The sequence below is a fragment of the Gorilla gorilla genome, chromosome X, assembly GCF_029281585.2.
Source record: "Gorilla gorilla gorilla isolate KB3781 chromosome X, NHGRI_mGorGor1-v2.1_pri, whole genome shotgun sequence".
NCBI lineage: Eukaryota > Metazoa > Chordata > Mammalia > Primates > Hominidae > Gorilla > Gorilla gorilla.
This window is the reverse complement of record NC_073247.2, coordinates 164,876,003-164,948,091: the sequence shown is the minus strand read 5'-3', so window position 1 is coordinate 164,948,091 and position 72,089 is coordinate 164,876,003.

The following is a 72,089-nucleotide window of genomic DNA, read 5'->3' as shown; positions in this document are numbered from 1 at the left end:
TCAGCGTCGATCTGGAGCTCACTCCGTGACACCCCGCCCAATCTCACGCGGGAACCAAGAAAGGATGCGCAACAGGGCTGGGAATTCTCCTTGGCCTAGGCGCTGGGGGCAGGGGAAGTTTCACAGAACGGGTCATGGAGGGAGGCAAGTGAAGGCGTCACAGGTTCTGTTCTCCCTTGAGGCACAGGGACGTGGGAGCCAGGTTCCGTGAGGGGCCACCTTTCCCACCGCCAGAACACACGAGGTCGGGTACTTTTGTGTACCTATAGCTTAGCTCACACCGAGAACATGCGGTATTCGGTTTTCCGTTCCTGAGTTAGCTCACTTAGGATAATGGCCTGCAGTTGCATCCCAGCTGCCACAAAAGACACGATTTTGTTCTTTTTTTTTTACGCCTGACTAGTATTTCATGGTGTATAGACACATTTTCTTCCTCCACTCATCAGTCGATGGGCACTTAGGTCGATGCCACACGTTGGCGATTGTGAATTGTGCTGCGATAAACATACAGGTGCAGCTGTCTTTTTCACATAACCACTTCGTTTCCGTTGGGTAGATACCCAGTCGTGGTATTGCTGGATCGTATGGTGTATCGACTATTAGTTCTTTAAGGAGTCTCCATACTGTTGTCCATAGGGGTTGGACTAATTTTCATTCCCGCCAGCAGCGTAAAAGCATGCTTTTCCACCACATTTGCACCAACATCTATTGTTTATTGAGTTTTTAATCGTGGTCATTCTGGCCGGGTAAGGTGCTATCTCACCCTGGTGTTCACTGGTGTTTCCTTGATGATGAGCAATGTTGAACATTTTTTCAAATATGTCTTGTCCATTTGTATATCTTCTTTTGAGAAATGTCTGTCCACGTCATATGCCCACGTTTTAATGGGATTATTTGCTCTTTCTCCTTGCTGTTTTTGTAGAGTTCCTTGTAGATTCTGCATATTAGTTCTTTGTCGCAAGCACAGTTTGCAAATATTTTCTTCCATTCTTCAGGTTACCTTGTTACTCTGTTGATCATTTCTTTGGCATATTTCTTTCGATACTTGTGTTGTTGTCAAAAATGGACTTATTTTTCATGGACCATATTTGTATGTAAACATGAATGGGCTGAAGATTACTTTTAAATTGAAATTTTCATTTAACTGATCGCTCAGGTTTTTTCAGAATACTTGAACATATATTGCATGGGTCTAAGAATTGTTATTTTTGAAAGAAATATTTATTGAAGTGAAACTCAGATAACATAAAATTAGATATTTAAGCATACCATTCGGTGGCATAAAGTAAATTCACAGTATTGCAAAATCATCACCTCTGTCTATTTACACAACATTTGCATCAATCCCAAAGAAAACCCTGTACCCATGAGGCAGTCACTACTGATTCCCGCCTCCCTCCTTCCCTGGCATCCACTCATCCGTTTTGTAATCAGATGACATGATAACAACCTGATTTCTAAGTATCGCTAATCCTTAACATTTGCTTCTTCTGGACATTCCATATAAATGGAATCATCGGGTATGTGACCTTTTGTGTCTGGCCTATTTCACGTAACGTGGTTTCCGAGTTCATCCCATGTCGTACCATGTATCAGAGCGTCATTCTTTCTCACAGCTACGGAGTATCCCGTTAGGTGGATCCATCATGTTGTGTTCATCCATTTATCTGTTGGTGGTAATGTGGGATGCTCCTATTTGGCTGTTGTCCATGGTGCTGTTAGGGACATTCATACACATGTATTTGCTTGAATGTCTGTTTTAAATTTTTCTGCACGTATCTAGGAGTGGAACGATGGTGTCATATGTTCATTACTTTTAACATCTTGAGGAAACACCAAACTGTTTTTCATAGCAGCCACACACCATTTTACATTCCCGTCAGCAGTGTATAAGGCTTGCAGTTTCTCCACATCTTTAACAGCAGCAATTTTTGTCTTCCTCTTAAAAGTAAACAACCTGGGGGGGCGGGGGTGGTTAGCTGGTAGGATTGTGGTATGATTTGCATTTCCCTAAGAGTAATGACGTTGCGCCTATGTTCTCCGTCCCTATACCCTTGCACATGCCTGGATCCTATTTTGCTTATTGCATGGGCCATCTTTTCCGTCCTCATTCATCTGTTAAACTCCTACCCATATCTCAGTATCGATCAGCAATATTTAATCTGCTGAGTGCTTCTCTAAAAGCCAGACTCTCACCTTGATTTCTTTGAGACTATGAACGAAACAACAAAGCGTGATATTTAGGCTGTCAAATGACCTTGAGAAAATTCTACACCACGGGCTCCTAAAACAGTGAGAAAATGTTTTGTCACGAGTCTAGGTAATCAGAAGGAGTAAACTGGCGGTGATCAAGGTGGCGTAGTATTAGCAATGTGCTGTTCTTAGAATTAGCACTGAGATGAGTTATGAAATCTTGATGTATCTATGGTACGTAGACATCTATGTATTACCTCTTGGAGCACATGGTGAAATCTCCAGATATTTTCAGACTACTGTATGCCTTTTCCAGTAGTAACGTGCCATTGTGACGGAGATCAATCTGAGGCAATGTTTAACATGAGTAAGTGAAACGAGAGATAATTTTCAGTAAAGTTACTGTAGGAAACCACATTCAATTATGTGATCTCACAAAGAGTCTGTAGTACAGCAAGGGCTCTGGCAGCCTTTGCCCATTGTTCCTCACCCAACACATTGGTGGCTTTCTACGAGCCAGTGAAATGCTGATGGTCACAAGCAAGTGAATTCAAAGGGAATAGGATACAGTAGCCTTACCTTTAACCTGTTACTCTCACAGGCAGTGGGAAAGCACGATGAGAGTGAATACAGTCTTGAAGACTTTGCTAAATGTAGATGAAAGAAGGAAAATGCATGATTACAAACAGAAAGAAACTTGCAGAGCTGGTAGCAAACAAAGACAGGTACGAAAGTTAAAGATAATTTTAGAAGATGTAAAGACAATCTATAGCTGTATCTATTTGAGTCCATAGCTATGTCTTTATGTATACCCACGCCTCTATCTATCTAGAGAGGGAAAAGGATGGAAGGAAATAATACCCGGGATTTTAAATGGAATATTATATCTGCTTGGTGGAATTATGTGTGAATTTCATTTCCTTTATAAATTATATTTTCATAACATTTTACAGTGAAGATGTATTACATTTTTAACTAGAACACAGACTTGAAATTAGAATTTAAGTTACCTTAGAGAGCCTCATATTATAGTATTTCTTTATTTGTTATTAATTTTAATTTTTGTATTTTGTATATAAATTTATGGGTACATGTGAAATTTTGTTACATGTATACAATATGTAGTGATTAAGTCAGGATATTTAGGGTGTCCGTCGCCTGAGTGCAATACATTTTTGTGAAGGACCGTCACCCTACTCCGCTCTCAAACACGGAATTGATTGCTTCTATCTTACTGTAGGTTTGTTCCCTTCAACGCACTTCTCTGCATCCTTCTCCTGCTGACTCACTCTTCCCAGTCTCCATTCTCTACCTCTCCATTCTCTAGCTCCATGCGATCAGATGTTTTAGCTCCCACATATAATAGAGGACATGTGATATTTGTCTTTTTATGCCTACTTTATTTCACTGACGATAATGGCCTCTAGTTCCGTCCACGCGGCTGCAAATAACATGATTTCATTCTTTTTTTTAAAGGAATAATTGTGTTCCACACACACACACACACACACACACACACACACAAATACACCTAGATACATGTATACATATATGCACCATCTTGTTAAAAAACCGTTCCTCTGTTGATGCACACTAAAGTTGATTCCACGTCTTTGCTATTGTGAATAGTGCTATATAGTAAACATGCAGGAGCAGGTATTTTTTATATATTGATTTCTTTTCCTTTTGGTAGATACCCAGTCATGGGATTGCTGCATCGAATGGTAGTTCTGTTCTCAGTTTTGTTGAGAAGTCGCCATACTCTTTTCCACGGTGGCTGTAGTAGTTTACACTCTCACCAACAGGCTGTAAGATTTGCCTTTGCTTCATATTCTTGCCAACCTCTGTTATTTTGTGTCTTTTTAAATAGTGGCCATTCTGACTGAGGAAAGATGATATGTCATTGTGGTTTTGGTTTGCATTTCTGTGGTGGTTAGTGAAATTAGGCCTGTGTCTCTCACCGTATACAAAAATGAACGCAAATAGATTGAGGAGTTACATAAAAGAGCTGAGGCCGGGTGTGGTGACTCACGCCTTTAATCCCAGCACTATGGGAGGCCGAGGCGGGCGGACCATGAGGTCAGGCGATCGAGGCCATCCTGGCTAACACGGTGAAACCCCGTCTCTACTAAAATTACAGAAAATTAACCGGGCGTGGTGGCACGTGCCTGTAGTCCCAGCTACTCGGGAGGCTGAGGCAGGAGAATCGCTTGAACCCAGGAGGTGGAGGTTGCAGTGGGCCGAGATGGCGCCACTGCACTCCAGCCTGGGCGACAGAGCGAGACTCCGTCTCAAAAACAAAGCAAAGCAAAACAAAACAAAGTAAAATAAAAGAAAACACCAAAGACAACCTGAAGCTATATAAATGCTAGGAGAAAACCTAGTGAAAACTCTCTTTGACACCGGTCTAGGCAAAGAATTCCTCAGACTTTGAAAGCACAGGCAGCAAAAACGACCAAAAATAGACAAATACAGTGCATACAGCTGAAAAGCTTCTGCACAACAAAAGGCACAATCAGCAGAGTAAAGAAATAACCTATTGAATGGGAGAAGATATTTGCAAACTAATCACCCGACAGGTGACTAATATCCAGAACATACGAGGAACTCAAACGACTCGACAGGAGAAAAAGGATCCCCTTAAAAAGTGGGCCAAGGAACTGAATTGACATTTCCCAAAAGAAGACATACCAATGTCCCACAGGTGTATGAAAAAAGTGATTCACATCACTAATCATCGGAGAAATGGGAATCAAAACCCATACTAATTTATTAGTGGAAAGCAGAGGGTTCTTTATTAGCTAACTTCTGGAAGACTAACTTTACAGATTCATTAAATGCAGCATTATTAGAAGTTAGAAACTTGGTGTAATGATCTGTAGAGGGGGAGTCATCCAATACCTGTGTTTTCCTGCCCTTAGATGAAAATGGAAATGTGCCCATTGGATTTACTCTCAAAACTGTAATATAAGCAAGTTCTACTTTGTGCTAGACATGCCATAAAATGATGTAATTCAGTCTTGATTATTTGTGGAGTAGAGACTCCATTCATATCCTGTTTTTTTACTTCCTTCTCATTTTTCACATTTTCAATAGTCTCCTAATCTCCATGGACTGTATTTGCAAAAAGAAGACGATGGTGTCCAAAAGCCACCAGATGGAGGTGTTGAGCTGCCATTGTTAATGTCAGCCGGGCAGTCCCTGACGCATAGTGTGTGGGTATGAGAACAACCTGGATAACTTATTTCCAATGCAGATTTCACATTCCCTCCCACAGAGAGAGTTCATTTGGTAGGCCTGAAGTGGGCCATGAAATCCAAACTTTCCCAAATCCCTTTCACTGTGACCCTGATACAGGCTGGTCCACAAGTCACACTTTGAGAAACTTTGATTTCAATGGTAATGGTAGTTATGGCCATATATGAAAATAAATAGAGAAAGAGTATACAGCTGGAAGAGAATTGAGCAAGACCCAAATCCCTGGAAATTCCATCTTGAAAGGGCCCCGTGGAGAAGGTGCTGCTAGAAAAGATATTGAGACGTGGCCAAAATGAAGAGAATAACAGGAGAATGTGTTGTTATGGAAGACAAAGGAAGACAAAAGGAGAGGAAAGAGAAAAAGAGGAGAGTGCTCAACAGTGTTGACCGCAGCTGAGAATCAACTGAGATGAGTGCCAGAGAATGTGCATTAGATCTAGTCACATGGAGGTCACCAGTGACTTCTGAGGGAGAATCCTTTTAGAAGAGATGTGCGGGCCCACGTTGGTTTCTAGTGGATTACAGAAAATGTGAGAGATGAGGCAATAGAGGCACCAAGCAGAGATAATCCTTTGGAAACTTTGACACAAAGAGTAAGAGAGTGGTGGGAATTACATTGGTGGTGAATAAGGCCCAGGGATTTTCAAGTTGAAGGAGATTCGAGTATGCGCAAATGGGAATAAGAAGGATGGAAAGAGAAAGACATGCAGAAGATAGAGGGAGGAGAAAGATAATGGATAAACTAATGGATAACACGAGGTTTCTGGAAGACAGGAGGCCATGGAACCTAGAACACAGGGGCAGGAACGTCTTTCCTCCTCTAACAGAGGGAGAGACAGGGCACAGATGCAGGTAGCTTGTAGGTTTGATGGCAGAAGTTTTGGGGGATTTCGTCTGAATTGTTCTGTCACAAAACCAGCAAGGGAGTCAAATGGTGCGCGTGACAGGGAGTTGGGAGTGGAAGCAGCAAAACTGAAGGGTGAGTAGAGCAGAGAAGAGAGAGAAAGTGATGCTCCTATAAGACAGAGATAGGGAACCCAAAACAGAAGAGTCAGGTAACGGAAGGAGGAAATGTAGAGAGATGGAATGGGGAGTGAGCAAGTAAGAGAGATACTGGGAGAAAGCTGGCAGCTGTCATGAAGCTCTCCTAAGGGGACTTGGGGGGAAATAGAGCTCTGGTTAAAGGGGAGGATTTCCTCTGTGGCTGAAAATAAAAATCATCATGTAGTTTTTTGGGGGCTTAATGGAGGTGAGTCATCTGTGACCCAAGGATGCGACTTAGTGTTGCTCAAGTGGAGACTGGAGGATCCACGTTCAAAGATGGCTTGCTCTCATGGCTGGCAAGCTGCAGCTGGTTATTAGCTGGAAACTTAGCTGAGGCTGGGAGCCTCTGATGCTCTCCACGGGTTTCTCCACGGGCTGCTTGAGCTTCCTCAAAGCATAATGGGTGGGTTCCCAGATCAAGTGTCCCAAAGGAGCAAGGTGGGATTTCACGGCATTTTTTGTGTCCTAGTCTCCACAGACAGAAATCCTCACTTGTGTGGTCCTCTCTCACACTCAGCAGCTTCATACGCTGCCTGAGTTCAAGAGAAGGACATATAGGCTGCACTCCTTGATAGGAGCAGGGCCCCAGGTCACATGGAAAGAAGAGCTTGTGGGAAAGAAGGTGGTACTGTGACCATCTTCAGAAAATGCAATTTGCCACAACCAGTTAAATGGTTAAAAAGGAATAACAGTGTAACATAAAAAAATTTTTTTAATTTTAGCTTTAAAATTTTTATGTATACATAGTAGGTGTATATATTTATGGGGTACATGAGATTTGTTTGTCTCTGTTTGAGACAGAGTCTGGCTCTGATTTCTCAGTGTCACTGCCACTGTGGGTTCATGACTCACTGAAGCCTCGATTTCCCAGACTCACATGATCCTCCTGTCTCAGCCTCCTGAGTCACTGGGACTACCAGGACATGCCGTCATGCCTAGCTAATCTTCTTATTTTTGGTAGAAACAGGATCTCTCTGTGGTACTAAGTCTGGTCTTGAGCTCCTGGGCTTACGTGATCCTCCCAACTCAGCCCCGCAAAGTGCTGGGACTACAAGGGTGAGCCACTGCACACAGCCCACTGTAACACTTTAAACATATTTGAAAAGGTAGAACTAATGTACATGTATTGAAACTACAACATGATACTGGAAAATATACCTTCTCAAGTTTACAAAGAACATTTACAGAAATTGATCATATGTGAGGTCACGAAGAAAACATTAGTAAGCTCCACATACAGAGATATCACAAACTACTGCTGTGGTCGTAGTACAATACAACTAAAAGCTGTAAATAAGCTCACGTGCCCCAGAACTCATAAAAATCAACTGTTAAAGAATTACTGGGTGCCGGCCTAGATATGGGGAGGAATTATCTACTTTCTGATAAATTATAATAAACCCTATAGATTTGAATCTATGACATATATTTAAAGAGGTGATCAGAGAAAAGTAGACCGCTTTGAATACTCATAACCATGACAATGGGAGTATAAAAATGAGTCAGTGAGATTTCTAACTCAAGGGCTAGACATAAAACAAAGTTAAAAGAAAGCACGAACAAGTAATAATGTTAATATATAAAGCAGACATTAATGAGGGAGAAACAGAAATAGAAGACACAAATATTGAAGAGTGTCTTTTTAAATCAACGAGGCAGATGAAGCAGTAGCTAACTGAATCAAAGACGCAGAGATAGTGTTTCTGTGTATATATAATAGGTACACAGACAGGTAGATAGGTAGACAGGTAGATAGATAGCTAGATAGATAGACAGGCATAGAGATAGATAGATAGATAGATAGATAGATAGATAGATAGATAGATAGATAGATAGATGATAGATAGATGTTTGCACAGGAGACACAGAACTACCAGCATACTTTGTTTGATTGTGCTTTATTGCACTTTGCAGATGCAGCTTGTTTTGGAAGGTTCCTAGTGACCCTGATTTGAATAATCTGTGGGCACCATTTTTCACAGCATGTGCTCACCTCGTGTCTCTGTGTCACATTTTGGTAATTCTTACAACATCTCAAATTTTCAGTAGGGCTGTTTCTGTTATGGTGATCCGTGATCAGTGCTCTTTGATTTTGCTATTGGAATCACATTGGGAAGCCACAAAATGCACCCTAGAAGAAGCAAGCTTAATCAAGCAATGTTGTGTGTGTTTTGACTGCTCCACTGACTGGCCTCTCCCCATCTCTCTCACTCTGCTCTGGTCTCTCTACTCCCTGTGACACGACAGAATTGAAATTAGGCCAAATAATAACCCTACGATGGCCTCTAAAGGTTCGAGTGAAAGGAGGAATTGCAGATCTCTCACTTTAAATCAAAAGGGAGAAATTATTAAGCTCAGTGAGGAGGGCACGTTGCAAGCTGAGACAGGCCCCAAACTAGACCACCTGTGCCAAAGCCTTAGCCGGGTGGTGAAAGAAATGAAAAGTGCCACTCCGGTGAACACATGAATGATAAGGAAGCGAAACAGATTTCGTGCTGATATGCAGAGAGTTTTAGTGGACATATCATCAAACCAGCCACCAGATGCCCTTAAGCCAAGGCCTAATCCAGAGCACAGCCCTATCTTTCCTCACTTCTCTGAGGCTGAGAGAGATGAGGAAGCTGCAGAAAAAAGACAAAAAAGAAAAAACAAAACAAAACAAAACAAGACAAAAAACAAAAACAAAAAAAGGAGAAGCTAGCAGATACTGGTTCATGGAGTGTAAGGAGAGAGGCCATCTCCATCACATAAAAGTGCAAGATGGATCATCAAGTGCTGATGGAGGCACTGCAGGAAGTTCTCCAGAAGATCTAGCTGAGATCATGGGTGAAGGTGGCTGTGCTCACAAAAGGTTTTCCTTCTAGATGAAACGGCCTTCTATTGGAAGAAGATACCATCTAGGACTTTTGTAGGTAGAGAGGAGAAGTCAATGCCTGGCTTCAAACTTTCAAAGGACAGGCTGACTCTCTTGTTAGGGGGCTAATGCAGCTGGTGACTGTAAGTTGAAGCCGATGCTAATTTACCGCTTTGAAAATCCTAGGGCCTTTAAGAATGATGCTAAAGCTACTCTGCCCGTGCTCTAGAAATGAAACAACAAAGCCTGGACGACAGCACATCTGTTTACTTCGTGACTTACTGAAGATTTTAAGCCCACTCTTGCGACCTACTGCTCAGAAATAAAAAGATTCCCTTCCAAATATTACCACTCATTCACAGTGTGTCTGGTCACTCAAGAGCTGTCATGAAGATGTACAAGGAGGTTTTTTTTTTATTATTATTTTTATGCCTGCTAGCATGCATGAAACATTCACTCTGCAGCCCATGGATCAAGAAATAATTTTAACTTTCAAGTCTTCCTGTTTAGCAAACAGATTCCATAACGCTGTAGCTGCTATAGACAGTGATTCCTCTGAAGGATCTGAAAAAAGGAAATTGAAAACCTTCTGGAAATGATTCCCCTTTCTGCATGCCACTAAGAACATTCGTGATTCATGGGAGGAAGTCAAAATATCAACATTAAAGGATGAAGTTGATTCCAACCCTCACAAATCACTTTGAGGGGTTCACAATGTCAGTGGGGGAAGTACCTGCAGATGTGATGGAAATAGCAAGAGAACCAGAAAGAGTAGTGGAGCCTGAAGAAGAAACTGAATCACTGCAATCTCATGATCAAACTGGAAGGGACAAGGAGTTGCTTCTTACGGAAGAACAAAGAAAGTGATTTCTTGAAATGGAATGGAATCCATTCCTGGAGAAGATGCTGTGAACGTAGTAGTAGTTGAAATGACAGTACGGGATTTAGAGTATTGCATAAACTTAGTTGATACAGCAGTGGCAGGGTTTAAGAGGGTTCGTTACAACTTCGAAGGATATTCAACTATGGGTGAGTAAAATGCTATAAACAGCATCGTATGCTATGGAGACAGGTTTCATGAAAAGAAGAGTCAATCTATGTGTCAAACTTCATTGATGTCTAATTTTAAGAAATTGCTACAGCCACCCCAACTTTCACCAACCACCCCACCGATCACTCAGCAGCCACGAACATTGAGGCAACACTTCACACCAGCTAAGAGTGTATGACTCACTGACGGCTCAGGTGATATTGAGCATTTGTTATAATAAACTCTTTTTGAGTTAAGGTATGTATATATTTTTGCCATAGTGCTATTGCACATCTAATAGACTATAATATACTGTAAACTTAACTTTTACATGCAAGAAACACCAAAAACTTCATGTCACTTGCTTTATTGTGATGGTCTGGAACTAAACCCACAATATCTTTGAGGTATGCCTGTAAATAACAATAAAGAGGAAACTTTTAAAAATCAGAGGGGCTTCTTTACACATCTCTATGCCGATCACCTTGTAAAACTATATGAACTATGTAATTTCTTGTGAAAATACACTCACTATATAATTGACCCCAATAGCGCCCAAAAGGATAAAAGAACATTTGTACAGAGGAAATAGCCTTATGAAGGAAATCTCCCATATGAGACCACCAGGCACAGACTGTTTCATAGGCACTTTCTCCAAACCAAAGCCTACTCTTGAGAGCTACTGCTCAGATCAAAAGGCTCCACACCCACCAAAACATAACCAGGTAGGGGATACAATTACAAATAAAACAATCATTTACAAAAGCAACAAAAATGATAAAAATATTTAGGCATAAAATTAAGACATATTGAAAGCACTATACAGTGCCTTTTAAAAGGACACAAAAGCAGACTTGGGCAAGTGGGTAGAAATCGTTTGTTCAGTGTTAGGACATTACGGCATCATCAAGATGTTGGTTCTCCCTAAGTGAGTTTATAAGTTTAATACAATTCCATAAAAATACCAACACCATTCCCTTTTTCCTGGAGAGAAGAAGATGATATCATAATGCCCATTTCAAAAGGCAAGAATAGCTACGAAGTCACGGAAAAGGAAGAGCTATATGGGAAAACTGGCCCCAAACACATTACAGTGTACACCCAGCCTCCATAATTAAAACACTGTGGTATTCACTGGCATGGGAATAGAGAGACAGACCAAGGCAACATTCTAGAAAGTGATAAGATGACCCAGTAATATTTGCAAATTGGGAGTATGGTAAAGGTAGCATTTCAAATCAGCGGGAACAAAGAGGGACTTTGCAGTAAATAAGCTGATAATGGGGAAAGTGTATGCTCTTCAACTAATGAGGACAAGAAAACCGAATTTCTGCACGGGAAGGAAAAAAGGAATTGGTTCTCCACCTGACATCAGGCACAAAAATCAATTGTAGGTAAGTCAGGAAAAATAACTAATGGGTACTAAGCTTAATAAGTGGGTGATGAAATAATCTGTACAACAAAGCCCCATGACACAAGTTTACCCTATAACAGACCTGCACATATACCTCTGAACTTAAAGGTTAAAAAGAACATGCAAAATTAAATCTCACAATCTTTATTAGAAAATAGAGGGGAAATTTTTATGACTTCAGAGAAAAGATAAATTTATTATAAAAGGCACAGGTAAACACAGTTATAAAGCTTAGCCTCACAATATATAAGAACTGGAAGAAAAACATCTTATTAAAGTGAAAAATGGTTAATTCACCAACATGGATATTGTACTGTAAAAGGATATGCAAACAGCTGAGAAAAAGAACTCAGTCTTATTAGTAACTGGAGAAATGCAAGATTCCAAATCCATGCCATTTCACACCCACTAGAATGACAGCATTAAGCAAAAGGCCTATTCCACCAGCGAGTCTGTGTAACAGTGGGAACACACTCTTCTGGTGGGGGATGCCTCTTGGAAACAATTGAGCACTAGGGAATATTCCCTGAGTCTACGATCCAGGAATTCCACTCTCTGATACCGTGTAAACCTTTGGCACGTATGCCAGACGTCTCACTCTTCATAGCATCCTTGCTTAGAAGGGACTGACACTGGAAAGAACTGACATGTCCATAGACAGAGAACTAAGCGGATTTTTTGTAGATTAGCCCCACAGAGGTAGGTGATGGAATAGGGGAAATGAAAGCAGCATGTCTACAGGTAACCACAACATTTAATCAAAGTCAGAGCGGCCCTCTTTCACAACAGCCCTAACCACAACAATAGAGCAGCCCTCTTTCACAACAGCCCTGCCCAGAGGTGAATGGACAGGAAATGGACGCATGTAGGGTGGAGTGGCCCCACACGGGTACCTGATGAAACAGGGGAGATGAGGGCAGGACGGCATCTGCCACCCCATAGGCACCCTAAGTGACTCAACGGTGAGCTAAGGAGGAAGGGGCAGAATCCCACAGAGATAAGGAAGCAGGTCTTGTGATGTGGTGGGTGCACGGGACGCACAGCAGGAATGCCTGGGATGCAGCTGGGCGTGTTGGAAGCACACAGGGCATGGGAGGCAGCCTGGGCCCCACTTCCAGGGTGATGGCCATTTCTCCCAAAGGAGAAGGGTGGCTGGAAGGAGTCCAGGTTACAAGGTCCTAGGCCACAGCCACATGGCCTCCACCTTTCAGGGCAGGGTCAGTAGCTGCTCCCCACTCCGCTCCCAGGTCCTTCTGTCCTTCCCCAGGATGAGGAGCTGGAGGACCGTAGGGGTGGAAGTCCAGTCCACAGCAGCCATGGGCCATCCCTCAGGGGAAGGCGTGCCCAGTGTGTGTGGGGGGGGGCGTGGCTCCACATAGCCCCACCTCCCACATGCACTGAGCCAGCCAATCAGCAAAGGGCACCCACAGTCAGGCCAGCTGCTCTCGCGAGGACCAAGGACCCAGGCCCTCAGAGGAGCATCAAGGTGCCAGGTCCTGGAGGTCCTGTGAGGAGGAGAGGTCGAGGGTATCTCAGGAGAGGCCCTGGCTGGAGGGGAGACTGGGACCGTGTAGTCCGAGGTCCTCAGTGGACGAGAGTGTGGATCTTGGGGCAGCTCAGGCTGACCTGTGAGGAAATCTCCCCAGCATCACCTGGGGCCTGGGTCAGGGAGAGTCCCCTAGGGGCAGGCTGGCGTGGGCCAGGGAAGGGAGATCGAGGGGTCCAGGTGGTCCCCAGTGCCCGGGAGCATCACTGGGTTCTGTGCATGTGCTGGAGGCTGGGGGAGAGTCCGCGTGTGTCCCTCCTGCTCGGCCACCCATCTGGATGGGACACTTGGTCACCGGGGGTCTGCTGGGCGTCCAGGCAGGTGAGAGGGCAGATGCCAGCACCTGACTGTCGAGGACGGGTGCACAGAGGTTCATTCCCATGCAGATGGCTGGGGAGGTCCTGTGTCACCCTACAGCTCTCCCGACCAACACGGGGTCACTTGGGGACCCGGGGCAGGGGCAACCTCTGTCCCAAGGGCACGGCAAGGATTCAGCAGAGGACCTGGAGTTCAGGTGTGCGGAGCAGGTGTGAGCTCCGCAGGCAGCCCCAGGGAAGGGCTGGAGGGGACACAACGGGACAGGTGGGGACGCTGGCATCTTCTCCCTTGTCCTTTCCTGCTTCACCAGTAGACACGGAGCATGCCAGCCCCACTCTTCTTCAACCTGGGGACCTCCCCGGTGGCTCTCATTTAACACACCTGGGTTCCTTAGTGTGTCTTTGCACTCACAAGGTTCAGGAGTCGTCTCTAGCCTCCCAGGACAGCCAGCCATGGTGTGTATGGACGGGAAGTGCGTCAGGGAGGCTGACAAGGCCCTGCTGTAAACTCAGTTTATGGTAGCCCAGGAAACGGGGCATGGGCGTAAAACTGGAATGAAGGGTCAAGGAAACAGGTGCCCGCCCAAGGGGACGGTCTGTCTTATCTCCTTGCACCGGGTTCGTGGGGAGCACATGGGCAGCCCGTGGCACCCTCGTTACTTTGGCGCCCACCTTGCATATGCTAAGAAGCCCTAGGTTTCTAAAGCAGTTTCAAGGGCTTTAGGTTTCCCATGGGAAGCTCCTGCCCCACAGCAGAGTTACAGATGCCCTTAGAGCTGCTCTTCTGGATGTGTGCAGTCCGTGACGTCCAAGGAGTCTGAGCCGCAGCGCATGGTCATCTGTGACTTCAGTCCTGGAGGGCTTGCAAAAATGTCTCTGTAAAATGGTCAGGGCTCAAGGGGCTCCATGTATAGGTCTGCTTTAAAGCTTTAATTGGCAAACAGCCATACAAATCCACAAATAGTACATTTCCATGTGAAAAAAATGTCCACAATAGCATCCTTCCTCTAAAAACGTTTGCCTTTTCAAATTTTCAGTGCAGCACGGAATTCAGGAATGCACAGCCATCCCGAAAGTAGTCATTTTGCAGAAACAGATGAGGAAGACATGTGGTAATGTGTTTAATGTAATTGTGCCTCCTAATAAAGTAAGTTCAGAAAAATCAACTTTGACTCGTGGCACGTTTTGTGTTTAAAACACTGGGCATCAGGCATGCCCTACAACACAAGCGTGGTATCTCATTCACACCTAGTGAAAAAAAATAATGTAATTTCTTCCAGGAATGAATTTCAAAATACGTGGGAAAGCTTTGTAGGTGTTTGGGAGATACTTGTAATTCAAGAACATTGTTGTCAGCCATATATCTTTTATAGCAAGAAATGCTAATGAGGGGGCTGCATTAGTGTTATTTAATGCTTTGTTCTCCTATCCAGGATGCCACATAAGGATTGAGTGTGATTCAGCTCCACCGATTTCCTTCCTTACCCTTTTAAGCTGTTGAGTGAAGTGGATGGTACACACAGTGGTTAGGCAGAGTAATGCTTTTACTTTATTCACTGTGGAATATTAGAAAATAATTTACAAATAATATATATTCCACATTGTGTCAGATAGTAAGTGATATATCTGTTTTTCATATCCATTGTTGTTTTCTTATTCTGGTTATTTTATAAGACTTTCCCATTTCTTTCTTGGGGTGGGCAGTGCAAACTGAGGCCTCTAAAATAGCCTCTTATTGTTATGTTTACATTAATAACCTCTGTAGTGGTGAACTCAGACAACTTTGCTGGCATGTGAGAGACGTGTGATCACAACCAAAAACATCTAAGTTTTAAATGGATACCTCAGCTATCAGTTAAATTAACTATGTAAAAGGACAAACTCTTAACCGTGTCATACTCAAGTTTTATCTCCTCTATTTGGATCATACATACAAGCAGATATGTGTTGAAAGCTTTGCTCTATTTTGTGATGAAAGTGTGCTTGATGCATGAGCTGTCTTATTAATTGATTACTATAGATAGTAAACTTGATTTGTAAAATATTTGTAAAATAATACATCTCCCTTATGAATACTGGAAAATATGCATTGATGTTAGGCCCATAACTTAGAATCAACCATATGGTTAGCAAAGCATTATTTGAAATATTAAAATGTTTTTTAAAAAACATTTTAATGTTTATTTTAGCTATTGAAAACATTTTAATGTTTATTAAAATGGTATCTCACTGTGGTTTTGATTTGCATTTCTCTGATGACCAGTGATGGTGAGCACTTTTTCATGTGTCTTTTGGCTGCATAAACGTCTGAGCTCTTCTTTACATGCTTCACTTGCTACTCTAAGAAAAACCTCCACCACTACCACTTCATCTGTATAGCCTGCAAATTGAAATTGTAATTTGAAATTATGTATCGATTTAAAATAAAACCTAAAATAAAATAACAGCACAAAAGTTGAATGCTCGACTTAAGTAGAAATTTAAAGCTGGACGAAAACTTGAAGGCCTTCTAACACAAGCCCTTTATTTGACAGATGAAGAAACTGAAGCACAAAGAGGTAAAGTGAGGTGCCCAACGCCAGACAGCAACTGAGAGGCACAGCGAGTTCCATAGCTAAATATCCTGACTCCCAGTCCAGTGTTCCTCCCGTTCCTCCATGAATCTTGTCTTGAAGCTTCCTGACAAATGCTAGAACAGTAAACCTCCACTAGTATTTTTCCAGACCGTGTTAAAACTGCTAAGGAGGTAAGAAGGGATGCTTTCTTGGATAATGTCAGCCATACGTAGCTCACACTCTCTAAAGTTCTGGGACAGGGTCTTTTTATATAGCCAACAGAGTGCGAATGTAGTGCTGTGTTCCTAGTTGGGCCTTTACTGAAGGGGGAAAAAAAAACAAAACAAAAAAAGCAAAATCCAAGAATCATCTTGTTTCAAAACAAGGGACATATTAGACTACCTCCCATACTCGTTCAGAAAAAGAAAAATCAAGTTATCTTTAAAAGATTCTAAAACGCCTCTTCCCAAATATGCAGTCAGTTCCTTCAAAGGGCCCTTTGTTTAATTGCAGGAAGAAGCCCGAGACACCTGAAAAGCAGAAGGTATCTGAGCAAAATGAGATTACTCAGCCAGGTGGCTCCAGCGCCAAGCTAGGCCTTCCCTGCCAGAACTTTGAAGCTGTTTAGTCTCCAGACCCAGCCCATATCCACTCAACACATTCACTGACAAACTCGCTCACACAGGGTCATCTGATTGTAAGTACACCACCAAGGTGATGGTGTCTTGGCAGTGCTTGGAGTAGTGCTTCTCCCTGGGTTCTGGCTTTTTTACTTTCCGAACAAGCTGTTTGCTTTCAGTCTTCTAAAGCGGTCAAAAGTAATGTGCCACCATTTTCATTCAGCCAACATCTGTGTATTTTCAAAGCTAGAATATATTTTAAAGCCAAATGACAAGCCATTTGGCCTCAAAAGGCTGATTAATTACATAAACCACATTCTCTTCATAACACTAACTCAGAAAAAGAAGTTTTGTTGCCAGTGTCTAATTATTCTTGATCTGAATAATGGCACTTTCTCAATTATTAAATTGAACAACCAAACACGGACCTCAGAAGGTCAGTTAGACACAAGGAAACATCCATTTTGAAATTACATAACACAAGCCAGATTTGCATTAGTTATTAGAGTCTCATGTAGCTTGGCTGAATTTCTGTCTTTCCAGTTTTTAATTTATTTGAAATGGTTAAAGGATAATGGAAATTTGCATAAGAAAAGATAATGGCTTTCAAAAGTTCAGAAGTCATGCAGACTTCACATAGCCAATGAGAATTCAGGTTTAAAATATTTTTTAATTAGAAAAACAATCCAGGTGAGGTGGCTCACACCTATAATCCCAGCACTTTGGGAGGCTGAGACAGGTGGATGGCTTAAGCCTAAGAGTTCGAGACCCGCCTGGGCAACATGGAGAAACCTCATCTCTACAAAAAATACAAAAATTAGCTGGGCATAGTGGCATGCACCTATAGTCCAGCTACTCGGGAGGTTGAGTTAGGAAGAAGGCTTGAGCCTGTAAGGCTGAGGTTGCAGTGAACGGAGATGGCGTCGCTGCACTCCACCCTGGGTGACAAAGCCAGACCTTGTCTCAAAAAAAAAAAAAAGAAAAGAAAAGAAAAAGAAAAAGAAAAAGAAAAAACTGCCTAAGTGCTAAATTTGGAAATGTGCAACCTAATGGGATTGTCACTATTGAAATCACTTATGTGATGTTTATTTTTGCCATATTCACACTAATCTGGAAGTCACTTTAAAATCTATTTCAAGAAAGTTGATGAATCACATTTAGGAGATTTTCTTTTCTTTCTGAAACGTAACCCAATACTTCAGAGAGAAAGAAACATATGTGTTGCCAATGGAAAGGAATGAAATAAATTTGCAGTTGAATCCAAAAGAATATTCCTTTTAGTCTTAAGATACTCAATAATTCTTCTGAACTGATCTCCATAAAGGATATCTGGTAACATGCAAAAATTAGGAAAATTTTTCTTTAAAATGAGCAATATAAGACCAACAAAGTCTTATTTCAAAAATAAAATCCTGTCCACAAAGACAAAAATTATTAATTAGGAAATGAGAATCTAAATCTCCTATTGTTATTTTTCTGAAAAAAAAAATGTAAAATTCTGCAAAGACGGCAAGAGGTAAATGGGTCCAGGAGATTCCATTCTCTACTTACTTCATCATGATAGTCTCTAAATAGAGAGAAACGACCTGGGGGGAGGTTTGGAGTAAAGACAGCTTGGTCTACTTATGGTTGGGCTGAGACCACCCTCCAGCTGTCAGTAGAAAATGGAAAGAGAAATAACGTGAGCCAAATCTCTATGGCCCATGTGGTTTGGACAATCAAACTTGTAGCTTCTATAGAGGGCAGAAGCAGGGATTGTGTTCTTTGGACCATCCTAATAGTCACCTCCTTGGACCTTCTTGCCTAGCAGTCTCCAGCATAGTAGTAATTACAGGAAGAATTGGAAAGGAGCATGGCACAGTGCCCATAGGCAGGTGCATGCTGTCCTTACCCACCAGGAAAGTAGCCCCTTCGCATGGTGAAGGGCCTGGAGTTTCTACATGCAGACCTTCATTACCTGGCTTTCAGCCACACCTTCTGGGTGTGGATTATATACAATTGCCTTAGCCCAGAAATCTTATGTTACAGCAAAAATTAATGTTTTACTTAATAGAAAAGGCATTGGGGCTTCACTTATTGTGCTTTATCATAAGCATTCTCTGTCCAGGCCTTGGCATTGGCATGAAATATGTTTTAAGAATTGTGCGAGTATGGTGTCACCATATAGCTCCTTGTTGGCCCTGAAGAAGCCAGAGGATTTGAGCTCAGTAGTTTGTCTGAATGTAGTTGGAAGAACAAACTGGGAGAAGAACCCTAATCTCCGGGTGTTTAGAAAGTCATTTTGATTCTACCATTAAGATGTGTAAGTCTTCCCTGTTTCAACTTGTTTAAATTGATTATACTTTCTTCAAATATATTTGGATTGTAGTTTGTCTTGACTTGAGCCTATACTTACAAGAAAATTGATTTTAGAAAAGATGCACAGAAATCTGTCCATTTAAAGATTGCTTGGGAGAAGACAGGAAAACCGTGTATTTTAAGCTGTTAAAATTTTTGGATGCTCTTCTTGCATTCAAGAGGATTTTTGTTTTTACTTTCAAATGTAATTCTTACCATAGATTAATTTAAACATCTAATTTCTTTAAAGTATTCAGTTCCTATTTAAAACTAACAGATTTGGAGCATCTAAAAATAATGCCCTTGATTTGTTAGTCTCTTTTACTTCAGAAAAATTCCGTTAAGTTGTGGTGTCCAACCTTCCACAAGTGCCTGAATTTTTATAGCACCTTTTTATTTGTTGTGTTTTTAGCAAAATTAATCTTAATCATGCCTTAATGCCTATTTCCTGTCAGTCAGTATGATCTTTCCCAATTTACAGGTGAGAAAACTGAGGAAATGGACACCCAGTTAGATGAATGACATGGTTGTGGTTAACTCATTTGAATACTGAGGGGTGTTTATGGGTTTGCTTTCATTGTGAGAGCATTTCTCTTAGGAAGTTTCGAGACCAAAGATGGCATTCCTGACTCTGAAGAGGGATCTTGAAAATGAGCAACTTATATTGGTGATTGGGTTGTAAAACATAATGGATAAAGCATACCCACAGGAAGAAAAGTCAACTCTGCATATGAACTGGCAAGGTGGGTAAGCCACAGTCTTTTGGCATATGAATAACACAGGCCTTGTTTTAGAGAAAAGATGACAAGTCTGACCCCCTGAATTCTCAGTTGGCTATTTTACCTGATGATCCACTTCAAATTTGGCAAAAGATCCCAGTAATATTCAAAACAAGAATGAATACAGTTGAGATATGCTTTCCTTTGTGAGATGGTGAGGTTAATATTGCTGCTAAAATGTGTGCTGTTTTGCAGTGCGCCCACTGACACAATTTTCTATGAGCAATATTCCTCCATTGCCTCCTAGCTTATCACCCCTTCACCATTTCTAAAACTCTAATAGTAAACAAATTCAGATAGTGATAATAGAAGGCATTAAGATGAGTTATGGAATCCAAAAGTGAAAAAAGCCTAGGTGTTTGACAGAGCAGTTACCCACTAGACAGGCTGAGTATGAGCTGAGCCAAGCTCCGCCTTTAAATGCTTTAGCGGCTTAAGCAGGACTAAACCAAGTCAGTAGAGCAGGTGAAGCTCTCCATATGAAAAAACTTTCTTGACAGCTATCAAGCTGTAGCACATCACAGTCATGTACATTTGATAGACACAACCAGAATTTTTACTTGCATATTTCTTCCATTTTGTTTTCTCCCAAATAAGGCTCTCATTGAAGGAAGTGATTTTCCTCCCTTTGGCGGTCCTGCCCACTTTTGGCTGTAGATTCACCTATTCTTTTGTTGGAAGCTGATATCCCGTGTTTTACACTGGCCTCATCAGACTGTCTCGTTTTCTGTCTCCTTGCCATGATGCACTTATGCATGAAGAGTTTTTACTTATTTTTCATTGAACCTCTACACATTACCAAACTGTTGTATGGGTGCGTTTAACTTTAGCTCTGTAGGTAGCATGACTTTGCTGGGGCTGAACACTGTGGAGGAGACCGGTGAGCTCTTCCTTTTCCATTTCTTGCCATCCACCTTCCTTGGTCTTCCCCTTGCCAACCATTTGCTTCACCAGTCCAAGTTTCTGTGATTAAAATTTTTAGTACACTTTACTCATTTTGAATTTTTAAGCAATGTTTTGGGGAACAAAACAAATGCCGCATGAAGGCTGCATTTCCAAAGTCAGGAAATGCAAAGTTCATGTTCCCACAGCAACGGAAACTGTCCCCTGAGTGTTGGCATCACAGCAGATTCTTTCATTCCCTGATTACATAGCATTATTATAGCTCTACGTGCATACTCTATGTGAACATGGACAGAATTAAAGTTGCTGTGGGAACATCATTAACTCTGATTTCCAGACTTCCGTGCCAGTCACATTTAAACCATAGTGTAATTTTTGGCATGTAATAAATGTGCATTTCATATACACAGACAGAGAGAAGCATAAATGTAATTTAAAGAGAACGTAATTACTAGCTTTGTGATTAAAAAACATTTGGTGCATGTTCCTTCCTGTTTAACATCAGCTGCTGGTCTTTAACCAGGCCTAATAGATGACATACTGTGTCTCATCCTGTATCTCAGATGTACTTACTGTATGTTCCTATTCTTCCATATAATTAATTCCCCTAATAAAGCTGTAAGGGGAAAACAAAATGGGAGGAATATGCAAGCATGTAAATAGGGTAAGGGATATTTTGAAGGAAATTATTCATTTCTGCAAATAAACATTTTAGTTTCTGATAATGAGCCAGAAATCTGCTAAGTGGGTATAGACAAAGGTTTTTGGCCACCATAGAGCATCTGGTTCATGGCCATAAGAACAACTTGAAAGCATATTTCCCCTTGAATTCGAGGCATGCCCACTGGGAAAGTGATTTTACTCTGTAATAACTTTTAGGCTTAAGGCTTAAAAAGTTATTTTTGCGCTATAACAACTTTTTAATTTTATGCTGTATTCAAACTGGCAAGTAAAATTTACGAGGAATCAAGCAAGATGAGGGCTTTGCCAAAGAACCCCTGAGTGAAAGAGTAGTGTTTTTTCTTCCTTTACATTTAAATCTGGTTTACCCATTTGTGTTAGAGAAGGAAGCATTTCAAAATAACTGTTTGAACAGGTTTGTGAATGAAAGAAATTAGTAGCAATACTCTGATACCGTGTTTAAAAATGCAAATGCTTCAGTGTATATTTGAAACCTGATGAGACAAAAAAAATTTACTGAAAGGATGTGTAGCTTAAACTCTTAGGTAAGGCTTTAAGGGTTCTTGCTACTTGTTCATTCTGTTTCCTGTCATGTATTTCTTTTTGGTCAGTCTGGTTGCATATGGTATTTAATCTTTAAGACAGGTATTTCAGTTTTACAGGATTCTGATTTACTTTTACTCGGGCTGTCTCTATGTGTGAATGTATGTCTGTGTGAGTGAAAACTGCCCAAGCAAGTTTGAAGGTCTCTTTGGCAAATTTGATTGCATGTTCAGAAAGTTTCTGGTCAGAAAGTTGATTCAGTATAAAACCTTCCAAAAACTTCTTGAGGCACCCACATGAAAATATTGGATTTCTGTTGGAGGTGCTCAGAAGGTAGTATTTATAACTGAAGATCTCTGTTTGGTGTGCCAAAAAATGAAAAATGTTTTGGCCCCCAAAAACTCCATAAATGTTCAAAATGTATAATAATCAAACAAAAGCTTCATTTGGATTCAAATGCATGTATTTTAGCAGATGTGTCTAAACTAACTGGATCCCACAGAAGCAGCTGAACTGGATTTTTGTGTGTCTTGATAAATGAAAGAGTTATTCTTAGACTTTGGAAGGACAAAAATGGTCCATCTGTGAAGAATTGTAATAGAGACATGGCAAAAAACAGCATCCTCTGAAAGAGTTTATTTATGGAATTTAGGACAAGTTGGACAATCCTGAAAACATTTTGAGGTCACACTGATTTGCAGAGAAAATATAGCCAAAATGGGATGGAATAGCAGCCACAGAGAGTTACTTTCCAATGGCTTGTTATTTATTTTCTAATAAATTTTCCTATCAGTTAAGCAGTAAATAGAGCATCTTTAATATAACTAAGTGCTGTTGTTGCCTCCAAAGTGTCTCACATTCTACTTTATTCTGTGTTCTTTGAGAAATTATATATTTGTTTTGTTCATTTAAATTGTTTTTCTGGCATTTCATTAACCAAGTAAGCCCCTCATCTGTGAACTGTGGATTTTGTCTTTAAAGATATTCTTTCCCTTTTTAAAAAAGTCACCTTTGTTCCTCTGAGTTAACTGATATATAATCTCTTTGGAATTATTTGTATTACCTTTTACACCCTTTCTTTAGAGTTTTTAGTGCTTAGTCCAGCACTTATACATTAGAAGGCCATTTTTTAAAAATTTGCCCTAATTTCCTAGAGTTTCCATTTAGTATATTTGGGGACACATTCATTTTTAAAAAGCACAGGGTTTGATATTTTGCATTTTAATCTACCTCTGTATATAAAATTCGCCCTCTTTTGATGAAACGTGTTATTTCCCCACAATACTAATTTACTTGGGTTTCTTTCATGATCACGTAATGCAGTAATTCCTTACCTAGGATTAGAGATGAAGATAGGAATAAGACTGAATCCCCTCACTTTAGGAAGTCGGGATGTTCCTAAATACTTTACTAAACACTTTATTAAGCCAGTAAAGGGGTAAATACAAATGCAGAATTAAAGTGTTCTACTATGCACAAAATGCTACAGAGCCCCTGAGGAAGGAACCTGTAACAGTGGGGAGAGTTCTACACCAAAGATGACATTAAACTGGTAAAGTAGAAGACAGAGGGAATGGCATTCCAGGTAGAAGGAACAGAAGCAAAATCACAGAGGCATAAGAAGAGCATGGTGTTTTCAGAAAACAGAACAATTCAGTTACGACACTGAGACCTTCTTATACTTTGCCTCATTTTAATCTTGGGACAATTTGTATTTGGGTAACGTTGCCTGTTGTTGTAATTCAGCTGGGCTGAATCATATGTCCCTTTTAAAGACATTTGCTTTCCCCAATATATAGCAAAGGAAGACACCCGCTTATTTTCTAATAGGCAAAAGTGCCCTTCTGTCCATACAGTCAGAAAAAGTAAGAAAGTATTCCGAGGGACCTAGTGATGATTTATTGATCAGTAAATATCAAAATAACTTTTCTTAATGAGAAAAGTCCATTCCTGGAGCCACAGAGTCACCTATAGTTGCTACGCTGGAACTTTGTCATTGACTTGTGGTCTTTCCAGTTTCTAGCAATCTGTCCTTTTATAAAATCCTCCCAGGTTTCTTGGCAAGTCTGGTCTCATTGCCCATTGTCTCAGGTTATACCATGCCGTATTGTTATCCCAAACATTGCATAGATATGCTTATGATTGTCCACATGTAATTGTTAGAACCTAGTGCGGATTCTAGGGTTATATTCTTCATCTTGCCATCACATCTTATGCAGGAATACATATTTAATCCTTATCTGCAGCTGCTTGTGGCAGTTTCATATGTGCTTCTCTACTCATGGCAAATTTCATTATATAAAATCAGTGCTTCTCCGTATCTGTCAAGACTTCTCACATCCTTACTTTAAAAAAAGGCCACATGCACTACCACCCTTGGAGTTGGATCATTTAGGATTGATTGGAAACGTGCATGAGGATTATTTCAGGACTTCGTTGCTGTAAGGAAATTTCAACCAGATCCTTCCATCAGTCACCTCACAGTAAGTACGACAGTCAAATACCTTATTACCTCATCAGCAGAATGAGCACTTTCTGCTTTCTTTTTTTGCTTTTCTTCTGTCTCTACATCTTTTGTTCTCTCTGAGGAATGTGTGCCAGTTCAAATATTTTTCAGCATTACTGTATACCCACTATTGTACACATGAATAAGCTGAGGCCCAAATAAGACAAGTGGCGTAACAAAAGCTTCCCAGCATAGAGAGTGACGGAGCCAGAAACAGAACCCTACTCTTTCTCTCATCATGTATGCTGCCTATATCCAAGTCTGATTCTGAGTGAACTTATGTTTTCTGAACAGAAAGGAGTCAGGACTACTCATCCATCAATATAGTGGATACTTTCAGTGTAGAGGACTACAGGCTAGGTATTGTGCAGGATGCAGTTTTATAAACAGGAGCCCTAGGCTCAGAGACTTAGAGTCTTGTAGAGAAGATCAAATAACACTCACAAACAACCTCCCTGTAGAAGGGTTAAAGATATGTCCTGTCCCCACATACACAGATCCACGAGAGCATTGACTCAGTCACTTGGCAAGTATGTATAGAATATATCTTATGTGCCTGTCACTACAGTGAGTTACATGAGGGCACAAAGGTAGAGACAAACAGACCCCATCACCAAGAATGTTTTTTTTGTTTTTTTTTTTTTTTGAGATGGAGTCTTGCTCTGCTGCTAGGCTGGAGTGCAGTGGTGCAGTCTCGGCTCACTGCAACCTCTGCCTCCCGGGTTCAAGCGATTCTCCTGCCTCAGCCTCCCGAGTAGCTGTGACTACAGGCATGTGCCACCAAGTCCGGCTAACTTTTTGTATTTTAGAAGAGACAGGGTTTCACCATGTTGGCCAGGATGGTCTCAATCTCCTGACCTTGTGATCCGCCCGCTGTGGCGTCCCAAAGTGCTGGGATTACAGGCGTGAGCCACCGCGTCTGGCCCATCAAGAATCTTAAAACAGCACATGTCCTCACATCACCATTATCTTAGATAGAATTTAGAAAGTTTGTAAAGTACATTTTAACCCAGTCGACAGTGATATCTACTTAGGCTTATTAGAAATGGTTCCATTTGAGCTTTTTTGAAAGACTGGAGGTAAGGCATTAGGGTAAGGAATGAGGGCTTTGCACTCTGTTGTAAAGCGGTGGAAGGGTTTTAAGTAGGGGCTGCCATGATCAAGACTTTGCTTTGGAAAGATAAATTTAGCAGCAAGGGTGTGGAGGATGCATGGATGTAGGAGGGAGCCACTGGAGGAAGGAGAGGGCGCAGACAGCATTGTTAGTAGTTCACACTATTGGTACCCTAAGGGGGCTGGTAATAGGAGGAATGGGGGAGCCAGGTGCAACAGATTTTGTGGATGAGGGTGGACTGCCCCAGAAGCTGAATATTAGGTACAAGAAGGGCAATTATCAAAGATAACTCCAAGATATCAAAAAGTGATGAAAAGTGTTTAGAGGGATAGAATAGAGTTCCATTTTGTATAGTGCTGAATATGAGCTACCAGGGGTGTTCCTGGTGGAGACAACTAACACTGAGTTACAAACAGGGTCCTGGAGTGGAGCAGAAATACTTGAAATTACGACTAGCAAACACATTGGCCAAGAGGCTACACTACAACCTATAAATATGGGAATAAACTTCAAAGAAGACTGTTGAGAGAAAAAAGGAAAGTAGAACCTTAAGGAATATTTACATTGGGTGATAAGCAAGAGAGCCAAGAACCATCAAAGGACAAAAAGAAAATTTAAATATAAAACGTATGAGATTTTGGATCCAATTACGTTTCTCGCTGGGTAGAAAAGTTGTCTTTACTTTTACACTACACAGTTTATTAATGGAATAATAATAAGAAATAATCATCTTAGAGATTCACTTTTTGGTGGTACTCCAAACAAAACAAAATCAGAAAGCTATGAAGTTATACCAAGTTATACCATGAAAACAGAATAGCTAAAATAAACATTTTAATAAACACTAAAATGTTTTTAATAGCTAAATTAAGAACATGAAGGTTACTGCAGCCAAGGTTACTGCAGACTAAAGCAGAGGTTCGGGTACAAACTTGTCTTCTACCAGTTTTCCACAACTTTGCTATCAAAAGCATCTGAGGAGGTGGCTCTGCTGTTGAGTTGGGTGACCTGGAAGAAAAACTGTGTCCAGTTTGAGCCTTAATACTCTCATCTGTCAAAAGAAGAGACTCAAGATGACTGATTATTCAAATTTGCAAAATGCCTAGATTTCACAGGAGGTAGAAGCCTTGACTTATCACAAAGCATTTGGGTTTTAAGTTGTTTACAGTATTCCTGTAACCTTACCTGTTAGGGTTTTGGCTATCCAAGATAGAAACTTATTTTCATACAAAAAAGTAATATTTTGACATATTTTTGAAAGAGAGACCCTTTGCTATCAGCCTGGGTATTATTCACTATGTAAAGCTATATTCTCTTCTCTCTCTACCCCAGAAAAAAGTTTGCTTCTCTGAGTTCACATCACAGGTGTGATCAAGGATAAAGGAAAGACAGGAGTTTGAGGCTGCAGTGAGCCATGATTGCAACATTGTACTCCAGCCTGGGTGATAGAATGAGGCCCCAACTCTTAAAAAAGAAAGAGAAAGCAAGAAAGCAAGAAAGCAGAAAGGAAGGAAGGAAGGAAGGAAGGAAGGAAGGAAGGAAGGAAGGAAGGAAGTGAGTTGGGTGGATACAGCCACATGGGGAACATAGCTGATTCTGAGCAGGCAGGAGGGTAAAAAGTCTCCTTGTTAGTAAGGTTTTCCAAGACTTCTGAGATGCAAATATGCCATGGATGGCTTAAAGCATTCACGTTTTGATGCTGTAATCACTTAAACTCCAAGAGAGTTATCTTAGTGTAAAGCAGTTTTGGATTGGAGCTGCGGGAAGAGATGGGGATCATATTGGAATAGGGGAAGTTGAAGGAAATAATCAGATTAACACAAGGACCCTGGGTTTTGCTGGCAGAGGAGAAGACGAAAGAGGTGACCAGGACTGAAAAGGACTCAGTCTCTTTTGCAGTTTTTGCCTGGGGCCTTGTCTAGAGCTACAATTTATTACATATAGTGTACATATATTTCCCCGCTTGGTACCAGGAAGAGACATGATCAAATTTATTCTATTGGTACTGAATAATATAAAACTGACCGAAAATTTTGTGGCAGTTATTCATTTTAATTAATTTAAAAAGAAATGAACAAGCAGTTCTTCCTTCATTAAAACAGATACTGAAAATCTATTTTCTGTTATTGCTGAAAATATTTTGGCTTCCATAAAGGCACTTTACTAATACGCCTACGTTGCCCTCCACTGTGCTGTCACACTGACATTTTAGTCAGGTTCTCTAGACTAATTAGATGAAAAAAGTGCATCACAGTATTAAGATTCCTTTGAAGAATCAAATGAAAGGAGATCTCCACAGTTTGGATAGCTTGGTAGATTTGTGATGAATATCGCCAAAATCTTGCAAGTGCAGTATATTTTTCTACATTTACAAAACAGCTAATAAATAAGCATATTCTACAATAACTGCTGGATTTAACTTCATACTTAAGAATATCAACAAACCCACCCCATCCTTAGTGTTCCCCTGCACGGTTTTGCATTTCAGAACAAATGCTTCATGTCTTTTGAAAAGCACCAGGAAATCTCTTCTCCAGCTATGCAGGCCTCAATTTTATGTGTGTAGTATGACATACCTTAAAAGAGAGAGCCCCACTCTCTCTGGGATGTTCATTTAAATACAGACTTAAAGAGAAAAGCTCCATCTACTAAATCAGTTAGATCATAATGTGCACCCTATAGTTATTCCATTCACTGCTTTCAATCACTTAGAGGCTCTGGAGAGAATAGAAAAGTTATAGACCTGAGAAGCCACAAACAACAGCTATGAGCCTAGTGCCATTTCAGTTATTTCCCAGAGAATTAGCTCTATTCTTCTTTGTATACACAGATGAAGTGATACATCAGTTTTTAATCAGAGTTCTTCATGTTCTTAATTCAGCAATTCTGTTTTCATTGCTTTCTGATTTTGTTTTCTTTGGAGTACCACTCAAAATGGAACTCTCTAAAATGGTTCTTTTTCATTATTATTCCATTAATCAACTGTGTAGTGGAAAAGTAAAGACAACTTTTCTACAAAGTGAGAAACACGTAATTGGATCTAGAAACTCATAAATTTTATATTGCCATGTGAAATAATCCTTGCACTGACTATGTTATAGGACCATATTCTTTAAAAAGTCTGAGTAAATTTCTGTCAAGACTGTAGAGACAATGCTCTTATTTTTAAAAAGTCCAGTTTAATTTTTGACTCTTCTATAGAGACAATTCACACAGGCAGTATATGTGACAAGCTTTGCTGTTCATGTTGGTGGCAAAGTGCTGGTGTTGTGAGCTGCCTAAAAAGTTGAGTATTATAGGTGGATACTGTATGTAAAAATATTCATATTATGATGCAGTTCTTTTATGGTTGCTGAAAACTAGCAATTAATGGTAGATGTCTGATGTGAAACCATGTTTAGGAAAGGATTTGTAGTATTACAGTTTTCTGAAACACAGCACTATGGATAAAAATATCATATAAAAATCTCCAAGAAAATATTTCAAAAGTGTCCTTGTATTTATTTATCTACTTAAATGTTTAAACCCACGGACATTGCTACTTTTAGTAAAATATAGTTAAAAGCACCAGTCATTGGATTGCTTAAACATAATTTTCTTATTTTGTATTATTTCTACACTTTTGATGGTCTTATTAAAAAAATTACTTTTTTTTTTTTTTTTTTTTGAGACGGAGTCTCGCTCTGTCTCCCAGGCTGGAGTGCAGTGGCACCATCGCGGCTCACCGCAACCTCCGCCTCCCGGGTTCATGCCATCCTCCTGCCTCAGCCTCCTGAGTAGCTGGGACTACAGGCACCCGCCACCATGCCCGGCTGAATTTTTTTGTATTTTTAGTAGAGATGGGGTTTCACCGTGTTATCCAGGATGGTCTCAATCTCCTGACCTCGTGATCCGCCCGCCTCAGCCTCCCAAAGTGCTGGCATTACAGGCGTGAGCCACCATGCCCAGCCTAAATAAATTACTTTTGTGTGTTTTATGCAATGGGTTGTGACAATATTTCATATAAACATGTCATTTGAATTGTAGGACAATTTATAAATTTAAAAATAAAAGATTGTGTTTGTAACCCTTTATGCACATTTAAAAATAGCAACTATTTTCATTATTAGCCTTTGTTTCCATCCATTAATTAAAAGTGATCTTCAGTTATACCGTGTAGAATAGGAGTACCAATATCTGAATGTTTTCACAGAAATTAAGTGAGCAAATCTTGCTTTTTGAAATGATGCTTGCATTATAAATTTTTAATGTTCTTCTAAAGTTGCTGAAACATCATATCCCATATTGTTTTGAATATATGTGAAGAAACTACTTTTCAACATTACCTTTTAATTAATTTTCGTTTACTATCTCACTGACATTAAACAGGTTCTTCTTGCAAAGAGAAAAAAAGTTTGAAATGAATACAATTGCTTCTATCAAAAAAATCAAACATGTTTGGAAAACACACGGAGAGCAAAGTATGGCTGTTGGCTTTTTTGAACCATGATATTTGTATCATTGCTTTGTATTTATTGCTGCAAATAATTTCAGACAACCACTATCCTGTAATTATTGGAGTCTCCAGTGAAGAATATATTTTACTTGATTTTTCTCCAAGCACATGTTTCTTTAATTTTATAACCTCAGTTTGACAGAATTGAAATCTATTACCTAGAAGCCAAGGAAGATGACGTCTTTTTGCCATTCATATAAGAGTAGAGTCTTCCAGTAAAATTAATTTATATTAATTTGTAGAAATATGCTAGCTGAATACATGGTAAATGTCTTTGATGTTTAGTCTTCTGATCCTTAACAGTATTCAATGATGTAGAAAGGGATAATCTTATGTTGTAAATAAGATATATAGTTTAGTTTAATATTTTTTCACTATTCCTTTTACAAAATCATTGTTGTGCCAAAGTGTAGAAATAGTTAAGTGAAATATTTCTTTTGGGAGATCTTATGGGATGAATGGCTATGATCTCCTCATTGAATCTACTAAGAGGAAACAAAAAGTAAACTTCTTTTAGTGAAAATGAATGTTTCTGGGAAATTTATAGCATAGTCCATCTTCCTTTGGTTTTAAGAGATAAAGAATGTGAGACAGCTTCTCTAGTAGTCAGAAGAAATGCTTTTAGAATGAGAGAAACTTCATCCTTTTCCAATGAGAAGTTTTCAGCTGCTACTATGTCCTTATTTTGTACTACGAATTCTATGAAATCAATTTTGTCTTGCTTTCAATTAAGTTTTCATCTCCTTATGAAGTATGACCATGTTCCTTATTATGTGTTGCAGGCAGAAACTTCATTACAAATATTTTAAGCAGTTTTGGAAGTTGTTTCAAGGCTGGAACACAGACATGAAGAAGAAGACTCAGAAACAAGAAGAAAAACTAGCTGTTGGTATCAGGATTAACTTGATAATTAATCCATTGTATCAATGCCTCAAGTAGTAAGAGTTCATGCTGAAATTCAAAGCAAAGAAGGTAGAGAACATGAGCCCAGAGAGGGTTCCCATTAACGGACTAGGGGAATATAATTGCCAAGTAGCATTAGAGGTCCCACTGAGGTTAGTGTCATGGCGATTTTGAAGTTAAAGTGAGCCCAGTTGGCATATTTGTGCAAGAGCAGAGTAGAGTTGGAATATCCTTCTCTGGGGTGTATCAGAGCACTGTGAGGGGGGAGCAGTGGGGAGGGAATATACCCAAGGATGGAGTTATGATGACTGGCTATGGAATTTAGGCTGGCACTGAGGAAAGTGAGCACATAGGGGTGTGGTGCTGAGCCACAAAAAGTGTTCCATTTCATGGGTGTTAGGTCTTTATAGACCACTGAGCTGTATACCAAAGTGAGTCTCCTACAAGAGTAGGGAGATAGTGGTTGTATGTTGGAAAGATGGAGAAACAGCAAAGTGCAGTGGTCAAGGACCTGGACTCTGGAACCACACTGCTTGGGATACAACTCCAGTTTGACCCTGGCTAGCTCTGAAACCATGGGCAAATTATCTCTGTGCTCCAGTTTTCTTATCTTTGAAAAGGGATATAGTAAGAGTACCTACATCAGAGTTTTTTCGAGGATTAAAGAGCTCTTATGTAATGAGTTTATTAACAATTTTCATGATCCTATCTGACCTATGGTTCCCGTTTATCATTGCTATCAATAATATTATGTAGATGTTGCAGTTACTGGGAATGAGAAAATCTAGGGGATGACTATGTGAGTGGCAAGCAGAGGAGGGGAGAATGTTGTTGTTGGGTATTAGGTCAAGAAGCAGAAGAGCAGAAAGGCCAGCATTATTGGAAGGTTAATTTCTGTGCATAGTGTAATGATTGAGATGTAATACATGTTTAAAATATTAGTAAGAAAGAATATTTCTCACTTAATTTCTGTTAGGTAGGATTATTGTATAGATACTACCTATCTGTGGTAAACAAATATTAGGAAAGGTCATCTGGAAGTTTGAAATCAAGAATTAGGACATATGTGTTGAATATTTATGAGAAAGAAAATTCTTTACTTAGTGACTGAAGAAAAGGATAATTATATTGTTTTGGCATATGAATAGTGAACATAATGATTTAAAATTGGTCATAGATGTTGTTAAGCAGAAAAGATTAAGAAGTATTGATTTGAAGAGGATTCCTTTAAAAGTGTAGAATTATGTTTTGTAAATATTAAAATTTATCCAATTTTTGTCATTTTTTGTTTTATATTTCTAGAAAATACTTCAAGAGCAACTAAAGGCTTATCTACATGCTAGGTTTGTCCAGAGAGAGAAACTGAAAAAATCAAACTGTTACATGAGCAATTCGAAAAGGTCTGTTATATTTGGTAACATAATACATTCTTATAAAATACAATGCATACATAAAAATAGAAGACAGGTTTCTTGCTTCCCAGTTTATGGGAAAAAATATTTTGGTTTAATTATCATTTCCATTTTGAATTTATTGTTCCAGATTTACCATAATTGGTAAATGTATTTGTATTTTTAGGATTCATTAACAGTTTTGTGGGAATTATTTAGAATAGGAACATGTAAATTGGATATTTCATCTAGAAACAGACATGTTGTATGTAAAATTGATCACATATTAACATTTTACGTTCACCAATCAGCTTTTAAAAGATCAGCGATAAATCTAGAGTGGAAAGCAGAAAGTCCCTAAATCCTTTCTAGATGTCTTTTCCTTGTCTTGTTTCAACAGTTTTGGCTCAATAGGAAGTAGGCAAGTGTAACTATTGAGTATCTCTTTCATTTTCTGTTGTAATATATGAGTGTTTCATGGCAAATTTGCTTTCAAAATTATGAGTGACTAGTGATGGTTTTACATGACAATTTTTTAAATGTTTAAGTTCAGGGGTACAAGTGCAGTTTTGTGACATAGTTAAACTTGTATCATGGGGGTTCCTTGTGCAGATTATTTCATTATCTGGATAACAATTTGTAATCATAAGAGATGGTTCAGATGTATAACAGAATGAGAAAGCCAGCAGATTATTAACACTTTGTGCATTGATAATTATCTGCTGTTGTATTTCACATGAGTGATTTTTCCTCTGACAATGACCTCTTCTTCATGTAGATATATATTATTTAGGAGCCAGTGAAATTCTTTTTTTGGGGGGGAGGTATTCTTTTTAATAGCCTTGTGAAAATACATGTTCATGTGTCACTCTTCCAAACTAACTTAGATGATTTAAATAAACTGGTAAAAGAGTTTGAACATACAATTTTTAAGCCACTTAAGAAATATATATTTATAAGACAGTTATTTCAATAGAACTCACAAGTACAGAATATGTTGCTATAATGTTCCCACAAAACATTTATTAATTGGTGTGAACATTTGAATAGAAAAGTTTTATTCTCAATGTTATTGCTACATGTTACCAGGGTAGGAGCTTTGGTATTATCTTTGACTATTCCAAGTCCATTATGCTTCCCATGCAGTTATCATTAGGCCCTGCAATTTTTACCTCTGCTGTGGTCCTTTAATTTCCTTTTTTAAATTCCCACTGCTGCTGCCCTAGTTCACATCATCTTTCCTTGCTTGTACTATTAAACTCTTAGCTGAGTTCTCTTTTCTCCTCTGAGCCATCCTTTATAGATTGGCAATATTATCTTCCTAAAACCTAGCCCTTCCCTCCTCCCAACCTGTCTGCGGTGTCCACTTCTAAATTCTTAGATAGTTAGAGACACTCCCCTTTACATGACCCCCTTTTAGGCTTGTTTCGCTCCATTCTGTCTTTCCTTCCACCTCTCTTGGTTGATAGCCTTCTCTGAAGGAACTCATCATACCTCCAGGTTTTGCTCATGCTCTTCCCTCACAATGCTTTTAAATCTTTTTATGAACTGATTGAAATATGATTCTTTTGCCAACTATGCCAGCATCAATCTCCATTTTTGCCTACATGCCCGAGTGAGTTGCACTTCCATACCAATTATAAATTTTTGTATTATTTTATTCCTGCCTTTGCTCATGTCACAGGAATATGAAAGAGATTGTGTATTCATGTTTTGCTTCTTTCTCAGTACTTAACATACAACATTTTAGGTAGTGGGAACTATTTAACTATTTGTTGAATGAATAGTATACATTTCAAACGTAAGTTATGTTTTCTCTAACTTGATGAGTTCATATCAGAGACCATTTTATCCCATCAGTGGAAATCATGTTACCTGAGTTATGAGTGACAATAAATGGGTCACTACTTGGTGAAAAAAATATGATATTTCATGATATAGGGCTGCCAGTCTTTTTTTGTAATGGCTCCATCTTGTCTTTAACTGTTCCTCAACTCATTTTTTCAAGCAAAGTACATGACTGTTGTACCTGCTAAATAATACTTCTCTCAAATCTGGCATTAAAAAATGTAAATGTGCGTGGTGGCGCATGCCTGTAGTCCCAGCTACTTGAAAGGCTGAGGCAGGAGAATCGCTTGAATCCAGGAGGTGAAGGTTGCAGTGAACCAAGATTGCGCCACTGCACTCCAGCCTGGTGACAGAGTGAGACTCGGTCTCAAAAAAAAAAAAAAAAAAAAAAAAAAAGAAAGAAAAGAAAAGAAAAGAAAAAAAAATAAGTGGGTATTTCAAGCTCCATGTATTTATTACAATTTTAAATGTGGAATAAATAACCAAGTTAAATTCTGTTTCCTTTGAAATTTAAATTGCTGTGTTTGAAACGTGAGATGAAAAGTGGTGGTTTATCTGTGAACTATACTTTTTGTTTTAGAGTATCAAGAACTTGGAGGAGAATTATGAAAGGCTTCTTTTTGATGAACAAAGTGAACTTCAAAAAGAAATAGTGGCTGGGTGCAGTGGCTCAGCCTGTAATCCCAACACTTTGGGAGGCCAAGGCGGGCAGATCACAAGGTCAAGAGATCGAGACCATCCTGGCCAACATGGTGAAACCCCGTCTCTACTAAAAATACAAAAATTAGTTGGACGTGACAGTGCATGCCTATAGTCCCAGCTACTCGGGAGGCTGAGGCCAGAGAATCGCTTGAACCTGGGAGACGGAGGTTGCAGTGAGCCAAGATCGCAGCATTGCACTCCAGCCTGGGCGACAGAGCAAGAATCTGTCTCAAAAAAAGATAAAAAAAGAAAAAAAAAAGAAATGGCCATGTTCTAAAAAAAAAATTGTGTTGGAAACTGTAAGTAGTGAATATTTAATCCTAACAACTAAGGATTGATGTAAGCACTGGAATATTTTATTTGCAGAAATGTGTATAACAATTATCTAAATTTCTTTGTTTGAAACAGGAGCAGCAAGAGTTGGCACTTATTTGATTGCATCTTCAACCTCTGTTACTCTGATGACTGAAGAAAGAACTTGAACCTGTGTTATATCTGCTGAGACATTCCAAAGGGATTTGTGTATGAAGCAAAGGGGTTTGGGATTTGGGAGTTGTTTTACAGGTCTCAGGGAACCAACATACAAGGCAAAACTTATTAGATGGTAAAAGAGTATTAAAAGGGCGAATTTTATTGTACGTAAATTATACTTCAGTGAACTTGACTTTTAAAAGAAAGAAAACAATGAGGTTGAAGAAAGAACCTTGGAGACTAGCAATTCAGAAGTTTTTGGTGATGCTGGCAAAAAACGGTTTAATTAGAAACCAGATTGTAATGGGTTGAGGAATAAATCTGAGTTTAGGAAGCTTGAAGGTGGCGCAAAAGAGGAAAAGGTAAGGTCTGTTAAAGATGGTTTATTGTTTGTTAGTTTATTGTGGTTGTTATTGTTTCTTTAGATGAGAACAGCTAAAGCATGTTGGTGGGCAATAGGAGCATTGAAAATACAAAAGGAAGAAGGAGTAACTGATACAATAAGATCATCAGTGCTAGACAGAAGGATCTCTGAGATGTTACTGGTGGATTCATTGACAGAGGTGGAGTGATGGAGTGATGGGAAATGCCATTTGATGGCCTCTGTTTTCTCGTGTAAAAGGAGGCAAGGTTAATAGCAGACAGCGATGGGTAACAAGTTAAATAGAGTGATAAATGAAACTGGGAAATGAAGGAGGAAACTGACCAGAAACAAATTTAAACATTTTGAAGTAATTCTGAATTCCCAACTCAAGCTGGAAACCATAATTCTGGAGAGATACCAAACTGTATAGTTTTGTGATTTTTCTCCAGCATTGCTCAGCAGCCTGGGAGCTGAGGAGAACACACATGATTGGGTTCTTCTGGGCTCAAAAGCTAGGTAGATGTAGTTGAGGGAATTGATGGAGCTGATGGATATCTCTAAAGTTCACCATGGGCATCCAGACTGGTAGAGAAGAAACTGGAAATTAGTAGTCTGGGAGAAAAGAGACAAAAAAAAGAAAGCCAAAAAGTCATGGTGAGAAGATGGAATACTTGTTTTCTGAAGCCATTTGTGCCCCCATAAGGAGCCTACCCCTACCATACAACTCTTTTGCCACAGCTCTCGGGGATACCACAGAAAGTAGATTGAATACATTCGAGGGCATAGACTGGATTCAGAAACATAGCCTGGTGGTCAGTGTTTCATTCTGAATTTGCCACTAATTTAAGGCAGCTGTCATTACCATCATTATCACAGCATGCTAATCCTTAGGCAAGGAATATTACTTGTGCATTCAAGAGTAGGAGAAATGGGAACCTCCCATGGGGCAATGACAATAGACTTGGCAAGAGGTAAATCATTTCACTTTTTGCCTCAGATTCCAAAAGTGTATTGATGCTTCCCTCAAGGCATGCCCTTTTACTTCTGTTATCTTAAGATTGTCAATTTAATTCTATTAGAGAGTCTACAGAGGTGGCACCCTTCTTTGGGCTCTCACTCTTCCTTTCTGCGTTTTCTCTTTCCTTGCTTCCTCCTACCTTTAGGTATTAAATGTTATATGTTTCAGCAACCTTCCCCCACCAAGTGACCAAATAAAGTATTCCTATAAGCTTAGTATTAGATATTTTTTTGTGTGTGCCTAAGAAGACTAGGCTAAGAAGTTGGTGCTTAGTTAGAGAACACTTTTAGGTACTTTGCAGATAACACTGTAAAGCTAATCCCTCATGCACTGTACATGCAGTTGAACCTGGGTGTCTCTCTGGTATTCATAAGAAAAGCCCTGCTCCTATAGGCCCTATCTCCATATGTCAGCCTAGTAAAGTAACCAACCATGTTATTCACTGTGAGATACCATGTTCTAGTTATCCTTTACTTGCTTGAGTGCTGAGATGAACATAATACACAAGGTCTAGTAGTTCCTAAACCCTGTGAGAACTCCTAAGCTCCTTTTCTTGTTGTTGTCTACATATATAAGTTCAAAAAATAGTCTTGGGGGAATTTCAACAAACAATTCTAAATAAGTCCTTTTTTCTTTGCAAATATAAATCCTTGTAAAATTCCTTTTTTTCCTATTTGTTTCCTATTCCTGATTCTATTATAACTCTAGCAATACTAAACACTAGCTGGTTTGGAGATTAATATAACCAGACATACCATGGCTTTTTTGTTTGTTTTTTTTTGGAAGACAGAGTCTCATTCTGCTGCCCAGGCTGGAGTGCAGTGGTGTGATCTCGGCTAACTGCAACCTCCACCTCCTGGGTTCCAGCATTTCTCGTGCCTCTGCCTCCCGAGTAGCTGGGACTACAGGTGTGCGCCACCATGCCTGGCTAATTTTTGTATTTTTAGTAGAGATAGGTTTTCACCATGTTGCCTAGGCTGGTCTCGAACTCCTGGCCTCAAGCGATCCACCCACTGTGGGCTCCCAAAGTGCTGGGATTACACATATGAGCAACTGCGCCTGGCCATGATAAATTTTTTAAATCTCAAAAATCCCAGTTTATCTTTCTTGGCAAATCAAATATATTAATATGTTTTACGCACACACACACACACACACACACACACAGAGTATATTATCATGTCTTCTCTAAATTTTTTTTTGTCTCACTGTCTCCTAAAATTGTTCCTAAATGCTTCTTTGTTACAAAGAGGTGGAAGAAAAAAACCCCCGAATAATGGAGGAGAAAAGAATATGAAGTGATGGAAGGTGGAAAAAGAAAGTATGCTATGGAATAAGCGAAACCAATGAGGAGATGGAAACAGTAGTGATTTCCGTTTTCCTTAGCCCCCTTAGACTGATTTGGGGTTTGGCTTTGATATTTCTCTCATCTAATGCCCCCCAAGTGACCTCTTCCTAGCAATTTGTTCCACAAAAAAATATTCCTTTCACTGCCAGCAAATATCTCTTACCTGACCAGCAGGTTGAAATATCCTGCCCCAGCATCTAAACATTCTCTCCAGCCTGCCAAGCCCCTAATCGCCTGACCCAGAGGACTTGGACCCATTGCCATTAGTTCCACCCACCCCTTACCCCACATTAGCACGGAGAGTGTTGATGGCTGTTGTACATCTGACACAACTTAAGCAATAATTCGGTTTTACTTGATTAAATCGCCTTCAAAATATAAACAGGTAAACTACATGTTGAATTCATTAAATTCTTCCTCCACTCTTTAGAAATACGTTTTTTAAAAAGGAATTGATAGGTGTCATGTAGGTATTTGTTCACTTCTGTTGATGCAAGATAATGAGTATGTTAACATGAAGGTGGAATGATGGTATTTATATTTTCATCAACACTGTTTACATAAGAGGAAAACATCTGAAAGCAACAGGGAGAGAACATTTGCTGCTCTGTACATATATTAAATTCTTCCATTTTTGTTTATAAAGCATATGAGGAGGAAAAACAAGTTTAACAAACTGAGAAGCCCACTTGGATTTCTCCTGTGTCACCTGTGAGCCATGATTGAAGCCCTCTTAGGAAACTTGAACATCTCTCTGAGTTCACACATCTGCGGATATGTCCCCGAGTGAACTGGGAGGCCTCTGTCCGTGGTTTCTGCCTGAGCACAGAGTGACCAGCAGAAGAATGAGGTAGGGCTGCCCTCTGTCTCCTGCACAGGCTTCCCCCAGGGTCTCGCTCCCTGAATACAGGCGCACAGAGCAAAATTCCGAGAACGGCTGCTTGTTGTAAAAAAGCGATTTCTGGGTCCAACTTTTCTTCTGGTATTTGGTTTTTCCTTTTCCTCATTTTGGACCCACACCCCTGACCACACCCCCTCCCTCTCATCACTCCTGACCACTCCCCGTCACTCTCATTTTTGACTATGCCTCATTCTCTCCTCATTCCTGACCACACCCCCTCACTCTCCTCACCCCTGACCACACCCCCCTCTCTCATCACTCCTGACCACTCCCCCTCACTCTCATTCTTGACTGTGCCTCATTCTCGCCTCATTCCTGACCACACCCCCTCACTCTCCTCATCCCTGACCACACCACCTCACTCCTTCATCATTGACCACACCCCTCACTCTTGATACCCCTGACCACGCCCCCTCACTCACCACACACTGGCCATGCCCCCTCACTCCTGACCACTCCCCCTCATTCCTGATCAGGCTCCTTGCTCTCTCTCCTTCACCTCTGACCACATCGCCTCCCTCTGCACTCCTACTCTGGGTGCAAATGGATTTGCTGGCATTTGCTAAAGTCCTGATCCTTACAGAGGAGCATTTCTGCACTCGCCCCTCCCAGCTGCACACCAAGCTTCTGAGGCAGAAAGCCATGTCCTTGGATCTCAGCAGCCCCTCACTCCCCATTCCTGCATTCCTCTCTCTCCCTGGTCTTTGTGCCCGAGGGTGGCTTTGCAGGGGGCAAGCCTCCATGCTATCTGCGACCACCATTCGCACAAGGACTCTCCTCCTTCCACCCTCCCTCCAGCCTGTCTCGGAAGCTGCCTTCTCCCCCGAGCTTGGTCAGGTAAACTGCCCTGCCCCCTGACCCACCTGCTCCATGGCTCACTTCTTCCCCAGCACTCCTTCCTTCTGGCCTGCATTCACTCCTTCAGCAGCATCAGCACCAATTCATGTGCCCAGGACTGTGCTGGATGCTAGACCAGACAGACAGACAGATGTCACCACACCACGGGGCCAGCACTGTGCAGACACACCAGGGGTCAAGGGCCCAGAACGGCCCTCACACATCCGGGTCTCCCAGGAAGGCCCGAGGAGGTTCTTACCCATTTACTCATCTAAGTGGATGGCAATCTGTTGACAGAGGCCCCGAGCCTCCTCTCTGTATCCCAGTGCAAATTATTGGTCCTGGGTGTGTCAGGGAATGTGTCCTGAGCCCTGCAGAAGGCTCTAGCACCCACACTCTCTGCAGGTCTCCCAGGGCTCCTCCAAGCTGAGCCAACCACAGTAAGGTGGGTGCAACCATATTTCCCAGCCCCAGCAGCTGATAGGTGCCTGTTCAAGTATGTTTGCAAAACTCATGAGTTAAAGTTAACCAGTCTCACTGCTGAAAGGTTTTTCAACTGTTCAGACACTTACGGCCATTGTGGTTTTCCACAGGGGAAGTAGAGAGCGGCATTTTTCTTAGTTTTGTTGTTGATATTGTTTATAGTACTCACAGGCAGTTTTAAAACAATAACATCCCATAGGATTGGTATAACATTGTAATGGCAAAGAAAAATAACAACAACTGCTGACATCATTAAGGAAGCACATTTGCAATCCAGGCACAGTACCAAGAGCTTCAGGTGTATCTCCTCCCTTAACACTCAAGACAAACTCATCTCTTAGGTGCTACCTGGACGTCCGCAGTAAAGGTGAAGAAACTGAGGTGCAGAAGTTTCAGAAACTTGCTGTGATGATGGTAAGGTCAAGAGTTGAGCTCAAGGAATGGGGTCCCCAGGCCTTGTTCCTACTCCCATCCACATGGCCCCCTGGAACACTGGGGGCGAGGTTTTGTTGTCCAGCTCAGTGCACCATGACTCACAGGGACCTTCTGTCTAGAGAGAAATGAACACATTTATTCCAATTCACTGATGTTCTCTCTGAATTTACCCTTTTAATTAAAAATAGGAGGCCGAGTGTGGTGGCTCACGCCTGTAATCCCAGCACTTTGGGAGGCCAAGGTGGGCGGGTCACCTGAGGTCAGGAGCTTGAGAGTAGCCTGACCAATATGGAGAAACCTGGTCTCTACTAAAAATACAAAATTACCTGGGCGTGGTGGCACATGCTTATAATCCCAGCTACTCGGGAGGCTGAGGCAGGAGAATCACCTGAACCCAGGAGGCGGAGGTTGCAGTGAGCCGAGATCATGCCATTGCACTCCAGCCTGGGCAACAAGAGCGAAACTCCATCTCAAAAACAAACAAAAAAACAAACAAAAACAGGAGTCAGTACACCAGTGCATGAGCTGAGCCCAAGACCCTGATTCCAAAACAGAAAGCAGACTGTTGTGTTCTGCTACCATAAACAACCATTGCAGCCTGCATTTCTCTGCCTGCACTGCTGACCAAGAGCAACGTGCACAATAGGAAGCATGGCATCGTATCTACCTGAGCCAGGCATTCTACAGACCAAGGGTCCCCAATCCCCAAACTGGGCCACACAGCAGGAGGTGAGTGGTGGGCAAGCGAACCTTCATCTGTACTCACAGCCACTCCCCATCACTCACATTATTGCCTGAGCTGCATCTCCTGTTAGATCAGAGGTGGCATTGGATTCTCATAGGAGCACAGACCCTGTTGTGAACTCCACATGCCAGGGATCTGGGTTGTGCACTCCTCATGAGAATCTAGTGCCTGATGGTCTATCACTGTCTCCCATCATTCCCAGATAGGACAATCTAGTTTCAGGAAATCAAGTTCCAGGCTCCCACTGATTCTACATTAGGGTGAGTTGTATAATTATTTCATTATATGTTACAACATAATAATACTAGAAATAAAGTGCACAATAAATGTAATGTTCTTGAATCATCCCAAAACCATCCCACCCCCAGTCAATGGGGAAAAAAAAATCCATCCTCCCCACCCCAGTCCATCTTTCATGAAACCAGTTCCTGGTGCCAAAAAGGTTGGGAACAACTGCTGCAGACCATGTGTCTATTGAGGAGTGCAGATCCTGCAGAGAAGGGAAGGGAAAAGTCAGGTGGGATCTGGGCAGCTGTGCTAGCTTACCCACTCTCCTCTGTCCCATTCCCCCTGGTGTAAATACCCCCGCCATGGCTGATCTTGAGTGACCATCGAAGCATCACTGACCTTATCATTGGCTCTCCTGAGCTCCTACACGTGGGCTTCAATGCACCACCAAGATGTGAGTGCTGGCTTCTTGTTTCTTTCTTTCAGTTTTCTTTAATTATTTATGTGTTTTTGCAAAAGGAGATGCAGAGCTCTGAAGTCACAGCAATTGTGCTGCAATTGAGATTCCAGTGCCAAATTAAAGACAACTTCAAAATATAAGAGTTGTTACATATTTATTGCAGGCCTAGCACAACAGCTCAACAGTTGGACCCACATTATAGAAGCTTTTGTGTAAGTAAATGAAAGGTATTATTGACAATAAATTTAAGATATCTGACTAGAAGGGCTTTGGTTAGAGAGGATTCACAGCATCACCATGAGATCCTATGAAGGAAACGAAGTGGCTGAATTTGGCCAACATCATGAAGGTCTAAAGCAGCAGATATGCTGCCTTCTTCTGCTTCTATTTTGTTCTTTTAATTGTCCATTCATTTATTGATTCATCAGTTGTTGTGTTCTTGCCATCTATCAGTCATGGTATTAAATGCTATGACTTGGAGGTGAAGACTGAGGCACAATGATTTATTCTGCCATTGAGCTTGTCATCTTGGAGCTTGGTCTCCCCACCCAGGAACCTCCTACAGTGAACTTTCCATATTTAGAGCGCCCACGTTGAGGGTATGATTGTATGTATGTGCATGTGAGTGTGGAGGGGTACCATGACAACTAATGAATCTTAGAATCACTGTACCGGCTCTATCATAAATTATCTTAAAATTTCTTTTTTCATATTCATATTACGAAGCTAAGCTATGCCTAGCTGGCATTGAATTCTGATAAAAATCTCTTGGTTTTATGTCAGCAACGAGCAGTCTTCCTTGGGAGTAGATAGTCCAAACTGGTCTTTGATTTCTGTGCAGCCCAAACTGAGCAGAAAATCTTGAAATTTCTGAGACTGTAGGGGGTTGTTTAAGCCCATCTGAGCATGGTGCACACAGATGAAAGCAGGCTGGCCTTCAAAGGACTACTCTGAGAAGGAGAAAGCAAAGGCTTCAGGCTAAACGTCAGGGTTAGAGGAATGGCTCCCAGCCCAGTAGAAAAGAATCTGTGTCTCTAGAAACAATAGAAAGGAAACAGGAAAGGAAAAATAATCCCTGACACACTCCAATCTCAGAGAGAGGGATGGGGCTGAGCTCCACTGGGCAGTTTCAGGTGAAGGGATGGGAACATGATCCTCTTCCTGGAAAAAGTTCCAACAAGACAACAGGCCACACAGCCAGCCAGCTGCCCTGGGCACAGCACAGAGCTTCCCAAGGACCCCCGGAGGCAGGAAAGTCCTGGACACTGAGAGGCTTGCTCAGGAAGGGGCCCAGTGGACAAAGGTGGATTTGAAATCTGAGACCCTGGTTTCATTCCAAGGCCTCTGGCCCTCAGCCTCAAGAGGAACAAAGCTCACTCTTCCCCAGTTGTATGTGGACAGGAAGCTGCTGATGCCCTGTTCAGTGAGCCACCCTACTGCCCATGGGCTGGGGCAGCAGCTTTGTCTCTAGGCCACCAGGCAAGTTTCCCCTAGATAAGGGCTGACCACAGCCTGAAGCCATGGCCCCAATTCCGTGGACTCTGAAGGATGTTGTTCCTCAGATAGGTGTTTTAGGTAGACTGAGACAACTTAGTACAGTTAAAAGAAAACAGGATTGAAAATAGGGTGGAGCTCTGTTCAAGTCCTGGCTAAACATTTCCAACTCTCTGGCCTTAGAGAACCAATTACTATTTCTGCATGTGAATGTTTTCATTGGTAACATAGAGATGCCCTGATTTCCCCTGCAGGGCTGTGGCAGAAATGGGAGGCCAGGTATGCAGAGAGACTTTAGGTATCCCAGATACTTCACAAACCCTTGAAATTAACACTTACAAGCTAGTTAGCTGAAAGAAACACAAAATTAAGGCCATTTTCTCTGGTCTTTTGACCCAAACACTGTAATACCTGGAATACTCAAAGAAAATAAATATTGCAAGCACAGGAGCAATAGGGGGGGTCTGGAATTGCCTTTGAATGATCTGAAAAAACAAAATTCCTTTCCTCTCTTTTGCTTGGCTAAGGAGCCTGGATCAAAGGTCCCCATACTCCCCACAATGCTATTCTCTGGGAACATCATTACCAGGGACACAACCGTTTGTTGGTTTCAGTGCTGCGGTGTTTACACAGAATGACTTTATTGGCTATCCCTTCTCTTGTCCCAGGAAATGTCTTTTGTTTTATCAGGCAGAGCAACAAAATCATATGATGAAATAGTCATCCTGATAATTAATCCCTTTCATCAAGAGAGCTAAGAACACACATTTAAGGGCCACATATTAGTAGCAATAATATTTAGAAATGGAAAAAGTGATTTTATTGCTTTAGTAAGGCATGTGGATTAGGTTGACCCCTCTAATTGATGCTCTGCTGAGTGTGAATCTGCGAGTTGGGCAGCACACAGACATTAATTAGTCTGTGCTTGGGCACACACCAGCTCCAGTACACTCAAGTTTCATCCCAAATTGCTGCTATAATTCCCCACTTTCATCTTGGTAGACAATATTACATTTGTGATGATTCAAATAGATTTTCTGCAGGCATTAAATTTTTAGTAAACAGACCCAAATTAATACCTGTTTATGACATTTTACTCCAGGGATTAAATCAAAAGAACTAATTTGATATATAAATATCTCTTCTCTGCTTTTAATGAACAGGTATTTTTGTTGCTGTTGTTGCTGTTGAGAGCAAAATTAGACACATGCCTCACTCCTCCAGGCTGCCTAATCATATGCGCTCCATCCCTCCCATTGAGAGCGTTATTACCTTTAGGAGTGAAGACAGAAGCATGTTAATTTTCCATAATTCAGTGAAACAAAACATAGATCTGAAATCTCCCTCGGTGGAGTTCCTTTCTCATCTATAGTAATGGGGTTGCATTTTAATGAAAACAATTCAGCCCGTTCTAATGTAACCATCAGGGCAACACCAGCCTCACCAGATCCTGATTTGAGAAGATGGTCTTTTCATTTTGCTTGGTGTTGTGCAGGTGATAAAGAAACTCAAGTGTCTACGAGTGACCTTGATGGCAATGTTGCATTTAGTGCTAATGAGGGTGGCTTCACAGTCCAAGGATGAACGGGCTGGCAGTGGGGTTTCGGCAGCCTCAAGTATCCGTCCACTTCCCATACTGACGGTAAGTGCTCACGGCTTATTTATGGCCTGCAAAGATGAAATACTGTCATACCTGGGCAAAGCTAACTTTGGCATGGAGACCAACTTTTAGACTCCAGTAAACTTTGCAGAATCACAGATGACAGGTCAGAACTGTGTTTCTTTCCCCTTGATGAGGTCGCCGATATCATGATGATTGAGAAATGTCTCCTGGCTAAAGATGGCAAATTTGACACACTCACTTAGCTCTTTCTCTTCTCAAAGCCTAATTATAGTCATAATAAAAGGACTTTTCAAAAGGCCTAAGCCCACACAACAAAGGGAACAGACAGGGACAACACAATTTTGGAAATGGGGAAGGAAAGACTAAGCAAAAGTGACTTAGCAGACTGTCTTGGTTTGGAGCCTCATCAAGGAGAGGGTTCAAGTGCAACTAGCTTATTCAAAAGGTGAAGGGAACACCTACAGCGACGTGGGCAAGTGAGACAGGGAGAAGAAGGCACCAGGAATGGGTGCATCATCAAGCCAGTTACCACCAGGGGCAACTTGAACCTGACCTGCTGGGGAGATTCTGGAAGCCAAGGTAGAACACCTACCTTCATTAGATGGGTTCAATAAAATTCTGAGGGAAACTTTCAGAAACTAAGAGCACAAAGAAATGGAGAACAGGAGAGGTCATTAAAAAAAAAGAAGAAAAAAAAAAATAAGACCTGTCCAGTTTTCTCTTGACCCCACTTTTCCCACCAACTACTACATATTTTTTACTGTTTTGGAACAAAGATGATTATCTGTTGCTTGTCCCTCATTCTCTTCTAAACTGACATCAGTGAGGCATCCAGTCACCAGTAACTTTCATATTGCTAGACCAGTGGTCAGTTCTCAGTTGCCATGTGGTTTTTCTCTCACAGCAGAGCCTGCATGTGCTGTGTTCGCATGGCTTCCCGACCTCACTCCTTCTTGCTTGTTTTGGCTTCTCCCTCCCGCCTCACTGATTGCTCTTTCTCAGCCTCCTGTTCTGGCCCCTCCTCTTCTCTTTGAGCTTTAAATGCTGAGTGCCTGAATATGGGACATTCTCCCTGAGGTCCAAACTCACTGTCTCCATGGCTCTCATCCAGGGTGAGGTCTTGAAGATCATCCCTACTTTGAGGACTCTATGTCTGCAGATTAGAACTTTCCTCCTAATCCCAGACTAATCTGTCCAGCTGCACTTGTCACATCCTCTGGATGTCTGTCATCTCAGACTCAAAATGTATAAAATTAGATGCCTCACCATCCCCCCAAATTCCACTTCACCACAGCCTTTCTCATCTCAGCAATGCTAGGTCTTTCCTTTTAGTTGCTCAAACCAAAAATTTGCAATCATCTTAAACTCCTCTTTTTCTTTTCTCTTTCCACCTCCAGTATAACAGGATGTCCCACTGGCTCTCCCTTCAGGAGGTATTCAGAATGTGACCGTTTCTCTCCTTCATTGCTGCTGCTGTACCGAGAGTACCCACCTCATCTCTCGTGTACACTGCTACGGATATTCCCAACAGGCCTTCCTGCTTCTACACTCATACAGGCCGTCCTTAACTCTGGAGTGAGAGTAAGACTGTAAAGCTGTGTTAACTCATCATCACCGCTCTGCTAAGAGGCCTGCTTGGGTCCCTCCATGACTCAGATGAAAAGCCAAAGCACCCCATCCCCACCCCAGAAATGGATAAGGGCCTTGTGATCTGTCTGCCTCATCACCTACGACTCTCCCTAGCTGTCAGTCTACTCCTGCCACTCTAATTCCCTGATGTTTCTTCAACATGCCAGGAACATACTTACCTCAGAGCCTGCTGTGGACTGAAAAGTGTCCCCCAAAATCCATCTGTGGAAGCCCTCATCCCTAATGGAAGGGTATCTGGAGATGAAGCGTTTGGAGGTGATTAACTTAAGCTTAGACAAGCTCAGAGGGCAGAGCTTCAGCATGGCATCAATGCCCTGGTAAGGATGAACACTGAGACCTGGCTGTCCCTTGCTCTCCACTGTGCAAGGACACAGTGAGATGGTGGCCACCCAGAAGCCAGGAAGCAGGCACTCACCAGAAAACAAACCCTACGGGGCCTTGACACTGGCCCTTCCAGCCTCCAGAAGGGCTAGGAATAAACGTTTACTGTTTAAGTCCCTGGTCTGTGGGACTTTGTTATGGCAGCATGAGGGGCTGATTGAGAGCCTTTGCATGGCTCTTCATTCCTCCCAGGATGAGATTTCCAACTCTTGGCTTCCTCACCCCCTCACATCATCATTTCATGTTGCAACCACCCACCCACTACCCCTGTCTCTCGCATTCTCATTTACTTTTCCTTTAAATTCATAAAACATATCACAAAGCCATTTGGTTATGCATGATGTTTATTGTCTATTTTCTGCCTCCCTGCTAGAGGGTAAGATGCTCAAGAACACTGCTCTGTCTGCATCCCAGGACCCAGAAAATGTTTGACGCATGGTAAAACTTGGATACCTTTGTGTTGAATAAATTAATTGAAGGGGTCTGCAGACTCTTCAGTACAATTGATTATAAAGACCCAAACCAGCCCCATCATTACTAAACTTTAATGAGGCAAGTAGAAAATCATTTTTCAGTGGGAAAAATCAGGTTCATTCAAAGTGTTGGGGAATCTAAATGCTGTCAAACTTCTCAACAGCAACCTTGAAAGCTAGGAGATAGATAATGCCTTCAAATGTCTAGAGGAAAAGATCTCTCACATAGCATTTTCTACTCAGCCCAACTTTTGTTCATGTAGGAGGGAAGAATAAAGGCATTTTCATACATGCATGTCGACTTGAAGCAGGTATTACTCATTCACCTTTTTGGGGGAGAGTCCTGTAGTATATGATTTAACAAAACACATCTATAAACCAAGTAGCTCCAAGAAACAGTGACTTCACCCAGGAAGGAAAGGAAGAGGCCGTCCAGGATGGCGATGATACCAGCAGTGAAGCAGCCCAGAGAGCACCGTGCTCAAACTGAGCCTGAAGACAAAGGATCCCAGAGTGGCGCCCATGAACACGCAAGAAAGAAATTATCAGACAAGGGGACACCCATTGACGGGGAAGTGTGCATCTGCAGGGGAGTTGCAAGATATACCAGTCCTAAGCACATTAAAAACGGAAAAAAAAATGATTTCAACAAGATGATTACTGCTGAAGAAAACAAAGTTCACTGAAGGAAATGTAATTATAGTGCATTGTGTATTCTAGCCAAGAGCACTATTTACATAATCATGATGATATAAATATGTAATAATCATCTGCCACAAAATAAGATGTAACTATGTTGGGGAAAGGTGAAGCCAGTGTGAGTGTGAGTGTGTGAATGTGTGTAAGAGTGTGTGTGTGAGAGAATGTGAGTGTGTGAATGCTAGTGTCTCAAATGTGTGGAGTTTGTGTGAGAGTGCAAGTGTGTGTGAGTGTGAGCAGATGTGTGTGAGACAGTCTGTGAGTGTATTTGAGTGTGCAAGTGTGTGTGAGTGTGTGAGTGTATGTGTGATGAGTCACATTCATAAGCTGAATCATCTTCAAAAGATAAGATCTAAACCTAAAAATTCAAGTGATTGGATGAAAGCATTTGATTTTAAAATATGGAGTTAAATATCAAAAAAAGCTCCTTGCATCCGGGGAGCAAGAATCAAAAGTGGATGAGAAGGGTGGCAATTTTAATTTTTAATTTTAAGCACTGTAGTATCCTTGTTTTTAAAACAACTTTTTACATGTATACGTGTGTGTGTGTGTGTATGTGTGTGTGTGTATCTTAGAGAAAATTAAGATTTTTTTTCTGCTTTTTTTCCCTGCTTTTCTCAAGGGATCCACAATCTGGAGGGAAGACCCATAGGCTTCCCAGCATCCACACAGCATCATTCTCTTTGCCTCTGGTCTCTGCCAATGGCCCATGACTCCACTGGCTGTCCAGGAGGACAGGCCTGGGACTCTCTGTTACTCCACACCCACCCCACCTCACAACTCCTTTCCCTAGATCTCTGCATATCTCATTCCTTCTTGTCCTTCAAATTCAGGGCACACCTCTATCCTGCTCCCTCATAGAAAGGTCGTCCCTCTCTCTCCTTCCCTTCCTTAAACTGTTACTGTGCTTGCTGTATGTCTTCCATGGTCTTTGCTGTTTTCTAAATGCAGTTATACCCATTTGTGGCTGTGTCCTATTCACTTCTGGTGAGTTCTTCAAAGTCAGTTTGAAATTCTAGAACATATCCACATAGAGGAACACTATTCTATTAGTACTTTTAAAGATCCACTCTTCTTTTAATGCTCTTATTCAATGTCTGTTTTTTGTAACTTCTATTGTCATCATAATATATCCTCATCCCTGTTTTGTTTGGAAATATTCTTCTGTACCTCTTATAGCTACTTAATTGGACACTGAGATCATTAGTGTGTAAGTTTCCTTATTTTCCAGATTATGCATTTAAAGCTTAAATTTTTCTCTCTGAGCTGCTTTTTCTGGATTATGTTAATATTTTGTGTAGTATTTTTAGCATTTACTTTGAAATGTTTTGATTTCCCTAATGAATTCTTTTTGACTTGTAAGCTATTATTAATAGGTATATTGTTAAATGTTTGAATATTGTTATAAACTTAAAATATTATTGTGGTTTGAAAAAATGATCCTTATGATAGCAACTCTCTGCAATTTCCCAGACCTAGCACATGGCCTGTCGTGGTCTATGCCCCATATGAGCTTACTTTCTCTAATAAGTGGCAGCATTGATCTAGTTAATGAAACATGCTTTAATTTCATTTTTAAAATAATTTCAACATTTGATATTTTATTTATTTGATTTGTTGACAATTGAGAGACGAATGTTAAAAACTCACACTATGATTTTATATATATATATTAATTTCTGTCTGTAGTTTTGAATTTTCTTGGTTTATGAATTTTAGGTGTGTTTTATTAAGTACAAATGAGCTTAGAAAGGTCATATCATTCTTATAAGTAGTAACTTTAATCATTTTATATACATTTTTATCCATGACAATTATTTTGACTCAATATAAACTTTCTGCATTTTATAGAGCCGTCTCCTCTTCCTTTTGGTTCTTATTGCCTGCTGTATTTTTTCCCATCTGTTTTATTAATAGTTGTTTACAGCTGCATAACAGATACCCTAAAATTCTGTGGCTTTAGTACAATCTAACCTTGTTCTACAGTTTCTTTGGGTTAGGAATCTGAATGTGGCTTAGTTGGGTGCCTCTGGTTAGCAGTGTCTCACGAGGTTGCACTGAAAGTAGTGGCTGTGGCTGCAGTCTCATCTGAACGTGTGGCTGGGGGAGGACTTGATTCCAAACTCACTCACCTGGTTACTGGCAGGACTAACCATCTTGTAGGCTGTTCACTAGGGACTTCTCTCAGATCATTGACCCATGGGATTCTTTTCAGAACAGCTTATAAAATGGCATCTGGCTTCAATCAGATGAGCAAATGAGGAAGTGAGAGTGAGCAAACCAGTAACCTAATCTCAGAAGCAGCATCCCTCCAACTTTTCTGTATTCCGTGCATTAGAATCAAGTCTCCAGGTCTCTGGGACCAGCCCACATACAAGGGAAGGGAATTGCAAAAGGATGTGAAGATTGCAGGGACCATTTAAGCTGTTATTTCATTTGTTACAACTGCAGGTGTCTATTGTGTTATATTTCTTTCTGCTCTTTCACTTTGGAAAGTGCACTTGGGAAATCCCATTTTAGGGTGGTGACTTTGAGGTCCTGGAAGATGACAAGGTCCTCTCGTCAAAAGCCATCAGTTTTGTCCAGGCTTCTGAGGGGATTGGGCTGGGCAGGGGTGTAAGCGATTTTTAATTCCCTGAAGTGGATTAAAAATGTCCTCAGATTCTTTGCAGGTCTTTCACCCAAAAGGAGAGTCTATTTCTCCACCCCTTCACTTCTGGGGTCATTTGCTTTGACAAGTAGAATGGGTCTTTGCAAACCTTCTAATCAGCATCTCCAGAGCCTTTGCAACTTCCACCCTGGTACAATCACTGTATGTGTGTTTATTAAATTATGTGACTCTTTGCCATGCATGGTGGTGGCTCATGCTTGTAATCCCAGCACTTTAGTAAGATGAGGCAGTAGGATTGCTTGAGGTCGGGAGTTCAAGACAAGCCTGGGCAATATAGTGAAACCCGTCTATACAACAAGTTTTTTTTTTTTTTTTGAGACACAATCCGAGATTGTGTAACAATTATTCAAGCCTTACGGAAGCACATAGAGAGTAACGGTTTCTGTCACCTCAGTGATGGTCTGTATTAGAAATGTGATAGATGCCACCAGAAAGCTCTTTCCTGCCCTGTCCGTGTGCTAATGTTGACCTCGCAGTGGTGTGAGCGTATGTTGCTCTCTAGCACTGTCCACTTAACAGTATAGCCAGACAGTGATTTCATCATGGAACTGAAGGTGGAGATGCATGAAGCCTGTAGATAAGTCTGCATCATCTGTGCTTCATACAGCATCAGCTATCCTCCCCATTCAGAAATGTGATTGACAAACCCCTTAGCTACTGATTGCCCTACTTCTTTAGACCGGATGTAGCTGAAATTCTGGTTCCTCAATGATCGCTTTTGTGAAGTCTTCATTTTGAGGAGCAACAATGTTGGATTATAGGGTAAATCTGAGTGTTCAAATTTACATTTAATTTAAGCACCACTGAAAGATTCAAAAGAACAATATGCACTACTGATTTTATTAAAAAGTATCTAGCCTGTATTTAAAGTGAATTGATTTTTTTCTTCATATTACATTATTCATTTTATTATAATTGTTAATACAATATTATCCATCTTGTTGTCCCATATATTATGGTGTTTCCCCCATATGTGAATATATTACCACATAGAAGGAAATGACCCCATATTCCTAATACATAATTAGATACATGAGTTTATCTCTTTACAGGCAAAAACGTATCTCCTCCATTAAATATTAAAGGGAAGGGAACACCATATAGTACTCCACACTTGAATCTTGTAGCTCCAAACTCAGACAGAAATGTTGCTAATTTGCACATTTTATATGGTACTGAAGACTGCCACATTAAGGAGTGTTTTTTATTGTAGGCCACTGTCATCAAATCAACTTTGCATAAGAAAACTTATGAAAATACAAACCGTTCTGTCCTTACAACTTCAGTCCACCACACTGGCAAATGGAGTCACACCTGCATGCTCATAGTTTATCACCAGAAACTAAAAAGCTACTAGAAGAAAACTGTGGGGAAATGCTTGAGGACAGTGGTCTGGGCAAAGATTTTTTGAGTAAGCCGTCCAAAGCACAGGCAGCAAAAGCAAAGTAGACAAATGGAGTCACATGGAGCTAAAAAGCTTCTGCATGGTAAAAGAAACAATCAACGAAGAGACAACCTAAAGAACTGAAGAAAATATTTGCAAACTATACATCCAACTAGAGATTAATAACCAGAATATATAATGAACTCAAACAACTCAATAGCAAAATAATAGTCATAATAATCTGATTGTAAAATGGACAAAAGATCAGAATAGACATTTCTCAAAAGAAGACATACAAATGAGCAACAGGTATATGAAAAAATGCTCAGCATCATCAATCATCAGGGAAATCCAATTAAAACCACAATGAGGTATCATCTCACCCTGGGTAGAATAGCTCTTATCAAACAGGTTGAAGCTAAAGAATGCTGATGAGGATGGAGAGAAAGGGAAGAGCTCTGACACTATTGGTGGGAACATAAAGTACTACAGCCATCATGGAAATAGATGTTCCTCAATAAACTAAAACTAGAAGTATCATATGGACCAGCAACCCCACGGTTGCATATATATCTCAGAGAAAGGAAATAAGTATGTCGAAGAGGTATCTACACTCCCATGTTTATCATAGCACCATTCACAATAGCCAAATGATGCCATCGACCTGTTGTTGTGGGAAGTCAGGGACCCCGAACGGAGGGACCAGCTGGAGCCACGGCAGAGGAACATAAATTGTGAAGATTTCATTTTAACATGGACATTTATCACTTCCCTAATAATACTCTTATAATTTCTTAAGCCTGTCTTTACTTCAATCTCTGAATGTAAATTTTGAAGATTTCATTTTAATATGGACATGTATCAGTTCCCAAAATTAATACTTTTATAATTTCTTATGCCTGTCTTACTTTAATCTCTTAATCCTGTTGTGTTCATAAGATGAGGATGTACATCACCTCAGGACCACTGTGATGATTGTGTTAACTGTACAAATTGATTGTAAAATGTATGTGTTTGAACAATATGAAATCAGTGCTCCTTGAAAAAGAATAGAGTAACAGCGATTTTCAGGGAACAAGGGAAGACAACCATAAGGTCTGACTGCCTGTGGGGTCGGGCAGAATAGAGCCATATTTTTCTTCTTGCAGAGAGCCTATAAATGGACGTGCAAGTAGGGAAGATATCGCTAAATTCTTTTCCTAGCCAGGAATATTAATAATTAAGGCCCTGGGAAAAGAATGCATTCCTGGTGGGAGGTCTATAAATGGCCACTCTGGGAGTGTCTGTCTTATGAGGTTGAGATAAGGACTGAAATACGCCCTGGTCTCCTGCAGTACCCTCGGGCTTACTAGGATTGGGAAACCCCACCCTGGTAAATTTAAGGTCAGACCGGTTCTCTGCTCTCAAACCCTATTTTCTGTTGTTTAAGATGTTTATCAAGACAATACGTGCACAGCTGAACATAGACCCTTATCAGTAGTTCTGTTTTGTCCTTGTCCTGTTTCCTCAGAAGCATGTGATCTTTGTTCTCCTTTTTGCCCTTTGAAGCATGTGATCTTGTGACCTACTCCCTGTTCTTGCACCCCCTCCCCTTTTGAAAACCTTACAAAAACTTGCTGGCTTTAAGGCTCAGGTGGGCATCACAGTCCTACTGATATGTGATGTCACCCCCAGAGGCCCAGCTGTAAAATTCCTCTCTTTGTACTCTCTCTCTTTATTTCTCAGCCAGCTGACACTTATGGAAAATAGAAAGAACCTATGTTGAAATACTGGGGGTGAGGTACCCCAATAACCTGTGATCATCGACAGATGAATGGATAAAAGAAATGCGCTATATATCACAATGGAATATTATTGAGCCATAAAAAGAATGACATCCTGTCATTTGCAGCAACATGAATGCAACTGGAAAACACTACGTTTAGTGAAATAAGCCGGGCACAGGAAGACACATGTCACGTGTTCTCACTCATATGTCAGAGCTAAAAAAAACTGATCTTATAGAGGTAGTGAATAGAATGGTGGTTACCAGAGGTGGTTACCAGGAAAGACAGGGAGGAAGGAACGTTGGACAACAGATACAAACATACAGTTAGACAGAGGAAATGAGTCCTAGTCTTCAATATCACGGTAGAGTGACTATAGTTAACCAGAATTATCACATATTTGAAAATACTTGGAAGATTTGCAATATTCTCAACAGGTAGAAATGATAAAAGTTTGAGGTGATAAATATCCCAACTACCCTGATTGGATCTTTACACAGTGTATTCATGTATCAAAATGTCACACTTACCCCATATATATTTACAACTATTACATAGCAGTAAAAATCATGACAATATCAGTAATTAACAGCTAACTTTTATTTGACATGTATGATCTGTCTAAGCTTTTCACCATCATTGTTTCCTCTGACACTCACAATATTCCCACGACACAGATACCATCATCACTGTCAGTTTTACACATAAGAATAAGAAGAAGTGATTCCAACGTGCTTTGGTTGAGCAGCACTGAGAGAGCCCCGATTCATCTGGATAAGAATGCAATGCACTGCCTGGTTTAATTTTACACCTCAGAGCTTTTGTACTGTGAGTGCAATAAATCTGGTGTGTGCACAGAAATCAGGGCAGAGTTAAGGTCCTCCTAAGGAGTGAGTCAAGTATTTTTTGATTTGGCCAGATCAGCTTTCTTTAGATATCTGCACAAAAATACTAACCTGCCAATCCCAGATGGAATTTTAACTAACATCAGGGAGACGAGATGGCCACTTCCCTCAGGTGTAAGAAGACCCCTCTCCAACAGACAGAGGCAACAGACTGCATTTATTCTGGGTTTCAGTTGCTGAAGGAAAGGATTTGCCACTGGTTTGTGGGCACATTTTCTTGGAAGCTACCTTTGCCCGTTACCTCTAAATTTTGTTCAGTGCATCGTTGTTATAAAGACATACTTAGATTTTTGTGATTGTACATTTCAATAATTCAGTTGTTGAGTGAGACAATCTTAGGAGACATAATGTTCTTGATGTCAGCCATTTTTCAAAGGAGGTGTTTATTATGGAACTAAAGGAAACTATGTGCTTCAATCTATCAACTAGACTATAAAAGGGCTAACTGCAATTTTCAAGAATATGTGTTTAGTAAAAGGTATTTGACTTACCATTTCTGGGAGAGAAGTAAATTTTTACATTTGTTTTATTGTGACTTGTTTCTGATATTCTGACTTAAAATTTCAAGGTCACAAAAAAGTGTAAATTAAATGTTCTCTTTATGAAAAATAAAGTACTGGCTATGCACAGGTGACATGAGAAAAATAGTCACTAAAAAGTGGTAACCAAGAGGGAATCCTGAAGTCATCTATGGACTTGGGGTGATAATGATGTGTCAATGTAAGTTCATGATGGGTAACAAAGGTACCACTCTGGTGGGGGATATTGACAGTGGGGAATGCCATTGTGGGAGAACAGGGGCAAATGGGAAATCTCAGGACTTTCAGATCAATTTGTTGTAAACTGAAAATTATTCTAAAAACTAAAGTCATATATATGTGTGAGTGTGTGTGTATGTGCACGCGCATGTCTATTTACAAACACACACACATACATATGTATATATACATATTATACACAAACTTACACACATCCCTAATAACTTTTCAGAGCAAAAACTTCTTCCTTTCAGAATATCTGCCAAAGTGACTTCAAGTATGCAGTTACTCATCTGAGGTAGCAAGGGGTGGCATAAATATCAACCGTTCCATCATTAAGTACACTGTGTCCTAACTCTTGTCCTTCCACTGTAGAATAAATATTTACATAGCTCAGTATGAATATCAGAAGTCTCACAAGGACCTCTGGAGTGCTTATTTTGCCTCTGTGACTACTGAAAAAGTTCTCAAATAATGATCTTCTTAGAAACTTGATGTAGTACTTATATATCAATACATGCTTTGGATAAAAGAAAAATCCTTTACCCAAATGCACTTTAGGAATTAAATGACCCTCATAATGTCCAGTATTGGATCATGACAGAGGACTCATTTTTCCTATATAAGTGATATAAAACTAAAAATATATGTGTGTGTATGTGTGTGTGTAAATGCATGTCTATTTACACACACACACATATGTAAATATACACATTATACACACACATACACACACCCCTAATAACTTTTCAGGGCAAAAACTGCAACTTTAGGAATTAAATGCCCCTCATAATGTAGAAAAACAGAATCTGTGTGAACTTGGTTTTTTAAAACTTGGGAAACCTTGAAAAGATAAAAGTGGTATAGCGGGGCCAATTAAAATGAAAATCACAAAGAAAAATCAGAGGAAGTGGCTCCTCTCCTCCCAATGGGAGTATGGGGTTTTGAATGATTCATGAACACAATTTCAGAAACTCTGCAAAAGAATACGTTTAACTGACTTACTCCAAAATTATTCTGAATTTCATACTTACTATATAAAATGTTTCCAAATGAAGATTTTGTATGTTGTTACACGTAAAAATTGCACATTGCAAAAAGACAGGTAGACAAATTGATGATTCAAGTTTTCAGATCCATGTATACCTAAACTTCCACGTACTCCATGAATATTAAACTTGAAAGACAAAGCACTCTACATAATTTATCTTGCCACAGATGAGAAATACTTGTAATCATAAGTAATTAAGTATACATACATGTTAATAAAATACTTTCAATCAATGCTCAGGGGAGGTATCATTGAATGGTGAACCAAAACAAATTAAATGGCATTTTGATGTCTCTGTGGAAACGACATATCCACAAACCAGTGGCTCAGCACTGATAAACATATATCTTGTTCAGTTGTCTTAATCATTTGTAGTAAAGTTTTTCAAGAACACAGACTTTAACTTACTTTAGTAATTTTGATAAGGCTACAGAGTATTTTTAAATCATACTTTTATTGGAATGGGCTGTTTAAGCTAATGAGTAAATACAAAAGAATGCACAGATAATATAGTCTTCTTTTATTGTTGTCTGTAAAAGAGAAAAATGTACCCTTCCATGCTCGTGCTTTCCACATTTTGAGACTGATACAGACCCACAGAGGCCACACCTAAAAGTATATTATCTTTAATGTTACAACTTAATTAACCGTTATATAACTGAACAATTGCTGCTACTCACATAACTGTGTTTAGGGTTCATTCCACAGAAACGAGGTTTTGCACTTAACAAACCAATTAATGATAAATGAGGTATACTGGTTTGTACAAGAATTATCAAAACACTGTCAGTGTGGTTTAGTGTAGCTGGAGTTATGCTTGTATCATATAACATGGGTTCAAGTTATTTCTTCAGTCATCAGAACAACAGAGGTTGAAGAGACAACTGAATAAGTGCCAACTCTTGCTGCAGTTGTTTCAAAAAAAAAAAAGAAATTTAAGGAATTCTGATACATATTCCTACAAATAAAATATTCCAGTGCTTACATCAATCCTGAGTTTTTCAGATTAAATATGTGCTACTTACAGTCTCCGACACAATTTTATTTTGGAACATGGCAATTTATTTTTTAAGTTGACTTTCTTCACCAAAAAGAGTTCTTTCATAATACTCTTCCGAATCCTCGATGCTCTAAAACAAAAAGCCTAGTTTACTGACAGGCCGCCACTTTACATCTCACGTTGTAAACAGAGTAAATTAAATGTCAAAAGGAAACGGCTTGTAATAAAGGATGCTGTTTATTTACTTCAAATTTAAAAACTGTAATCAATACATGGAGCTCCAAATGCCCACTTAAGCTTTTTAATGCCAGATTTCAGTGAAATATTATTACAGCAGGTACAACAGTCATGTACTTTGCCTGAAAAAAATGGGTTGATGACCATCTTAAGGTCGAAGTGGAGCAAAGACAGAAAAAGACTGGCAGTCTTATGTCATGAAATACCACATTTTTTCACCAGGTAGTGATCCATTTATTATCACTAATAGTCCATATAACATGGTTTCCATTGAAGGGATAAAATGGTCTGTGATATGACTTCATCAAGGTAGAGAAAACATAACTATATTTGAAATACACCCTATTCACTCAACAAATAGTTCAACAGTTCCTACTCCCAAAAATGTTGTATGTTAATGCTGAGGAAGAAGTAAAAAGCGAATACACAATCTCTTCCATATTCCTGTGGCATGAGCAAATGCACGAATCAAAAAAAGTAATACAAAAATTGTGTAACTGCCATGGAAGGACAACTCACTAGGACATGTAGCCAAAAATAGGGGCTGATGTCAACTTAGTTTGCTAAAGATTTCAATCGGTTGAAAAAAGAACAAAAAGATTTTAGAAGCATGGTGAGGGAAGAGCAAGAGCAAAGCATGGGAGTAACGGTGAGTTCATTCAGAGAAGGCTGTCAACCTGGAGAGATGGGAGGAAAGACAGAAGGCAAGCCTAAGAAGCGATCACGTAAAGGGGAGTGTCTCTGAATACCTAAGAACTGAGAAGTATGAGAAGTAGACACCACTGTCAGACTGGGAAGAGGGAAGAGCTAGGAAGCATTTTAGAAAGGGAAGGGTTTTAGGAAGATAATATTGCCAATCAATGAAGGATGGCTCAGAAGGGAAGAGAGAACTCAGATAACAGCTTAGTAGTACAAGCAAGGAAGAATGAGGTCTTGAACTAGGGCAGCTGCAGTGGGAATTTAAAGAAAGAAATTAAAGGACCATTGCAGAGGTAAAACTTGCAGGGCCTCGTGACAACTGCACGGGAAAGATAACAGACCGGTAAGAGCCCAAGATGATACCAAAGTTCCTACCCTCTAAGTGGTAACATGCAGCATAAGCATTGACAGGAAAACTTTTCTAGTCTCATGTTCATATCAATTAGTAAGTGGTTTCTGGGAAACATTATAGCAACATGCTCTCTGCTTGTGACTTCTATTTAAATAACAGTTTTGTGTATAGATAATCCTCAAGTTGCTTGAAAATTTTATTATCAAACTCTTTTCCCAGTTTATTTAACACATCTAAGTTAGTCCAGAAGAGTGACTTACGAACGTATATTTTCACAAGGTTATTAAAAAGAATACCTCCCAAAAAAGAATTCCATGGTTTCCTAAATAATATACATCTAGAGGAAGAAGAGGTCATTGTCCGATGACAATTCGCTAATGTGCTGTACGACAGCAGTTAATTCTCAATGCACAAAGTGTTAATAATCTGCGGGCTTTCCCATTCTGTTATACATCTGAAGCATCTCTTTTGATTACAAATTGTCATGTAAAACCATTACTAGTCAGTAATAATTTTGAGAGTAAATATGCCATAAAACACTCCTACATTACAGCAGGAAATAAAAGAGATACTCAGTAGTTATACTTGCCTACTTCCTGTTTAACTGAAACTGTTGAAACAAGACAAGCAAAAAAGACACCCAGAAAGGATTTATGGACTTCCTGCTTTCCACTATAGATTTGTCGCTGATCTCCTAAAAACTGAAAATAAAATCTTAATTAATGTGTTAATAAAGTGTCGACTTTATACACAAGATGCGTATTTCTAGGTAAAATTTCCAATTTACCTTTTCCTGTTCTCAATAGCTCCCACAAAACTATTCATGCATCCTAAAAATACATTTACCAATTATGTTAAATCCAGAACAATACATCCAAAGTGAAAATGGTAAGTAATTTAAAATGTATAACCAAAATATCTTTCCATGCATTCAGAAACAAGCAGATTGTCTTCTATTTTTATGCACGCTTTGTATTTCATAAGAATGTATTGTATAACCAAATAGAACAGACCTTCATGAATTGCTCATGTAGCAGCTTAATCTCTTTCAGTTGCTGTCTGCTAACGACTCTCTCTTGTTGCCATCTCTTTTGTTGCTCTCTAAATATTTTCTAGAAGCACAAAACAAAAAAGTGAAAAGAAATGGGGTAAATGTTAATACTTACAAAGCATAATTCTGCATTAGCTCTAAAAGAATACTCTTTAAAATCAATACTTCTGAACATTTTCTTTTCGGCAACGTTTATGACCAGTTTTAAACAATTATGTTCACCACTCATACGCTAAAACAATGTAATAACTTTTTTCATCAGTCATTGAGTAAAGCATTTCCTTTCTTATACATATTCAACATGTATGTCCTAATTCTTGATTTCAGATGAAGAGTAATTGATGACCCTGCCTATAATTTGTTTACCACAGATAGGTAAGATCTATACAGAAATTAACTAAGAAACATTCTTTCTTACTAAGATTTTAAACATGTGTAAAATCTTGGTCATTTCAATATGCACATAGATGAACCTCCCAATAATGCTGGCTTTTCTACACTTTGACCTAATCTCCAATAACAGTGTTCTTCTCTCCTCTATGTGACACTCACTCACAGTCATCCCCTAGATTTTGTCATTCCCAATGACTACAACATCTAAGTAATATTAATAATAGCAATGATAAAGAGCAACCATTGGTCAGATTGCATGCCGAAGATGTTAAATAAACCCATTGCATAGGAACCCTTTAATCCTCCAAACAACTCTGAGGTAGGTACTCTTACCATGTCTCCTTTCATAGATAAGGAAACTGAGACACAGAGATAAATACTTTGCCCATGGTTTCTGAGCTAGCAATGGTCAAACTGGAGTTGGATCCCAAGTGGGGTGGTTCCAGAGTCCTGGTCCTTGACCACTGCACTCAGCTGTTCCTCTGTCTTCCCAACATACAGCCACTACCTCCCTGCCGTTGTAGGTCACTTACTTCAGTACTACAGCTCAGGAGTCTATCCGGACCTGACACCCATTGAATGGAGCCCTTTTCACTGCCCAACGCCCCACCCCCATGTGCTCGGGTAACTCAGTCTGAAATTCCACAACCAGTCATCATAACCCCATCCCTGCGTCTATGCCCTGCCCAACTCTCCCTCTATCAACGTGCTCAGCTACACCCCAACCCAGAAAATTCCAACCCTACAGCTGCTCTTGCACAAATACACCAACTGAGCTCACTTTAACTTCTTAATCACTATGATGCTGACCCCAGTTGGGCCCCTAATGCTGCATGGCACTTATATTCCCCTCGTCCATTAGTCCACTAATGGGAACCCTCTCTGGGCTCATGCTCTCTTCCTTCTTTGCTGGATTTCTGCATGAACTATTACTACCTCAGACATTGATGCAATAGGTTAATCATAAAGCTAAGCCTGATGCCAACAATTTGTTTTTCTTATTCTTCCTCAGTCTTCTGCATGTGTGTGTTATATTCTTGAAGAAAATTCAGCAACTGCAGAGAACATCTACAATTACATTTCTGCCTGTAACACATAATAAGTAACATGGTCATACTTCATAGAGGGATGAAAAATCAATCCTATTCAAGCCAAAACTGATTTGACATAATTTATACTACAAATAGAACAACCTGGGTGGCAAAGTAACAAGGGAGTAATAGCAACTGAAATCCTCTCATTGGGAAAAGGGGAAATGAGTTACTCTCATTCCGAAAGGATTTCTTCCTAACTGACTACTAGATCAGCTGTCTTATGTTCTTTACGTACTGAAAACAAAGGAGGGTTTACTGCACTAAAAATTTACCAGAAACATTCATTTTCTCTAAGAGCAGTTTACTTTTCCTTTCCTCTTACTGACTAACGTGGGGGTTCCCATAAGTAAATTCAAGACTATCATGGCCACTCATCCCGTAAGATTTTCCAAAAGAAATATTTCACTGAACTATTTCTCCACTCTGACACAACAGTGATTTTGTAAAAGAAATAGCGAAAACAATTGCACTAAAATAGATAACTTATTTAAAACATAAGGTTATCCCTTTCTACATAATGGAATATCGTTAAGGATCTAAAACTAAACGTTGAAGACATTTACCTTACATTTAGCTAGCATATTTCTAGAAATTGATAAAAATTAATTATACAGGAAGACTATTGCTATCTGGAAGGCGAAAAGAGGTCATCTTCATTGGCTTCTATGTAATATCTCATAATTTTGTTAAACTGAGGTTATAAAACTAAAGAAACTTACCTGCTTAGGGAACAATCAAGTGAAATACGTTGTTCACTGGAGACGCCAATAAGTACAGGACACTGAAATGATTTGCACCAACGAATACAAAGAAATGATATAAATATCATTGTGCAAAAAAGCCAGCAATCATACCTTTTCAGTTGTTGTGTTTTCAAAATATGTTCCATTCTGTTCTTGGTGTTGCTGCAAGCTTTTGTATATGTTTCAAGCCTTTTTCTCTTTGCAGAAAGACCCCATTTCATGCATGTCAGCTAGATAGTAAGTGAAAATGCATTAAAAGTTAATGTTGAAAAGTAGTTCCTTGGAATATATTCAAATCAATATGGGACATGATGGTTCATTAATATTAGAAGGACATTTGAAATGTAAAATGCAAGAATCATTTCAAAAAGCAAGATTTTCTCACTTATTTTCTGTAAAATCTTTCAGGTATTAATATTAGTATTCCAATTCCAAATGGTAAAACTACAAATCACTTTTAATTGACAGATGAAGAAAAGCAAATAATTAAAAGCTTCTATTTTTAAAATGTACAGAAAGGGTTACAAACACAGAATTTAATTTCTACGTTTAGAAAATGTCCTACAATTCAAAGGACACTTTTCCTTGAAGTACTGTCACGACTCATTATGTAAAGCACACAAAAGTATCTTATTTAATAAGACCATCAAAAGGGTAGAAATAATACACAATAAGAAAACTATTTTTAAGCACTCTAGTGATTAATGCTATTAACTGTATTGTAATAAAAGAAGCAATGTCCATGTGTACAAAAATTTAAGTTTAAGAAGTCAAATACATTCTCGAACACTTCTGAAATATTTTCTTGGAGCTTCTTATGTGACATTTTTATCCATAGTGCCGTGTCTCAGAAAACTGTAATACTGCAAGGAATGCTTTCCTAAACCTGGTTTCACATCAGAGATCTACCATCAATTGCTATTAATAGTTTTCAGCAATCATAAAAGATCTGCACCGTAATACAAATATTTTTTACATACAGTACCCATCTATAATACTCAACTTATTAGGCAGCTCACAAAACCAGCAAAACCTAGCAGAGCAAAGCTCTCCAAATACACTGCTTGTATGAATTATCTCTATAGAAGAGCAAAAAAAAAAAAAAAAAAAGGAACAAAACATTTTAAAAATAAGAGTATTGTCTCCATAGTCTCTACAGAAATTTTCTCAAACTTTTTTGGAAATATGGTCCTGTAACAGTCAGTGCAACCAGGCTTTCACGTGGCAATATACACTTTATGAGTTTTTGGATCCAATTACATGTTTCTCACTGGTAGAAAAGTTGTATTTACTTTTCTACTACATAGTTTATTAGTGCAATAATAATAGAAAATACTCACTTTAGAAAATTCAATTTTCTCTGGTACTTTAAAGCAAACAAAATCAGAAGACTATGACAATAGAATAGCTAAATTAGGAATATGAAAAACTCATATTTAAAACTCTGAGTACAGATGGACACGAAGAGGGGAACAACAGACACTTGGGCCTACTTGAGGTGGACAGTAGGAGGAGGGTGAGGATCAAAAAAACCGTCCATCAGGTACTATGCTTGTAACCTGGGTAAAAAAATAATCTGTATGCCAAACCCCTGTGACACGTAATTTATCTGTATCACAAACCTGCATATGTATCCCCAAACCTAAAATAAAACCTAAAAAAAGACCACTGATATGTGACTTAATCTGGGTACACTGAAAGGAATGAATAGAGCTGTTCCTCATCCATCTTTACTCAGAAGTCATCAAATTTCTCCTCTATTTTCTAATAAAGATTTTGAGGTATTATTTTGCATTTTTAACTCTGTGTTTATCTACACTTGATTTTTTGTTCCCCATGTCAGGTAGAGATCCAATTCTGCTTTCCTTTTTCACGTGGAAATTTAGTTGTCTCGTCCTCATTAGTTGAATACTGTATAGTTTTCCCATTATCAGCTTATTTACTAAAAAGTCCTTCTTTGTCCCTGCTGATTTGAAATGCTACCTTTTTCATACTCTCAATTTACACATATTATAGGGTCTGCTTATCACTTTCTAGTATGTTGCCTCGGCCTGTCTGTCCATTCTCATGCCAGCGAATCCACAGTGTTTTAATGACGGAAGCTCAGGTGTATACTGTAATATGTTTTAGGCCACTTATTCCTCATAGCTCTTCCTTTTTGGTGATTTTGTAGCTATACTTGCCTTTTTAAATAGGCATTATAATATCATCTTGTTCTCTCCAGGGCAAAAGAGGAATTGTAATAAACTTAAAACTCACTTAGGGAGAAGTAACATCTTGATGATGTTAGTTATAATGTCCTCACACGGAACAAGGGATTTCTACCCACTAGTCCAACTCTACTTTTGTGTCTTTGTAAAAGGCATTTTATACTGTTTTGAATATGTCTTAATTTTATGCCTATTTTTTAAAACCGTTTTTGTTGCTCTTGTAAATGAAGTTTGTTTTGTTTTTAACTTTTGTCTTCTAACTGGTTATATTTTTGTGTCTGTGGAGGCTGTTGATTTTTGTGTGTCAATTTTATATACTGAAAACTTTCTGATTTTTTTTAATGTTTTAGTTACTTTTACCCGATTCTCTAGGGTACTCCAAGTATATTATGATGTCATCTGCAAGTAGAGATAATTTTAGTTGTTTTCCAATTCTTTTGCTTCTAATTTCTTTGTCTTGCTCCTTGCATATGTGACAACCTTCGGGACAATGATAGGTAATAATGGACACATTAAACATTTTTGCCTGCTTCTTTACTAGAATGCCTCAGGATTTCTCCATTATTTAGCATTCAATTTTGATTATGATTTTTTTCAAATTTTGCCATTTTTCAGTATCTGTGAAGATAATTGTACAATATTTTCCTTATGCCTATTAAATGGCAAAGTTTTAAAATTGCTAATATTCCACTTTGTATTCCTAGAATAAATCCTACTTGGCCATGGTGTACCATTTTCTCATTGTGATTTTTGAATCTGTTTGGTAATATTTTATTTAGGATTGCCACATTAATGTTCAGAAGCGACATTGGCCCATCTGTGATGCTGCCATTATCAGCTTTAGGGAATATTGTTCTACTTCCTCCTAAAAAAGAAGTCCAATGTTTACCTTCATTTTCTAGTCTTCAAAGCAATTTTAAGTGCTGCAACTATTTGGCCCTAAAGGTTTGGAGAAAGTCCCTGTGAAGGAATCGGTGCCTGATGGTCTCCTATGGGTTATTTCCTTCACAATGCTATTTCCTTTGTAGAAATTGTCTTTTAACTTTTGGGCGCTATTGGGGTCAATAAAATGTATTTTGACAAGAAATTACATTGCATGTTCATAGAGCGTTACAAATGTATCCACATAGAGATGTGTAAAGGCATCCCTTTTGTTTTTACAAATTTCCTCTTTATTATAATTTACAGGCATACCTCAAAGATATTGTGGTGTTCAGTTCCAGACCATCATAATAAAGCAAGCAACACGGATTTTTTGGTGTTTCTTGGGTATAAAAGTTTAAGTTTACACTATGCTATAGCCTATTAAGTGTGCAAAAGCACTATGTCTAAATTTATATACCTTAACTTAAAAATATTGAAGTATTAAAAGTGTTTAATATCACCTGAGCCGTCAGTAAGACATAATCTTTTAGCTGGTGGAGAGTCTTGCCCCAGTGTTCATGGCTGCTGACTGATCAGGATGGTGGTTGCTGAGAATTGGGGTAGCTGGGGCAATTTCTGAAAATAAGACAACAATGAAGTTTGACACATAGAGAGACTCTTGTTTTCATGAAAGATGTCTCCATAGCATATGATGCTGTTTCAAAGCATTTTACCCACCCACAGTAGAACTTCTTTCAAAGTTGGAGCCGATCCTTTTAAACCCTGTCATGGCTTTTTCAACTAAGTTCATGTAATATTCTAAATCCTGTGTTGTCATTTCAACTACATTGCTGCATCATCTCTAGGAGTAGATTCCATTTTAAGACACACATTCTTTGTTCATTCATAAGACGCAACTCCTCATCCATTCAAGTTTGATCATGAAATTGCAGCAAATCAGTTCCTTCCTCAGGATCCATTACTCTTTCTGATTCTCTTACTGTGTCCATCACATCTGCAATTATTTCCCTCACTGACGTCTTGAACCCCTCAAAGTCATTCATGAGGGTTGGAATCAACTTCTTCCCTTTAATGTTGTTGATATTTTGACCTCCTCCTATGAATCACCAGTGTTCTTAGTGGCATCCAGAAAGGTGAATCATTTCCAGAAAGTTTTCAATTTCTTTTTCTCAAATCCATCAGAGGAGTCACCATCTGTAGCAACTATAGCCTTATGAAGTGTGTTTGTTAAATAAGGAGACTTAAAGTTAAAACTACTCCTTGATCCATGGGCTGCAGAGTGAAGGTTTCGTGCACGTTAGCAGGCATAAAAATAAAAAAACTCCTTGTATATCTTCATCACAGCCCTTGAGTGACCAGACACAGTGTCAATGAGTGGTAATATTTTGAAAGGAATCTTTTTTTCTGAGCAATAGGTCTCAAGAGTGGGCTTAAAATCTTCAGTAAGCCACGATGTAAACAGATGTGCTGTCCTCCAGGCTTTGTTGTTTCATTTCTAGAGCACAGGCAGAGTAGCTTTAGCATCATTCTTATAGGCTCTAGGATATACAGAGTGGTAAATGAGCATTGGCTTCAACTTACAGTCACCAGCTGCATTAGCCCCTAACAAGAGAGTCAGCCTGTCCTTTGAACCTTGGAGTCAGGCATTGACTTCTCCTCTCTAACTATGGAAAGTCCAAATGGTATCTTCTTCCAATAGAAGGCTTTTTCATCTAGAAGGAAAATCTGTTGTGAACGTAGCCACCTTCACCCATGATCTCAGATAGATCTTTTGGAGAACTTGCTGCAGCGCCTCCATCAGCACTTGATGCTCCACCTTGCGATTTTATGTGATGGAGACGGCTTCTTTCCTTACACCTTATGAGTCAACATCTGCCAGCTTCTCACATTTTTTTCTTTTTTTCTGCAGCTTCCTCATCTCTCTCAGCCTCAGAGAACTGAGGAGAGTTAGGACTGTGCTCTCGATGAGGCCTTGGCTTAAGGTCATGTGGCGGCTGGTTTGATGGTCTATCCACTAAACTCTCTCCATATGAGCACTAAGGCTGTTTTGCCTTATCATTCATGTGTTTGCTGGAGTAGCACTTTTCATTTCCTTCACATTGTTACTAATGGTTTCACGCAGAAAGCCTATCTCAGCTGTCGACATGCCTTCCTTACTAATCGTAATAATTTCTAGCTTTTGATTTAAAGTGAGAGATGTGCAACTCTTCCTTTCCCTTGAACATTCAGAGGCCATTGTAGGGTTAGGAATTGGCCTAGTTTCAATACTCTTGTGTCTCAGGGAGTAGGAAGGCCAGAGGAGAGGGAGAGGCATGGGAAAAGGCCAGTCAGTGGAGCAGCCAAAACACACACGTTGATAGATTAAGTTTCAATCTTATAGGGTGCATTTTTGTCGCTTCCCAATGTGATTACAATAGCAATATCAAAGATCACTGATCACAGATCATCATAACAGATATAATCCTAGTGAACATTTGAGATGTTGTGAGAATTACCAAAATGTGACCCAGAGATATGAAGTGAGCACATGCTGCGAAAAATGGTGCCCACAGATTGCTCAATGCAGCGTCAAAAACAAGCTGTATCTGTCAAGTGCAATAAAGTAAAGCACAATCAAATGAGGTGTTCTGGTAGTTCTATTTCTGCTGTGCAATACATCTGACTATCTATCTATCTATCTATCTATCTATCTATCTATCTATCATCTATCTAGCCATCTACCTACCTATCATATATAGAAACACTATCTCTATGACTTTGATTCATTTAGCTGCTACTTCATCTGCTTCAATGATTTAAAAAGAACATCTTGACTTCATTTCTTGATCTCATCTTTCTGTTTTCTCCCTCAATAATGTCTGCTGTTTATATTAATGTTATTTCTTTCTTTGTGCTTTCTTTTGTCTTACTAAGCCAAAAGAAATAATTTTCTTTCTAAATTTTATATCTTGTCCTTGAGTTAGAAATTTCCCTCATTCATTGTCATGGGTATGAGTATTCAAAGCTGCCCATATTTCTCTGATCGCTTCTTTAAATATGTCTCATAGATTTTGATCTGTAGACTTTATTGTAATTTATCAGAAATTATATAATTTCATCTCATATCTCCACTGGCGTCCAATATTCTTTTAACAGATGGTATTTATGAGTTCTAGTCTAGCAGGGAGAGGTTTTTATTGCTTTTAGTTGTAGTATACTAGGACGATGGCATGTAATTTGTGATTTCTTTATTTCGTGGAACTTACTGATGTTTTCTTAGTGACCTCATATGTGATCAACTTTTGTAAATGTTCCTCGTATGATAGAGAAGGTGTATTTTCTGGTATCATGTTGTAGTTTGTTTATTTGTTTATTTGTTTTGAGACAGAGTCTGGCTCTGTCGCCCAGGCTGGAGTGCAGTGGCCCAATCTCGGCTCGCTGCAAGCTCCGCCTCCCGGGTTCATGCCGTTCTCCCGCCTCAGCTTCCCGGGTTCACGCCATTCTCCCGCCTCAGCCTCCCGAGTAGCTGGGACTACAGGCGCCCGCCACCACGCCCGGCTAATTTTTTGTATTTTTTTAGTAGAGACGGGGTTTCACTGCGTTAGCCAAGATGGTCTCGATCTCCTGACCTCGTGATCCGCCCGTCTCGGCCTCCCAAAGTGCTGGGATTACAGGCGTGAACCACCGCGTCCCGGTCTCATGCTGCAGTTTTTATACATATACATTAGTGCTACATTTTCAAAAATGTTTACAGTGTTACGCTGGGCTGGTTGTGGTGGCTCACACCTGTAGTCCCAGCACTTTGGGAAGCCAAGGTGGGAGGATCGCTTGCACACAGGAGCGCAAGACCAGACTGGATAACAAAGTGAAACCTCGTTTCTAAAAATAACAGAAAAAAAAAGAAAAAACAGTCACGCATGGTTTGTGCGGGTAGACCCAGCTACTTGGGAGGCTGAGACAGGAGGATCGCATGAGCCTGGGTGGTCAAGCTGTAATGAGCTATAAGCTACCACTCCACTGCAGCTGGGGCAGCAGAGGGAGACTCAATCTCAAAAAGAAAAACAAACAAACAAACAAATCTCATGTACCCTCTAAATATATATGCCGGCTATGTACCCACAAAGATTAAAAATTGAAATTAAAAACAATTTACAAATTTCACTGTTCTTTCTTTTTGGCCGTTTAACTGGTTGTAGCAAATTGCATTTTCAGGAGTTGGCCACAACACCATCTTCTCTCCCCCATGCTCTTCTTTCCATGTGACCTTGACACTGCTTTTATCAAGGAGTGGAGCCCATATGTCCTTCTCTTGAACTGAGGCAGCATCTGAAACTGCTCAGACTGAGAGAGGACCACACAAGTGATGATTTGTGTCTGGAGAGACTAGGTCATAAAAATGCTATGAAATCCCACCTTCCAGCTCGCTTAGCCCTGTGATCCCACTGGACTTCTGCTCCATCTGGACTGCTACTCCATTGACCTTTTCCCTGTTCCTCTATACTTGAGAATTTCCTGTCTTCTCAGATTCAAAGTCCAATGTTTCTGTCAGTCACCTCCCAATAATTTCTTGTGCATTCACTGCATTTGTCAGGAAAAGTCTTATTTCTAGAAAAAAAAAAACGTTTGCATTGCTGGCCCCTGTCCCTGTGCCTGTGGAAAAAATTACTTAACATGGCCAGTGTTTACCATCTTGACTGTATTTGTTTTCCACCCTCAATTAGGCCCTCAAAATGGTCCCCAAGTGTCCCGTTTCCACCTGGTCAACTCATTCTCCCAACTGTGATTTTTTTTTTTTCTGCTGCCTTTTCTGCTGTGCTCACCCTTCAAGTCGGCTACCTACATTTCCAACGCCCTGTTACACTCACCCTTTGACCCTATTCCTGTTTTTCTGACAATTCAAATGGAAACCCCCAAAACTTCTGCCATCAAACCTACAAGCTACCTGCATCTGTGCCTGATCTATTAGAGGAGCAGAGATGTCCCTGCCCCTGTGTTCTACATGTTCCATGGCCTCCTGTCTTCCAGGAACCTCATGTCATCCATTGGTTTATCCATTATCTTTCTCCTTCCTCTATCTTCAGTATGTCTTTCTTTTTGCATCTTTCTTGTTTCCATTAGCACATACTTGAATCTCCTTCAACTTGAAAACACCCGGGCGTTATTCACAACCAATGTAATTCCCACCACTCTCTTACTCTTTGTGGCAGTTTCCAAAGGATTATCTCTACTTGGTGCCTGTATTGCCTCACCTCTCACATTTTCTGTAACCCGCTAGAAACCAACGTGGGCCCACACATCTCTTCAAAAAAAAAACTCTCCCTCAAAAGTCACTGGTGACCTCCATGTGACTATAGCTAATGGACATTCTCTGGCCCTCATCTCAGTTGATTCTCAGCTTCAGTCAACACTGTTGCACACTCTCCTCTTTTTCTCTTTCCTCTCCTTTTGTCTTCCTTTGTCTTCCATAACAACACATTCTCCTGTTATTCTCTTCATTTTGGCCACTTCTCAATATCTTTACTAGCAGCACCTCCTCCACGGGGCCTTTTCAAGATGGGATTCCAAGCGATTTGGTTTTACTCAATTCTCTTCCAAGTTTATACTCTCTCTCTAAACATTGTTATATAATATATGGCCATGGCTACAATTACCATTGACATCAAAGTTTCTCAAAGTATGGCTCATGGACCAGCCTGTATCAGGATCAGAGTGAAAGGGAAATGGCAAAGTTCAGATTTCATGGCCCTATTCAGGCCTACCAAATGAACTCTGTGGGAGGGAACATTAAATCTGCATTGGAAATGTTATCCAGGTTGTTCTTGTATGCCCGCACACTATTTGTCAGGGACTGCCCGGTTGACATTAACAGTGGCAGCTCAACTCCTCCATCTGGTGACTTTCTGACACCATCATCTTCTTTTTGCAAATACAGTCCATGGAGGTTAGTAAAGTAAAATGTGAAAAGTGGGAAAGCAATAAAGAACAGAAAATATGGAGTATCTGCTCCATGAGCAATCCAGATTGCATTATATCATTTTACGACATATCTAGCAGCAAAGTAGAACTTGTCTATCTTAATGTTTTGAGAGTAAATCCAATGGACACCTTTCCATTCTCATCTAAGGGCAGGAAAACACAGGTATTGGATGACTCCCCCTCTACAGATCATTACACCAAGTTTCTGGCTTCTAACAATGGTGCCAAGGGCATTAATGAATTTGTATAAAGTTAGTCTTCCAGAGGTTAGCTAATAAAAAGCCCTGTACT